This window comes from Oncorhynchus gorbuscha, unplaced genomic scaffold (assembly GCF_021184085.1).
Source record: "Oncorhynchus gorbuscha isolate QuinsamMale2020 ecotype Even-year unplaced genomic scaffold, OgorEven_v1.0 Un_scaffold_510, whole genome shotgun sequence".
Lineage (NCBI taxonomy): Eukaryota > Metazoa > Chordata > Actinopteri > Salmoniformes > Salmonidae > Oncorhynchus > Oncorhynchus gorbuscha.
The window spans coordinates 310,486-382,017 of NW_025745342.1; the positions used below are offsets into that span (position 1 = coordinate 310,486).

A 71,532-nucleotide genomic window follows, 5' to 3' on the forward strand; every position below is an offset into this window, starting at 1 on the left:
CCCCTAACCCTTCCCTAACCCTTCCCTAACCCTTCCCTAACCCTAACCTTTACCCTTCCCCTAACCCTTCTCCTAACCCTTCCCCTAACCCTAACCTTTACCCTTCCCTAACCCTTCCCTAACCCTTCCCCTAACCCTAACCTTCCCTAACCCTTCCCTAACCCTTCTCCCCTAACCTTTAACCCTTCCCTAACCCTTTCCTAACCCTTCCCTAACCCTAACCTTTACCCTTCCCTAACCCTTCCCTAACCCTTCCCTAACCCTAACCTTTAACCCTTCCCCTAACCCTAATCTTAACTCTTTTACCTAACACCTACATTTAACCCTAACCCCTGGCCCAGCTAACTTCAGCCACCAAGCCAAACCAAATCAAATCAAATCAAATCAAAATGTATTTGTCACATACACATGGTTAGCAGATGTTAATGCGAGTGTAGCGAAATGCTTGTGCTTCTAGTTCCGACAATGCAGTAATAACCAACAAGTAATCTAACTAACAATTCCAAAACTACTGTCTTATACACAGTGTAAGGGGATAAGGAACATGTACATAAGGATATATGAATGAGTGATGGTACAGAGCAGCATAGGCAAGATACAGTAGATGGTATCGAGTACAGTATATACATATGAGATGAGTATGTAAACAAAGTGGCATAGTTAAAGTGGCTAGTGATACATGTATTACATAAGGATGCAGTAGATGATATAGAGTACAGTATATACGTATGCATATGAGATGAATAATGTAGGGTATGTAACATTATATAAGGTAGCATTGTTTAAAGTGGCTAGTGATATATTTTACATCATTTCCCATCAATTCCCATTATTAAAGTGGCTGGAGTTGAGTCAGTGTCAGTGTCAGTGTGTTGGCAGCAGCCACTCAATGTTAGTGGTGGCTGTTTAACAGTCTGATGGCCTTGAGATAGAAGCTGTTTTTCAGTCTCTCGGTCCCAGCTTTGATGCACCTGTACTGACCTCGCCTTCTGGATGATAGCGGGGTGAACAGGCAGTGGTTCGGGTGGTTGATGTCCTTGATGATCTTTATGGCCTTCCTGTAACAACGGGTGGTGTAGGTGTCCTGGAGGGCAGGTAGTTTGCCCCCGGTGATGCGTTGTGCAGACCTCACTACCCTCTGGAGAGCCTTACGGTTGTGGGTGGAGCAGTTGCCGTACCAGGCGGTGATACAGCCCGCCAGGATGCTCTCGATTGTGCATCTGTAGAAGTTTGTGAGTGCTTTTGGTGACAAGCCAAATTTCTTCAGCCTCCTGAGGTTGAAGAGGCGCTGCTGCGCCTTCTTCACGATGCTGTCTGTGTGAGTGGACCAATTCAGTTTGTCTGTGATGTGTATGCCGAGGAACTTAAAACTTGCTACCCTCTCCACTACTGTTCCATCTGCTTAGTTTTGTTGACGTTGAGTGTGAGGTTATTTTCCTGACACCACACTCCGAGGGCCATCACCTCCTCCCTGTAGACCGTCTCGTCGTTGTTGGTAATCAAGTCCACCACTGTTGTGTCGTCCGCAAACATGATGATTGAGTTGGAGGCGTGCGTGGCCACGCAGTCGTGGGTGAACAGGGAGTACAGGAGAGGGCTCAGAACGCACCCTTGTGGGGCCCCTGTGGGGTGGAGATGTTGTTGTCAAGTAATTCTCTTTTTGTTTTCTCATGATTTGGTTGGGTATAATTGTGTTGCTGTTCTGGTTGTGGAATTTAACAGCTCTTGTCTGGATTTTGATAATTAGCGGGTATAGACAGGCATTATTTGGTGTTTTACGTTGTACACAGAGGATGTTTTTGCAGAGTACTGCATGCAGAGTCTCAATGTGTCTCAACCATAAAGTCTCAATATGGTGAGATCTCACAACCATAAAGGACAATATGGTGAGATCTCACAACCATAAAGGACAATATGGTGAGATCTCACAACCATAAAGGACAATATGGTGAGATCTTACAACCATAAAGGACAATATGGTGAGATCTCACAACCATAAAGGACAATATGGTGAGATCTCACAACCATAAAGGACAATATGGTGAGATCTCACAACCATAAAGGACAATATGGTGAGATCTCACAACCATAAAGGGCAATATGGTGAGATCTCACAACCATAAAGGGCAATATGGTGAGATCTCACAACCATAAAGGACAATATGGTGAGATCTCACAACCATAAAGGACAATATGGTGAGATCTCACAACCATAAAGGACAATATGGTGAGATCTCACAACCATAAAGGATAATGGGTTCTATAACTGATTCAAGTTTTTTTAGCCAGATCCTAATTGGGATGTCAAATTTTATTTTCCTTTTGATGGCATAGAATGCCCTTCTTACCTTGTCTCTCAGATTGTTCACAGCTTCGTGTATGTGGCGCTGTGGCGCGGATGTTTAGGCCCTGGTATGTATAGTTTTTGTGTGCTCTAGGGCAACGGTGTCTAGATGGAATTTGTATTTGTGGTCCTGGCGACTGGACCTTTATTTTGGTCTTACTGAGATTTACTGTCAGGGCCCAGGTCTGACAGGACCCAGGTCTGTCAGGGCCCAGGTCTGACAGGACCCAGGTCTGTCAGGGCCCAGGTCTGACAGGGCCCAGGTCTGACAGGGACCAGATCTGTCAGGGCCCAGGTCTGACAGGGCCCAGGTCTGACAGGGCCCAGGTCTGACAGGGACCAGATCTGACAGGGCCCAGGTCTGTCAGGGCCCAGGTCTGACAGGACCCAGGTCTGACAGGGCCCAGGTCTGACAGGGACCAGATCTGACAGGGCCCAGGTCTGTCAGGGCCCAGGTCTGACAGGACCCAGGTCTGACAGGGCCCAGGTCTGACAGGGACCAGATCTGACAGGGCCCAGGTCTAAAAGGGATTGAATTGGTTGTTGCCTAATTGTTTTGTTTTTTTGGTAGGTTTCTACACAACTATCCTTCCATCTATAGCATTTATTAATGTTACTCAGTTCCTTCAGCTTTGATGCCTCATGGTTGAGTATTGCTCTGTCCGAGTAGACTGTGATGTTGCTGTGATCTGATAGTGGTGTCAGTGGGCTGACTGTGAATATCAGTGGCAATCCTACTGCCAAGGGACAAGCTGTAGGTGTCCTACTTACCGTAGGAGTCCCCTCGAAGCCTACCATTTACTATGTCCATACCCAGCGTCCCCTCGAAGCCTACCATTTACTATGTCCATACCCAGCGTCCCCTCGAAGCCTACCATTTACTATGTCCATACCCAGCGTCCCCTCGAAGCCTACCATTTACTATGTCCATACCCAGCGTCCCCTCGAAGCCTACCATTTACTATGTCCATAACCAGTGTCCCCTCGAAGCCTACCATTTACTATGTCCATACCCAGCGTCCCCTCGAAGCCTACCATTTACTATGTCCATAACCAGTGTCCCCTCGAAGCCTACCATTTACTATGTACATACCCAGTGTCCCCTCGAAGCCTACCATTTACTATGTACATACCCAACATCCCCTCGAAGCATACCATTTACTATGTACATACCCAACGTCCCCTCGAAGCCTACCATTTACTATGTCCATAGCCAGCGTCCCCTCGAAGCATACCATTTACTATGTCCATACCCAGCATCCCCTCGAAGCATACCATTTACTATGTCCATAGCCAACATCCCCTCGAAGCATACCATTTACTATGTACATACCCAACGTCCGACAGAGCTGCAGTTGTGACCTGTTTTTGTTGGTTATGTTGTCGTAGTGTCTAGTGGGGCGTATGGGGGAGGCTGTCTCCTCCAGTTAGGTGTTTGTCCCCTTGTGTGCTGAGTGTCTGTTTCTTGTCCAGTTATGGCATCTCTCTCTCTCTCTCTCTGGCATCTCTCTCTCTCTCTCTGGCATCTCTCTCTCTCTCTCTCTCTCTCTCTCTCTCTCTCTGGCATCTCTCTCTCTGGCATCTCTCTCTCTCTGGCATCTCTCTCTCTGGTATCTCTACCTCTGGCATCTCTCTCTCTCTGGCATCTCTCTCTCTCTGGCATCTCTCTCTCTCTGGCATCTCTCTCTCTCTCTGGCATCTCTCTCTCTGGCATCTCTCCCTCTGGCATCTCTCTCTCATCTCTCTCAATTCAATTCAATTCAATTCAAGGGCTTTATTGGCATGGGAAACATGTGTTAACATTGCCAAAGCAAGTGAGGTAGATAATATATAAAGTGAAATAAACAATAAAAAATAACAGTAAACATCACACATACAGAAGTTTAAAAACAATAAAGACATTACAAATGTCATATTATATATATACAGTGTTTTAACAATGTACAAATGGTAAAGGACACAAGATAAAATAAATAAGCATAGATATGGGTTGTATTTACAATGGTGCGTGTTCTTCACTGGTTGCCCTTTTCTCGTGGCAACAGGTCACAATCTTGCTGCTGTGATGGCAGACTGTGGTATTTCACCCAGTAGATATGGGAGTTTATCAAAATTGGATTTGTTTTCGAATTCTTTGTGGATCTGTGTAATCTGAGGGAAATATGTCTCCCTAATATGGTCATACATTGGGCAGGAGGTTAGGAAGTGCAGCTCAGTTTCCACCTCATTTTGTGGGCAGTGAGCACATAGCCTGTCTTCTCTTGAGAGCCTTGTCTGCCTCTCTCTCTCTCTCTCTCTGGCATCTCTCTCTCTCTCTCTCTCCCTCTCATCTCTCCCTCTCGGCGTATTATTGAGTAATACCATTGTAACATGTGCTTTGTAGTAAATCATTTCTGTACAATAATGTGCTACAGGAGGCACTGTAAGACGGCGTGTTGTTCTAGTCGTCTGATTGGTCTGCCGTGTGTGTCACTCAGGGCAAGAACGTGACGATTGGTCAGATGGGTTGGTTCCCCTGCAGTAAGGTCCAGCCCTTCATCTCTGTGAGTACCACTGACTTGAAGTCGATTACACATGTCATGCTATAGTTTATTATTTTACCTTTATTTAACTAGGCAAGTCAGTTAAGAACAAATTCTTATTTTCAATGACGGCCTACCGGGGAACAGTGGGTTAACTGGTCTAGGAACAGTGGGTTAACTGGTCTAGGAACAGTGGGTTAACTGGTCTAGGAACAGTGGGTTAACTGGTCTAGGAACAGTGGGTTAACTGGTTAGGAACTGGTCTAGGAACAGTGGGTTAACTGGTCTAGGAACAGTGGGTTAACTGGTCTAGGAACAGTGGGTTAACTGGTCTAGGAACAGTGGGTTAACTGGTCTAGGAACAGTGGGTTAACTGGTCTAGGAACAGTGGGTTAACTGGTCTAGGAACAGTGGGTTAACTGGTCTAGGAACAGTGGGTTAACTGGTCTAGGAACAGTGGGTTAACTGGTCTAGGAACAGTGAGTTAACTGGTCTAGGAACAGTGGGTTAACTGGTCTAGGAACAGTGGGTTAACTGGTCTAGGAACAGTGGGTTAACTGGTCTAGGAACAGTGGGTTAACTGGTCTAGGAACAGTGGGTTAACTGGTCTAGGAACAGTGGGTTAACTGGTCTAGGAACAGTGGGTTAACTGGTCTAGGAACAGTGGGTTAACTGGTCTAGGAACAGTGGGTTAACTGGCCTAGGAACAGTGGGTTAACTGGCCTAGGAACAGTGGGTTAACTGGCCTAGGAACAGTGGGTTAACTGCCTGTTCAGGGGCAGAACGACAGCTCGGGGGTTTTGAACTTGCAACCTTCCGGTTACTAGTCCAATGCTCTAACCACTAGGCTACCCTGCCGCCCCTCTAGCCAATCAGAGTCCATGTTATGGGTTTAGGCTACACCGTGTCTGGTATTGATAGAAATACCAACATACGTTTTACTAAGTGCTTCAGGAAGCATGGGTTGTGATCTCAAAACTGTCTGACCTCTGACCTCTCTTCCCAGAGACCAACTCCCGACCTATCCGACTTCCTATGGTGAGTAATGATACCGTTCTATTTATACCTGGTATCACTCATACTGATGCTCTAGATATGTACCACCTGGTATCACTCATACTGATGCTCTAGATATGTACCACCTGGTATCACTCATACTGATGCTCTAGATATGTACCACCTGGTATCACTCATACTGATGCTCTAGATATGTACCACCTGGTATCACTCATACCGATGCTCTAGATATGTACCACCTGGTATCACTCATATCGATGTTCTAGATATGTACCACCTGGTATCACTCATACCGATGCTCTAGATATGTACCACCTGGTATCACTCATATCGATGCTCTAGATATGTACCACCTGGTATCACTCATACTGATGCTCTAGATATGCACCACCTGGTACCACTCATACTGATGCTCTAGATATGTACCACCTGGTATCACTCATACTGATGCTCTAGATATGTACCACATGGTATCACTCATACTGATGCTCTAGATATGTACCACCCGTTATCACTCATATCGATGCTCTAGATATGTACCACCTGGTATCACTCATACCGATGCTCTAGATATGTACCACCTGGTATCACTCATACTGATGCTCTAGATATGTACCACCTGGTATCACTCATACTGATGCTCTAGATATGTACCACCTGGTATCACTCATACTGATGCTCTAGATATGTACCACCTGGTATCACTCATACTGATGGTCTAGATATGTACCACCTGGTATCACTCATACTGATGCTCTAGATATGTACCACCTGGTATCACTCATATTGATGCTCTAGATATGTACCACCTGGTATCACTCATACTGATGCTCTAGATATGTACCACCTGGTATCACTCATACTGATGCTCTAGATATGCACCACCTGGTATCAGGTTCATACCGAGGTTTCTAGATATGTACCATTTGGTATCACTCATACTGATGCTCTAGATATGTACCACCTGGTATCACTCATACTGATGCTCTAGATATTTACCACCTGGTATCACTCATACTGATGCTCTAGATATTTACCACCTGGTATCACTCATACTGATGCTCTAGATATTTACCACCTGGTATCACTCATACTGATGCTCTAGATATTTACCACCTGGTATCACTCATACTGATGCTCTAGATATGTACCACCTGGTATCACTCATACTGATGCTCTAGATATGTACCACCTGGTATCACTCATACTGATGCTCTAGATATGTACCACCTGGTATCACTCATACTGATGCTCTAGATATGTACCACCTGGTATCAGGTTTGGTATCAGGTTTGGTCATTTAAGTGATTTGGGTTCTAGGTTTGCGGGGAACATGGACATCAGACGAAGAACCTCCTGATTTCACGGTCGGACGGAACGTTTCTGGTCCGCCAGAAAGACGGAGGAGAGCATTCAATCAGCCTCAAGTGAGCCTTCCCCTCTTTTTCTGGCCAATCAGAAAGGAGATGTCTAACAACTGGCCTCCTCTTCTCTCTGTCTACCCTCCTCATCTCTGTCACCCACACACACACTCTCACTCTTCCTCCCATCACACTGTCTACCCACACTCTTTCACTCTTCCTCCCATCTCACTGTCACACTCCTCATCTCTCTGTCTACCACACACACGTCTCTCTGTCACACACCACGTCACTCTGTCACACACCACCTCATCTCACACACATTCTTACTCTCTCACTCTCTGTCTACACTGATTCTCATTCACTCATCTGTCTCCTCCAGGTTTAACATGGACATCAGACACATCAAGATCACTGTCTAACAGAAGGTCTCTCTGTCTATCCTCGTCTCTCTGAAAGCATTCAAAGGGTTAATCTACCCTCCCCGTCTCTCTTTCTCTCCCGTCTCTCTGTCTACCCTCCTCGTCTCTCTGTCTACCCTCCTCATCTCTGTCTACCCTCCTCATCTCTCTCTACCCTTCCTCCCATCTCTGTCTACCCTCCTCGTCTCTTTCCCTCTTCCTCCCATCTCTCTGTCTACCCTCCTCATCTCTCTGTCTACCCTCCTCGTCTCTCTGTCTACCCTCCTCGTCTCTCTGTCTACCCTCCTCATCTCTCTGTCTACCCTCCTCGTCTCTCTGTCTACCCTCCTCGTCTCTCTGTCTACCCTCCTCATCTGTCTACCCTCCTCGTCTCTCTGTCTACCCTCCTCGTCTCTCTGTCTACCCTCCTCGTCTCTCTGTCTACCCTCCTCGTCTCTCTGTCTACCATCCTCGTCTCTCTGTCTACCCTCCCCGTCTCTCTGTCTACCCTCCCCGTCTCTCTGTCTACCCTCCCCGTCTCTCTGTCTACCCTCCTCATCTCTCTGTCTACCCTCCTCATCTCTCTGTCTACCCTCCTCATCTCTGTCTACCCTCCTCATCTCTGTCTACCCTCCTCGTCTCTCTGTCTACCCTCGTCATCTCTCTGTCTACCCTCCTCATCTCTCTTTCTACCCTCCTCATCTCTCTGTCTACCCTACTCGTCTCTCTGTCTACCCTCCTCGTCTCTCTGTCTATCCTCCTCATCGCTCTGTCTACCCTCCTCATCTCTCTGTCTACCCTCCTCATCTCTCTTTCTACCCTCCTCATCGCTCTGTCTACCCTCCTCATCTCTCTGTCTACCCTACTCGTCTCTCTGTCTACCCTCCTCGTCTCTCTGTCTAGCCTCCTCGTCTCTGTCTACCCTCCTCATCTCTGTCTACCCTCCTCATCTCTCTGTCTACCCTCCTCATCTCTCTGTCTACCCTCCTCATCTCTCTGTCTACCCTCCTCGTCTCTCTGTCTATCCTCCTCGTCTCTCTGTCTATCCTCCTCGTCTCTCTGTCTACCCTCCTCGTCTCTCTGTCTACCCTCCTCATCTCTCTGTATACCCTCCTCGTCTCTCTCCCTCTTATCTCGCTGTCTACCCTCCTCGTCTCTCTCCCTCTTATCTCTCTGTCTACCCTCCTCGTCTCTCTCCCTCTTATCTCTCTGTCTACCCTCCTCATCTCTCTCCCTCTTATCTCTCTGTCTACCCTCCTCGTCTCTCTGTCTACCCTCCTCGTCTCTCTGTCTACCCTCCTCATCTCTCTATCTACCCTCCTCGTCTCTCTGTCTACCCTCCTCGTCTCTCTGTCTACCCTCCTCATCTCTCTGTCTACCCTCCCCGTCTCTCTGTCTATCCTCCTCATCTCTCTGTCTACCCTCCTAGTCTCTGTCTACCCTCCCCGTCTCTCTGTCTACCCTCCTCATCTCTCTGTCTACCCTCCTCGTCTCTCTGTCTACCCTCCTCGTCTCTCTGTCTACCCTCCTCGTCTCTCTGTCTACCCTCCTTGTCTCTCTGTCTACCCTCCTCGTCTCTCTGTCTACCCTCCTCGTCTCTGTCTACCCTCCTCATCTCTGTCTACCCTCCTCATATCTGTCTACCCTCCTCATATCTGTCTACCCTCCTCATCTCTCTGTCTACCCTCCTCGTCCCTCTGTCTACCCTCCTCGTCTCTCTGTCTACCCTCCTCGTCTCTCTGTCTACCCTCCTCATCTCTGTCTACCCTCCTCATCTCTGTCTACCCTCCTCGTCTCTCTGTCTACCCTCCTCGTCTCTCTGTCTACCCTCCTCGTCTCTCTGTCTACCCTCCTCATCTCTGTCTACCCTCCTCATATCTGTCTACCCTCCTCATCTCTCTGTCTACCCTCCTCGTCCCTCTGTCTACCCTCCTCGTCTCTCTGTCTACCCTCCTCATCTCTGTCTACCCTCCTCATCTCTGTCTACCCTCCTCGTCTCTCTGTCTACCCTCCTCGTCTCTCTGTCTACCCTCCTCGTCTCTCTGTCTACCCTCCTCGTCTCTCTGTCTACCCTCCTCGTCTCTCTGTCTACCCTCCTCGTCTCTCTGTCTACCCTCCTCGTCTCTCTGTCTACCCTCCTCGTCTCTCTGTCTACCCTCCTCGTCTCTCTGTCTACCCTCCTCGTCTCTCTGTCTACCCTCCCCGTCTCTCTGTCTACCCTCCCCGTCTCTCTGTCTACCCTCCCCGTCTCTCTGTCTACCCTCCTCGTCTCCCTGTCTACCCTCCTCGTCTCTGTCTACCCTCCTCGTCTCTCTGTCTACCCTCCTCGTCTCTCTGTCTACCCTCCTCGTCTCTGTCTACCCTCCTTATCTCTCTGTCTACCCTCCTCATCTCTCTCCCTCTTCCTCCTCGTCTCTCTGTCTATCCTCCTCGTCTCTCTGTCTATCCTCCTCGTCTCTCTGTCTACCCTCCTCGTCTCTCTCCCTCTTATCTCTCTGTCTACCCTCCTCGTCTCTCTGTCTACCCTCCACGTCTCTCTGTCTACCCTCCTCGTCTCTCTGTCTACCCTCCTCGTCTCTCTGTCTACCCTCCTCGTCTCTCTGTCTACCCTCCTCGTCTCTCTGTCTACCCTCCCCGTCTCTCTGTCTACCCTCCCTGTCTCTCTGTCTACCCTCCCCGTCCCTCTGTCTACCCTCCCCGTCCCTCTGTCTACCCTCCCCGTCTCTCTGTCTACCCTCCTCATCTCTCTGTCTATCCTCCTCGTCTCTCTGTCTACCCTCCTCGTCTCTCTGTCTACCCTCCTCATCTCTGTCTACCCTCCTCATCTCTGTCTACCCTCCTCATCTCTGTCTACCCTCCTCGTCTCTCTGTCTACCCTCCTCGTCTCTCTGTCTATCCTCCTCGTCTCTCTGTCTACCCTCCCCGTCTCTCTGTCTACCCTCCTCGTCTCTGTCTACCCTCCTCATCTCTCTGTCTACCCTCCTCATCTCTCTCCCTCTTCCTCCTCGTCTCTCTGTCTATCCTCCTCGTCTCTCTGTCTATCCTCCTCGTCTCTCTGTCTACCCTCCTCGTCTCTCTCCCTCTTATCTCTCTGTTTACCCTCCTCGTCTCTCTCCCTCTTATCTCTCTGTCTACCCTCCTCGTCTCTCTGTCTACCCTCCTGGTCTCTCTGTCTATCCTCCTCGTCTCTCTGTCTACCCTCCTCGTCTCTCTCCCTCTTATCTCTCTGTCTACCCTCCTCGTCTCTCTGTCTACCCTCCTCGTCTCTCTGTCTACCCTCCTCGTCTCTCTTTCTACCCTCCTCGTCTCTCTCCCTCTTATCTCTCTGTCTACCCTCCTCGTCTCTCTCCCTCTCATCTCTCTGTCTACCCTCCTCGTCTCTCTGTCTACCCTCCTTATCTCTCTGTCTACCCTCCTCGTCTCTCTGTCTACCCTCCTCGTCTCTCAGTCTACCCTCCTCGTCTGTCTACACTCATTATCTCTCTGTCTACCCTCCTCATCTCTCTCCCTCTTATCTCTCTGTCTACCCTCCTCGTCTCTCTGTCTACCCTCCTCGTCTCTCTGTCTACCCTCCTCGTCTCTCTCTCTCTTATCTCTCTGTCTACCCTCCTCGTCTCTCTCCCTCTTATCTCTCTGTCTACCCTCCTCATCTCTCTCCCTCTTATCTCTCTGTCTACCCTCCTCCACTCTCTCCCTCTTATCTCTCTGTCTACCCTCCTCCACTCTCTCCCTCTTATCTCTCTGTCTACCCTCCTCGTCTCTCTCCCTCTTATCTCTGTCTACCCTCCTCATCTCTCTCCCTCTTATCTCTCTGTCTACCCTCCTCGTCTCTCTCCCTCTTATCTCTCTGTCTACCCTCCTCGTCTCTCTGTCTACCCTCCTCGTCTCTCTGTCTACCCTCCTCGTCTCTCTCTCTCTTATCTCTCTGTCTACCCTCCTCATCTCTCTCCCTCTTATCTCTCTGTCTACCCTCCTCATCTCTCTCCCTCTTATCTCTCTGTCTACCCTCCTCCACTCTCTCCCTCTTATCTCTCTGTCTACCCTCCTCCACTCTCTCCCTCTTATCTCTCTGTCTACCCTCCTCGTCTCTCTCCCTCTTATCTCTGTCTACCCTCCTCATCTCTCTCCCTCTTATCTCTCTGTCTACCCTCCTCGTCTCTCTCCCTCTACCTTTCATCCCTTTTTCTTGTAAATGTAAACATGTTTAACTTTTTTTGTAAAGCACTTTATATCTTCATCTCTCTCTCCCCCCCCATCTCCCCCTCTGTCTCCCCTTCCCGCATCTCTCTCCCCTCCCCCATCTCCCCTCTCTCTCCCCCTATCTCTCTCTCCCCCATCTCCCCCTTCCCCTATCTCTTTCTCTCTCCCCTCATCTCTCTGTTAGGAGATGGTTCAGTTCTACCAGCAACATTCATTGAAGGAGTATTTTAAGGATGTGGACACCACCCTCCAGACCCCCTTCAACCAGCCTGAACAGAGTGGTACACCCTTCAACACACCCTCCCCAGGTACACAAACACACACCACCCTCCAGACCCCCTTCAACACACCCTCCCCAGGTACACATACACACACCACCCTCCAGACCCCCTTCAATCAGCCTGAACAGAGTGATACACCGTTCAACACACCCTCCCCAGGTACACATACACACACCACCCTCCAGACCCCCTTCAACCAGCCTGAACAGAGTGGTACACCCTTCAACACACCCTCCCCAGGTACACAAACACACACCACCCTCCAGACCCCCTTCAATCAGCCTGAACAGAGTGATACACCCTTCAACACACCCTCCCCAGGTACACACACACACACACACACACACACACACACACACACACACACACACACACACACACACACACACACACACACACACACACACACACACACACACACACACACACACACACACACACACACACACACACACTCTCTCAAGACTTCCTAATAACCTCAACTTATATCCTTCCATAACCTCAAATATAAGTACTCTCAAATACTGTCTTGTTTCAACACACACACACCCACGCTCACCTCTCTCCCTCTCTCTCTCTCCTCCAGGTGGCAGTATGCGTTCGTTCGGCACAGCGAGGGCCAGGTATGACTTCTCAGCCAGAGACCGTACAGAGTTGTCTCTGAGAGAAGGAGACACAGTCAAGGTCCTGTCTAAGAAAGCTCACAATGGATGGTGGAAAGGAGAGGTCTATGGACGGGTGAGGAGCAACACACACCTTCCCACACACAGTACACACACACACACAGTACACACACACAGTACACACACACAGTACACACACACAGTACACACACACACCGTCCCACACAGTACACACACACAGTACACACACACACAGTACACATACACACCGTCCCACACAGTACACACACACACAGTACACACACACACACACAGTACACACACACACACACCGTCCCACACAGTACACACACACACAGTACATACACACACACAGTACACACACACACAGTACACACACACACACACACACACACACACACACACACACAGTACACACACAGTACACACACACAGTACACACACACACACACACACACACACGCAGTACATACACACACACACACGCAGTACACACACACACACACGCAGTACACACGCAGTACACACACACACACAGTACACACACACAGTACACACACACACACGGTACACACGGTACACACGGTACACACACAGTACACACACACACGGTACACACGGTACACACGGTACACACGGTACACACACACACGGTACACACACACACACACACACACACACACACACACACACACACACACACACACACACACACACACACACACACACACACACACACACACACAATCAACACATTCACATATGCAGCACATGCAGTAGGATCCTCACACACCTGTCAACATGTTCACATGCAGTAGGATCCTCACACACCTGTCAACATGTTCACATGCAGTAGGATCCTCACACACCTGTCAACATGTTCACATGCAGTAGGATCCTCACACACCTGTCAACATGTTCACATGCAGTAGGATCCTCACACACCTGTCAACATGTTCACATGCAGTAGGATCCTCACACACCTGTCAACATGTTCACATGCAGTAGGATCCTCACACACCTGTCAACATGTTCACATGCAGTAGGATCCTCACACACCTGTCAACATGTTCACATGCAGTAGGATCCTCACACACCTGTCAACATGTTCACATGCAGTAGGATCCTCACACACCTGTCAACATGTTCACATGCAGTAGGATCCTCACACACCTGTCAACATGTTCACATGCAGTAGGATCCTCACACACCTGTCAACATGTTCACATGCAGTAGGATCCTCACACACCTGTCAACATGTTCACATGCAGTAGGATCCTCACACACCTGTCAACATGTTCACATGCAGTAGGATCCTCACACACCTGTCAACATGTTCACATGCAGTAGGATCCTCACACACCTGTCAACATGTTCACATGCAGTAGGATCCTCACACACCTGTCAACATGTTCACATGCAGTAGGATCCTCACACCTGTCAACATGTTCACATGCATAGGACACACCTGTCAAAGTGTTAAACAAATCAAAATATCAACATGTTCATTCAGTAGGATCCTCACACACCTTGATCAACATGTTCACATGCAGTAGGATCCTCACACACCTGTCAACATGTTCACATGCAGTAGGATCCTCACACACCTGTCAACATGTTCACATGCAGTAGGATCGGTCTCACACACCTAACTCAACATGTTCACATGCAGTAGGATCCTCACACACCTGTCAACATGTTCTCATGTCAGTAGGATCCTCACACACCTGTCAACATGTTCACATGCAGTAGGGATCTGTTCCCACACACCTGTCAACATGTTCATGCAGTAGGATCTGTTCTCACACACCTGTCAACATGTTCACATGCAGTAGGATCTCACACACCTGTCAACATGTTCACATGCAGTAGGTCGGTCTGTTCCCAGCAGTAACTCCTGTCAACTGTACTGTCAAAAGTTTGGACACTCCTGTCTCATTCTGTCTTTATTTCTACATTGTAGAATCTGTTCCCATGAAATAACTCCTGTTCAAATCAAAATATATTTTGATTCTTCAAAGTAGTCACCCTTTACCTTGATGACAGCTTTGAACACTCTTAGCATTCTCTCAACCAGCTTCACCTGGAATGCTTTTCCAACACACAAATTGTTAAACACTCCTCTCTCTGTCTGTAGGTCGGTCTGTTCCCAGCTAACTCCTGTCTCTCTGTCTGTAGGTCGGTCTGTTCCCAGCTAACTCCTGTCTCTCTGTCTGTAGGTCGGTCTGTTCCCAGCTAACTCCTGTCTCTCTGTCTGTAGGTCGGTCTGTTCCCAGCTAACTCCTGTCTCTCTGTCTGTAGGTCGGTCTGTTCCCAGCTAACTCCTGTCTCTCTGTCTGTAGGTCGGTCTGTTCCCAGCTAACTCCTGTCTCTCTGTCTGTAGGTCGGTCTGTTCCCAGCTAACTCCTGTCTCTCTGTCTGTAGGTCGGTCTGTTCCCAGCTAACTCCTGTCTCTCTGTCTGTAGGTCGGTCTGTTCCCAGCTAACTCCTGTCTCTCTGTCTGTAGGTCGGTCTGTTCCCAGCTAACTCCTGTCTCTCTGTCTGTAGGTCGGTCTGTTCCCAGCTAACTACGTAGAAGAGGATTACTCTGAATACTGCTGATGTCGCCTCACACCTTCACCTGTGTGACTACTGCTGATGTCTCCTCACTGTCACACCTGTGTGTGAAAGAGACAGTGTGTCCCAATTCAATCCCTACCCCTTCCAATGCCCCTAACCGGTGCAGTCAAAAATGTGATTTTACTGTTTAGTTAAAAAAATATATATCTCCACACTATGAGGTTTAAGTAACACTCTGAAATTGTATTTTTTTTATTTTGAAATCAATGCTTGGAATTTCAGCCTGTTCAGGTGGGATGGAGTTTTTGACCCACAGCATGACATCACAATCTGATCAGATTTTTCTGACCAATGACCAGTCATCTTTTATTTGCATATGTCTCCACCTACTTTGAAGGGGTAAGCAGGGTAGGCTCTAGTGCAGAGATGGGCAACTCCAGTCCCACTGTTTCCCTAGCAAACACAGCTGATTAGACTGGCTGTGTTCTGAACTGAAGAACGTGATCATTGCATTACTGGAGTCAGGTGTCTTAGCTGGGGCTGAAGTGTGACACCAATCAGGCCCCCGAGGACTGGAGTTGCCCATCCCTGCTCTAGAGTCTAGACAATCCTATCCGCCAATCAGAGCTGTGCATGTAAATATATTTACATTTTTATCAACACACCGACAGAGCATTCCGATGGCTGAAGGAGGCTCAGGGAAATAAATTATAAAACATTTATTTGAAGTTATTTTCATGAAGTAAACACAGTGATTTATTAGACATCCAGTGATGATTTAAAAAAATAAAAAATAAAAGACTGCGTGGAGGCGTTAAATGTTTGATCTGCAAGATAGAGGCAATATGGTGGAAGCTTTACCACCACCATAGAGAATGATAGAGGCTTTACCACCACCATAGAGAATGATAGAGGCTTTACCACCACCATAGAGAATGATAGAGGCTTTACCACCACCATAGAGAATGATAGAGACTTTACCACCACCATAGAGAATGATAGAGGCTTTACCACCACCATAGAGAATGATAGAGGCTTTACCACCACCATAGAGAATGATAGAGGCTTTACCACCACCATAGAGAATGATAGAGGCAATATGGTGGAAGCTTTACCATCACCATAGAGAATGATAGAGGCAATATGGTGGAAGCTTTACCACCACCATAGAGAATGATAGAGACTTTACCACCACCATAGAGAATGATAGAGGCTTTACCACCACCATAGAGAATGATAGAGGCTTTACCACCACCATAGAGAATGATAGAGGCTTTACCACCACCATAGAGAATGATAGAGGCTTTACCACCACCATAGAGAATGATAGAGGCTTTACCACCACCATAGAGAATGATAGAGGCAATATGGTGGAAGCTTTACCACCACCATACCACCACCGTAGAGAATAATAGAGGCAATATGGTGGAAGCTTTACCACCACCATAGAGAATGATAGAGGCAATATGGTGGAAGCTTTACCACCACCATAGAGAATGATAGAGGCTTTACCACCACCATAGAGAATGATAGAGGCTTTACCACCACCATAGAGAATGATAGAGGCTTTACCACCACCATAGAGAATGATAGAGGCTTTACCACCACCATAGAGAATGATAGAGGCTTTACCACCACCATAGAGAATGATAGAGGCAATATGGTGGAAGCTTTACCACCACCATAGAGAATGATAGAGGCTTTACCACCACCATAGAGCATGATAGAGGCTTTACCACCACCATAGAGAATGATAGAGGCTTTACCACCACCATAGAGAATGATAGAGGCTTTACCACCACCATAGAGAATGATAGAGGCAATATGGTGGAAGCTTTACCACCACCATACCACCACCGTAGAGAATAATAGAGGCAATATGGTGGAAGCTTTACCACCACCATAGAGAATGATAGAGGCAATATGGTGGAAGCTTTACCACCACCATAGAGAATGATAGAGGCTTTACCACCACCATAGAGAATGATAGAGGCTTTACCACCACCATACAGAATGACAGAGGCTTTACCACCACCATAGAGAATGATAGAGGCTTTACCACCACCATAGAGAATGATAGAGGCTTTACCACCACCATAGAGAATGATAGAGGCTTTACCACCACCATAGAGAATGATAGAGGCTTTACCACCACCATAGAGAATGATAGAGGCTTTACCACCACCATAGAGAATGATAGAGGCTTTACCACCACCATAGAGAATGATAGAGGCTTTACTACCACCATAGAGAATGATAGAGGCTTTACCACCACCATAGAGAATGATAAAGGCTTTACCACCACCATAGAGAATTATAGAGGCTTTACCACCACCATAGAGAATGATAGAGGCAATATGGTGGAAGCTTTACCACCACCATAGAGAATGATAGAGGCAATATGGTGGAAGCTTTACCACCACCATAGAGAATGATAGAGGCAATATGGTGGAAGCTTTACCACCACCATAGAGAATGATAGAGGCTTTACCACCACCATAGAGAATGATAGAGGCTTTACCACCACCATAGAGAATGATAGAGGCTTTACCACCACCATAGAGAATGATAGAGGCTTTACCACCACCATAGAGAATAATAGAGGCTTTACCACCACCATAGAGAATGATAGAGGCTTTACCACCACCATAGAGAATAATAGAGGCTTTACCACCACCATAGAGAATGATAGAGGCAATATGGTGGAAGCTTTACCACCACCATAGAGAATGATAGAGGCAATATGGTGGACGCTTTACCACCACCATAGAGAATGATAGAGGCAATATGGTGGAAGCTTTACCACCACCATAGAGAATGATAGAGGCTTTACCACCACCATAGAGAATGATAGAGGCTTTACCACCACCATAGAGAATGATAGAGGCTTTACCACTACCATAGAGAATGATAGAGGCTTTACCACCACCATAGAGAATGATAGAGGCAATATGGTGGAAGCTTTACCACCACCATAGAGAATGATAGAGGCTTTACCACCACCATAGAGAATGATAGAGGCTTTACCACCACCATAGAGAATGATAGAGGCTTTACCACCACCATAGAGAATGATAGAGGCTTTACCACCACCATAGAGAATGATAGAGGCAATATGGTGGAAGCTTTACCACCACCATAGAGAATGATAGAGGCAATATGGTGGAAGCTTTACCACCACCATAGAGAATGATAGAGGCAATATGGTGGAAGCTTTACCACCACCATAGAGAATGATAGAGGCAATATGGTGGAAGTTTTACCACCACCATAGAGAATGATAGAGGCAATATGGTGGAAGCTTTACCACCACCATAGAGAATGATAGAGGCTTTACCACCACCATAGAGAATGATAGAGGCAATATGGTGGAAGCTTTACCACCACCATAGAGAATGATAGAGGCTTTACCACCACCATAGAGAATGATAGAGGCTTTACCACCACCATAGAGAATGATAGAGGCTTTACCACCACCATAGAGAATGATAGAGGCTTTACCACCACCATAGAGAATGATAGAGGCTTTACCACCACCATAGAGAATGATAGAGGCTTTACCACCACCATAGAGAATGATAGAGGCTTTACCACTACCATAGAGAATGATAGAGTCTTTACCACCACCATAGAGAATGATAGAGGCTTTACCACCACCATAGAGAATGATAGAGGCTTTACCACTACCATAGAGAATGATAGAGGCTTTACCACCACCATAGAGAATGATAGAAGCTTTACCACCACCATAGAGAATGATAGAGGCTTTACCACCACCATAGAGAATGATAGAGGCCTCTAGTGGCCAAAAGGTTGTATTAGCACGGGGCAGCACCATTGAGGGCTTCCACCATTTCAATGTAGTCAACTGGCTGGGACTTCCAACTTCATTGGCTGATCCCTACTGGTGACCCAGTTGGGAGTCATGTGCAGCCCGGGTCATCAGGAGGTATCAGCCAATCGTGGAGAAGAAAATGGGACTACTTCAAAATGGCCTCAATGGCACTGCCCATGATGTCACAGACGCCGTAGTGGGACGGATACAATGGCGCTGCCCATGATGTCACAGACGCCGTAGTGGGACGGATACAATGGCGCTGCCCATGATGTCACAGATGCCGTAGTGGGACGGATACAATGGCACTGCCCATGATGTCACAGACGCCGTAGTGGGACGGATACAATGGCGCTGCCCATGATGTCACAGACGCCGTAGTGGGACGGATACAATGGCGCTGCCCATGATGTCACAGACGCCGTAGTGGGACGGATACAATGGCGCTGCCCATGATGTCACAGACGCCGTAGTGGGATGGATACAATGGCGATGCCCATGATGTCACAGACGCCGTAGTGGGATGGATACAATGTGATACGGCCTCTTTACAATCTCTATGACCCCCCCCCCCCACTACACTACACACAGATACAGCCCTGGTCAGACGTGTTAACGTGGAGGGACCCCTGGCTTCCTCCTGTGTGTAGAACTCAATGCACCGATTCAATGTTTCTGCTGTGAATAAAACCTCTGACGCACCACGTGGTCTGTCTCTGTCATGTGAGGGCTTCCACCATTTCAATGTAGTCAACTGGCTGGGACTTCCAACTTCATTGGCTGATCCCTACTGGTGACCTTGTTGGGAGTCATGTGCAGCCCGGGTCATCAGGAGGTATCAGCCAATCGTGAAGAAGAAAATGGGACTAATTCAAAATGGCCTCAATGGCACTGCCCATGACCACCATAGAGAATGATAGAGGCAATATGGTGGAAGCTTTACCACCACCATAGAGAATGATAGAGGCTTTACCACCACCATAGAGAATGATAGAGGCCTCTAGTGGCCAAAAGGTTGTATTAGCACGGGGCAGCACCATTGAGGTCTTCCACCATTTCAATGTAGTCAACTGGCTGGGACTTCCAACTTCATTGGCTGATCCCTACTGGTGACCTTGTTGGGAGTCATGTGCAGCCCGGGTCATCAGGAGGTATCAGCCAATCGTGAAGTAGAAAATGGGACTACTTCAAAATGTACAATGAGCGAATGCCTTTTTAAAAGCAACACGTCCCTTTGAAAACAGATACGAGTCAGTTATTATAGTGTCTAGATGGACTACAACGTGTACAGAGGATCATTATAGCTATAAAGTCAGGCTTGTCTAAGACGGAGTGTCACAATTGGTAAATGAAGGTTGTGTTTTGATTTGACAATGCCCCGTTCTCCCACTAACATGGGGTGAACCGCTGCGGTGACAGCTCTCTATCCAATAGCATAGATGGACCTGCCCAGCAGACAGACTTTGTGTACTTAAGACAACACGTCGCAATTTTTGTTACGAAATACTGCACCAAACACCTTCACGTAAAATTGCACTAAACTAAAACATCCCCAGCAAAAATGTACAAAATACAGATTTGTTTGAGTTGTCTTCAATTAATTCGGAGGATTTGACACAGGCTTCCGTGTGTACAGTATCTCATGGGGGACAAACCTCAATAAAACCAAACGCGGAATTGGTCAGGAAACACCTCCAAGACTGAATCTCGTTTTTCAAACGAGCAAAAGGGGAAAAAAAGACACGTGCCATTCGGCGTGTTCAATATTTAAACTCTGAAATGACGCTGCTACGACCAGCAGCGCAGCTGAGACGAGCGAGATGGAAGTCTTCTCTCTCAGACAATCACACAGAGCAACGGTCACGGTCTCTACACGTACAACGCGGGAGCGAGACAGCAGAGAAGTGGAGCCTCGCGCTTCAACGCTTTTAGCTGATGCGGAAATGGACCCACTATGCCGTTTACTTTGTGAATCTTCGCCACATCGCTGAGTCTACCTTTAACATCGTTGCAGTTAATATTGTCTAATATTCAGAGGGTCTGTCCCAAATGGCACAGAACAGAGTCTGGTCTATAGTAGTGCACTATATAGGGAACCTCTTACCTAGACAGAACAGAGTCTGGTCTATAGTAGTGCACTATATAGGGAACCTCTTACCTAGACAGAACAGAGTCTGGTCTATAGTAGTGCACTATACTAGGGAACCTCTTACCTAGACAGAACAGAGTCTGGTCTATAGTAGTGCACTATATAGGGAACCTCTTACCTAGACAGAACAGAGTCTGGTCTATAGTAGTGCACTATATAGGGAACCTCTTACCTAGACAGAACAGAGTCTGGTCTATAGTAGTGCACTATATAGGGAACCTCTTACCTAGACAGAACAGAGTCTGGTCTATAGTAGTGCACTATATAGGGAACCTCTTACCTAGACAGAACAGAGTCTGGTCTATAGTAGTGCACTATATAGGGAACATCTTACCTAGACAGAACAGAGTCTGGTCTATAGTAGTGCACTATATAGGGAACCTCTTACCTAGACAGAACAGAGTCTGGTCTATAGTAGTGCACTATATAGGGAACCTCTTACCTAGACAGAACAGAGTCTGGTCTATAGTAGTGCACTATATAGGGATCTGGTCTATAGTAGTGCACTATATAGGGAACCTCTTACCTAGATGGAACAGAGTCTGGTCTATAGTAGTGCACTATATAGGGAACCTCTTACCTAGACAGAACAGAGTCTGGTCTATAGTAGTGCACTATATAGGGAACCTCTTACCTAGACAGAACAGAGTCTGGTCTATAGTAGTGCACTATATAGGGGGAACCTCTTACCTAGACAGAACAGAGTCTGGTCTATAGTAGTGCACTATATAGGGATCTGGTCTATAGTAGTGCACTATATAGGGAACCTCTTACCTAGATGGAACAGAGTCTGGTCTATAGTAGTGCACTATATAGGGAACCTCTTACCTAGACAGAACAGAGTCTGGTCTATAGTAGTGCACTATATAGGGAACCTCTTACCTAGACAGAACAGAGTCTGGTCTATAGTAGTGCACTATATAGGGAACCTCTTACCTAGACAGAACAGAGTCTGGTCTATAGTAGTGCACTATATAGGGAACCTCTTACCTAGACAGAACAGAGTCTGGTCTATAGTAGTGCACTATATAGGGAACCTCTTACCTAGACAGAACAGAGTCTGGTCTATAGTAGTGCACTATATAGGGATCTGGTCTATAGTAGTGCACTATATAGGGAACCTCTTACCTAGACAGAACAGAGTCTGGTCTATAGTAGTGCACTATATAGGGAACCTCTTACCTAGACAGAACAGAGTCTGGTCTATAGTAGTGCACTATATAGGGAACCTCTTACCTAGACAGAACAGAGTCTGGTCTATAGTAGTGCACTATATAGGGAACCTCTTACCTAGACAGAACAGAGTCTGGTCTATAGTAGTGCACTATATAGGGAACCTCTTACCTAGACAGAACAGAGTCTGGTCTATAGTAGTGCACTATATAGGGAACCTCTTACCTAGACAGAACAGAGTCTGGTCTATAGTAGTGCACTATATAGGGAACCTCTTACCTAGACAGAACAGAGTCTGGTCTATAGTAGTGCACTATATAGGGAACCTCTTACCTAGACAGAACAGAGTCTGGTCTATAGTAGTGCACTATATAGGGATCTGGTCTATAGTAGTGCACTATATAGGGAACCTCTTACCTAGATGGAACAGAGTCTGGTCTATAGTAGTGCACTATATAGGGAACCTCTTACCTAGACAGAACAGAGTCTGGTCTATAGTAGTGCACTATATAGGGAACCTCTTACCTAGACAGAACAGAGTCTGGTCTATAGTAGTGCACTATATAGGGAACCTCTTACCTAGACAGAACAGAGTCTGGTCTATAGTAGTGCACTATATAGGGAACCTCTTACCTAGACAGAACAGAGTCTGGTCTATAGTAGTGCACTATATAGGGAACCTCTTACCTAGACAGAACAGAGTCTGGTCTATAGTAGTGCACTAGGGAATATAGGGATCTGGTCTATAGTAGTGCACTATATAGGGAACCTCTTACCTAGATGGAACAGAGTCTGGTCTATAGTAGTGCACTATATAGGGAACCTCTTACCTAGACAGAACAGAGTCTGGTCTATAGTAGTGCACTATATAGGGAACCTCTTACCTAGACAGAACAGAGTCTGGTCTATAGTAGTGCACTATATAGGGAACCTCATACCTAGACAGAACAGAGTCTGGTCTATAGTAGTGCACTATATAGGGAACCTCTTACCTAGACAGAACAGAGACTGGTCTATAGTAGTGCACTATATAGGGAACCTCTTACCTAGACAGAACAGAGTCTGGTCTATAGTAGTGCACTATATAGGGATCTGGTCTATAGTAGTGCACTATATAGGGAACCTCTTACCTAGATGGAACAGAGTCTGGTCTATAGTAGTGCACTATATAGGGAACCTCTTACCTAGACAGAACAGAGTCTGGTCTATAGTAGTGCACTATATAGGGATCTGGTCTATAGTAGTGCACTATATAGGGAACCTCTTACCTAGATGGAACAGAGTCTGGTCTATAGTAGTGCACTATATAGGGAACCTCTTACCTAGACAGAACAGAGTCTGGTCTATAGTAGTGCACTATAAAGGGATCTGGTCTATAGTAGTGCACTATAAAGGGATCTGGTCTATAGTAGTGCACTATATAGGGATTTGGTCTATAGTAGTGCACTATAAAGGGATCTGGTCTATAGTAGTGCACTATAAAGGGATCTGGTCTATAGTAGTGTTCTATAAAAGGGATCTGGTCTATAGTAGTGCACTATAAAGGGATCTGGTCTATAGTAGTGCACTATAAAAGGGATCTGGTCTATAGTAGTGCACTATAACGGGATCTGGTCTATAGTAGTGCACTATAAAAGGGATCTGGTCTATAGTAGTGCACTATAACAGGATCTGGTCTATAGTAGTGCACTATAAAGGGATCTGGTCTATAGTAGTGCTCTATAAAAGGGATCTGGTCTATAGTAGTGCACTATAAAGGGATCTGGTCTATAGCAGTGTTCTATAAAAGGGATCTGGTCTATAGTAGTGCACTATAAAGGGAATAGGGTGCTGTGTGGGACACTTCCAGATAAAGCCAGTTAGAGATGGAGACAAATTAAACTAATATAAATATTTGTTTTTATTTCCAAACAATATCAAAACATTTCATCACTAGAACATCATCAATGTCTCCGCAAAACCCTGATCCAATGATCAACAAACTCAAGCCTTGTTAATACATAGGTGTGTGTGTGGTGTGTCCTCAGTCTTCTACTGGTAGTACAGCTCCAGGTTCTGCCCATCGTGGATCTCATCTGCAGACAGGTGAGTTAAGGAGGAGAACAGTGGTGGTGGTGGTGATGATCAATAGTCCCACATAAACACCATCCATATGCCAGATGTACCGTGTGTGTGTGTGTTTGTGTGTGTGTCAAATGTCTCGAGTTGCACAACCAAATCATTTCCCCGAGTTTCCCTCAATATAATGAACTAAACCAGGAAACTCCTCACTTTCAAGGCAATACTTCACCAACAGCATTTCTCAATAACAAAAACGTTGCTTACATGTAGAAACCCACTCTGACAATAACCATCAGATAAAGTGAGGAGGAGACATTCAAATGTTGCGGTTTGTTTCTCTCTCCTTACTATATCTAACAGTAGCAAAGCCTGGAAGGAAAGCAGACATGTTGGCTCAGTATCACCCAGTTTACAGATTCCTCCCTGGCCAGAGTGAAACTGCTGTTCTAAGGGCTCAATAGTGTTCTATTTCCTCTTGGTTAAACAGCTGTTTGAGCATTCTTAGTCATGAATGTTGTTCTGGAGGCACCTCTACAGTGCTCACTAGCTGGCACAGCCACAAAGTCCTCCAATCTGATTTCACACTTAACCACCCTGTTGAACCTAATGCCTAACCCTAACCAAACTGTTGAACCTAATGCCTAACCACCCTGTTGAACCTAATGCCTAACCCTAATTTAAAACACACTGTTGAACCTAATGCCCAACCCTAATTTAAACACACTGTTGAACCTAATGCCTAACACACTGTTGAACCTAATGCCTAACACACTGTTGAACCTAATGCCCAACCCTAATTTAACCACACTGTTGAACCTAATGCCTAACACACTGTTGAACCTAATGCCTAACACACTGTTGAACCTAATGCCCAACACACTGTTGAACCTAATGCCTAACACACTGTTGAACCTAATGCCTAACACACTGTTGAACCTAATGCCTAACACACTGTTGAACCTAATGCCTAACACACTGTTGAACCTAATGCCTAACACACCGTTGAACCTAATGCCTAACACCCTGTTGAACCTAATGCCTAACACACTGTTGAACCTAATGCCTAACACACTGTTGAACCTAATGCCTAACACACTGTTGAACCTAATGCCTAACACCCTGTTGAACCTAATGCCTAACACAATGTTGAACCTAATGCCTAACACACTGTTGAACCTAATGCCCAACCCTAATTTAAAACACACTGTTGAACCTAATGCCCAACCCTAATTTAACCACACTGTTGAACCTAATGCCTAACACACTGTTGAACCTAATGCCTAACACACTGTTGAACCTAATGCCTAACACACTGGTGAACCTAATGCCTAACACACTGTTGAACCTAATGCCTAACACAATGTTGAACCTAATGCCTAACACACTGTTGAACCTAATGCCTAACCCTAATTTAAAACACCAAAAAGCTCATTATTGTAAAAATGCATGAAAACAATATAGCCCCGTTTGACTTTGCCGCTGCTATGTCTAAGGGGAAATGGCCCAGTTGTGCCTCCTGGACGAGACTCACGACAATAAAACGCCATCCGGTGGTCAAACAGTGAAACTGCACTTCCGAGGGCTCAAAAAGGATACAGTCTCCCAGAGACACGTGGTCCTTGAATATGGTGTACCTGAGAGGAGAAAACAGGAAGTTAGTCACAGAGGAAGAACACGGCCTCGACCAGCTTCCTTCCGGAACGTTTCAGATAGAAATGACATGATTCCTTATTGTACATGTCACAGAGGAAGAACACAGCCTCGACCAGCTTCCTTCCGGAACGTTTCAGATAGAAATGACATGATTCCTTATTCTACATGTCACAGAGGAAGAACACGGCCTCGACCAGCTTCCTTCCGGAACGTTTCAGATAGAAATGACATGATTCCTTATTGTACATGTCACAGAGGCTTGTAGGTTCTACATTTATACCTTAATATTCTAACACGTTACCCTGGATACAAACATTGACGACACAGAGAACAGTCTGAAATATACACAGGAGGAAGAGAAGGAGAAGTGACTCGTCACTGGTTCCAAATATGCCACAACTGACAAGTTTCCGAGTGACGCAGCGATCTAAATCAAAGTTTGTCACGTGACATATTTACAGGCTCTAACCAACAGTGACATATTTACAGGCTTTAACCAACAGTGACATACTTTCAGGCTCTAACCAACAGTGACTTACTTACTTACAGGCTCTAACCAACAGTGACTTACTTACAGGCTCTGACCAACAGTGACTTACTTACTTACAGGCTCTGACCAACAGCGACTTACTTACTTACAGGCTCTGACCAACAGCGACTTACTTACTTACAGGCTCTGACCAACAGCGACATATTTACAGGCTCTGACCAACAGCGACATATTTACAGGCTCTAACCAACAGCGACTTACTTACAGGCTCTAACCAACAGCGACATACTTACAGGCTCTAACCAACAGCGACATACTTACAGGCTCTAACCAACAGCGACATACTTACAGGCTCTAACCAACAGCGACATATTTACAGGCTCTAACCAACAGTGACTTATTTACAGGCTCTAACCAACAGTGACTTATTTACAGGCTCTAACCAACAGTGACATATTTACAGGCTCTAACCAAGTGACATACTTACAGGCTCTAACCAACAGTGACTTACTTACAGGCTCGAACCAACAGTGACTTACTTACAGGCTCTAACCAACAGTGACTTATTTACAGGCTCTAACCAACAGCGACATATTTACAGGCTCTAACCAAGTGACATACTTACAGGCTCTAACCAACAGTGACTTACTTACAGGCTCTAACCAACAGTGACATACTTACAGGCTCTAACCAACAGTGAATCACTTACTTACAGGCTCTAACCAACAGTGAATCACTTACTTACAGGCTCTGACCAACAGTGACATATTTACAGGCTCTAACCAACAGTAACTTACTTACAGGCTCTAACCAACAGTGACTTACTTACTTACAGGCTCTAACCAACAGTGACTTACTTACTTACAGGCTCTAACCAACAGTGACTTACTTACTTACAGGCTCTAACCAACAGTGACTTACTTACTTACAGGCTCTAACCAACAGTGACTTACTTACTTACAGGCTCTAACCAACAGTGACTTATTTACAGGCTCTAACCAACAGTGACTTACTTACAGGCTCTAACCAACAGTGACTTACTTACAGGCTCTAACCAACAGTGACTTACTTACAGGCTCTAACCAACAGTGACTTACTTACAGGCTCTAACCAACAGTGACTTACTTACAGGCTCTAACCAACAGTGACTTACTTACAGGCTCGAACCAACAGTGACATATTTACAGGCTCTAACCAACAGTGACTTACTTACAGGCTCTAACCAACAGTGAATCACTTACTTACAGGCTCTGACCAACAGTGACATATTTACAGGCTCTAACCAACAGTGACTTACTTACAGGCTCTAATCAACAGTGACTTACTTACTTACAGGCTCCAACCAACAGTGACTTACTTACAGGCTCCAACCAACAGTGACTTATTTACAGGCTCTAACCAACAGTGACATATTTACAGGCTCTAACCAACAGTGACTTACTTACAGGCTCTACCCAACAGTGAATCACTTACTTACAGGCTCTGACCAACAGTGACATATTTACAGGCTCTAACCAACAGTGACTTACTTACAGGCTCTAACCAACAGTGGCTTACTTACTTACAGGCTCTAACCAACAGTGACTTACTTACTTACAGGCTCTAACCAACAGTGACTTACTTACAGGCTCTAACCAACAGTGACTTACTTACAGGCTCCAACCAACAGTGACTTATTTACAGGCTCTAACCAACAGTGACATATTTACAGGCTCTAACCAACAGTGACTTACTTACAGGCTCTAACCAACAGTGACTTACTTACAGGCTCTAACCAACAGTGACTTACTTACAGGCTCTAACCAACAGTGACTTACTTACAGGCTCTAACCAACAGTGACTTACTTACAGGCTCGAACCAACAGTGACATATTTACAGGCTCCAACCAACAGTGACTTACTTACAGGCTCTGACCAACAGTGACTTACTTACAGGCTCTAACCAACAGTGACATACTTACTTACAGGCTCTAACCAACAGTGCTCTGACCAACAGTGACATACTTACAGGCTCTGACCAACAGTGACTTACTTACAGGCTCTGACCAACAGTGACTTACTTACAGGCTCTAACCAACAGTGACATATTTACAGGCTCTAACCAACAGTGACATACTTACAGGCTCTAACCAACAGTGACATATTTACAGGCTCTGACCAACAGTGCAATTTTTAAGTCCCAAAAATAATAAAAGGTATTAGGTGAACAATAGATGATTAAAGAAATAAGAAACTACATCTCAGTGCTAGAGGCGTCACTACAGACCCTGGTTCGATTCCAGGCCTCTACACCTGCATTGCTTGCAGTGTGGGGTTTTAGGCTGGGTTTCTGTACAGCACGTTGAGATATCAGCTGATGTAAGAAGGGCTTTATAAATACATTTGAATCACACCCTGACAGGAAGTGGAAGTCACGTAGGGTGACGCACTACTGGCCCAGCGCCGTCCGGGTTTGGCCTCAGTCGGCCGTCATTGTAGATAATCATTTGTTCCTAACTGACTTGTATAGTTAAATAAATAAATAAATACGGAATAAAAGTCCGTAGGCTACCTGCATTGCTTGCAGTGTGGGGAAGTGACTCGTCACTGGTCCGTAGGCTACATTTGGAAGTGACTCGTCACTGGTCCGTAGGCTAGTCATTGGAAGTGACTCGTCACTGGTCCGTAGGCTAGGGAAGTGACTCGTCACTGGTCCGTAGGCTAGGGAAGTGACTCGTCACTGGTCCGTAGGCTAGGGAAGTGACTCGTCACTGGTCCGTAGGCTAGGGAAGTGACTCGTCACTGGTCCGTAGGCTAGGGAAGTGACTCGTCACTGGTCCGTAGGCTAGGGAAGTGACTCGTCACTGGTCCGTAGGCTAGGGAAGTGACTCGTCACTGGTCCGTAGGCTAGGGAAGTGACTCGTCACTGGTCCGTAGGCTAGGGAAGTGACTCGTCACTGGTCCGTAGGCTAGGGAAGTGACTCGTCACTGGTCCGTAGGCTAGGGAAGTGACTCGTCACTGGTCCGTAGGCTAGGGAAGTGACTCGTCACTGGTCCGTAGGCTAGGGAAGTGACTCGTCACTGGTCCGTAGGCTAGGGAAGTGACTCGTCACTGGTCCGTAGGCTAGGGAAGTGACTCGTCACTGGTCCGTAGGCTAGGGAAGTGACTCGTCACTGGTCCGTAGGCTAGGGAAGTGACTCGTCACTGGTCCGTAGGCTAGGGAAGTGACTCGTCACTGGTCCGTAGGCTAGGGAAGTGACTCGTCACTGGTCCGTAGGCTAGGGAAGTGACTCGTCACTGGTTTGTATGCTAGGGACTGTTCATTTCTTTCTCACCATTTCTTGAGTACGATCTTGTCCCACCGTGTGCCTGTTTGGGCAGCGATGAGCTTCTTCAGGTCTCCTATAGTGTCTTCTGAGCTGGAAAGGGTTAAGGCTGTACACAGATGACTGCTATAACGACATGTTGGTATAGTGTGTCTATGCCTGCAACCTCTGAAGGTTCAGCATCTACAGACATCTATATAACCCTAACCCTCGAAAAAGATCTGTAGTAATTTAACCTTTACTTTTTTTAAATGATGTCTTGCTAATATCACAACGATGCATTTTAACGTTCAGAACGAGCGTCTGGGATAAAATAAAAAGTATGTGGACACCTGCTCGTCGAACATCTCATTCCAAAATCATGGTCATTAATATGGAGTTGGTCTCCCCTTTGCTGCTATAACAGCCTCCGCTCTTCTGGGAAGGCTTCCACTAGATGTTGGAACATTGCTGCGGCGGTTTGCTTCCATTCAGCCACAAGAGCACTAGTGAGGTCGGGGACTGATGTTGGGCAGTCGGCGTTCCAATTCATCCCATGGGGGTTGAGGTCAGGGCTCTGTGCAGGCCAGTCAAGTTCTTCCAAAACGATCTCAACAAACAATGTCGGTATGAACCTCGTTGTGCACGGGAGCATTGTCCAGCTGAAACAGGAGAGGGACTTCCCAAAACTGTTGAGACAGAGTTGGAAGCACAGAATCGTCTAGAATGTCATTGTGTGCTGTAGTGTTAAGATTTCCCTTCACTGGAACTAAGGGGCCCGAACCATGAAAAGCAGTTCCAGACTATTACTCCTCCTCCACTTTACAGTTGGCACTATGCACCAAAACGGTCGGACTGCCAGATGGTGAAGCGTGATTCATCACTCCAGAAAAGGCATTTCCACTGCGCCGGGTCCAATGGTGGCGAGCTTTCCACCATTCCAGCCGACGCTGGGCATCATGGTGATCTTAGGGTTATGTGTGGCTGCTCGGCCATGGAAACCCATTTCGTGAAGCTCCTGACGAACAGTTCTTGCTGAGGCAGTTTGGAACTCGGAAGTAAGTGTTGCAACCGAGGACAATTTTTTAACGCGCTGCAGCGGTCCCGTTCTGTGAGCTTGTATGGCTTACCACTTCGCGGCCGAGCCGTTGTTGCTCCTAGATGTTTTCACTTCACAATAACAGCACTTACAGTTGACCGGGACAGCTAGAGCAAGGCAGGAATTTGACTAACTTACTTGTTGGAAAGGTGGCATCCTATGATGATGCCACATTGAAAGTCACTGAGCTCTTCAGTAAGGTCATTCTACTGCCAATGTTTGTCTATGGAGATTGCATGGCGGTGCGCTCGATTTTATACACCTGTCAGGAGCGGGCGTGGCAGAAATAGCCGAATCCACTCATTTGAAGGGGTATTCACATACTATTGTAACAGTGTGTTACTATCGCCAATAGGCGCTAAATCAGATGCAGTCTGTGAATGGCGTAGGCTAGTCTGTGCTGTAAGACTAGCATGGTGGTCAGCTTAGTAAAAGGATACTTGCACTTCACCCGGACCTTCTTGCCCAGCCGATCATTGCAAACCACCTCAATCATCCTGATCCGCAGAGAGAGACGAGGAGAGTTGGTTGAGACAGCGGTACAGTATGACGACACCGTCAACATACGATAAACACTATTTTCAAACAACTTCGATACGGAAGTGACTTTTTCGTAGCAGGTCAGAACTTAAAGCGGGTTAGGATAATTAACGTAGTCGGTTAGGAGACTGAGGTTAAGACGGGTTAGCGAAAAATGCTCTCATAACCTGCTGCGAAAATCACTTCGTATCGAAGTGGCGTGAAACAGCACACAGTTTAAACTAACTTGCGAACTTTAGTTGTTTACAATACAAGGATGATGTTCCAGTTGTTTGTCATTACAACTCCAATAATGTAATGTTACTTAGCAGCTAACATAACAGCAAGGACAATAAACGTTATGTTGTCATGTGGAGTTGGCTAATGTTAGCAGAGCTAGTTAGCGCTTAATCAACAACCACTGAAAAAATAAAGCATTACGTCTTAGATATTGAAGTTTCCTCACGTTTATTGGTCTATACCATTGATAAAATATCGTATAAGTACAGATATTACCTTATTGATAGCTAGTCGTTAGCGAAAATCAGAATCGTTTCAGTCTGGGTAGTCGTAAAGCGTTCCGCTTTGTGTACAACGAGAAAACGCACCAATGAAACATCTAAACGGATGATTGACGTGGCGACGTCAAGGCCTCTCATAGGGTGACATGTCAAGAGAAGGCGGGCACTGCAATATTCAGCTATGCCGTAAATCAACCAGAAGTGCTGCGAATAGTTGCAATGATATAACAAATGCGGTCACATCAGTCTATAAGGGATTTTTTTTTTATACTGTAGATCAGTGGAATAAACAGCCGAAATGATATCAACATACCATTCGATTAAATCCAATGTAGTTTATCATGAGAAATACATGTCTAATGCAACAACAACAAAACACATGTAAAAGCAACCCTTCTAGAAATGTGAAGAATATTCTAAACATGTCTCTTTGACACCTGGCGGATGGAAGGTGCAACAACAGAATCAGCAGCAGACGTTTTCTTACAGCCGCAATCTACGAGCCACCAGAGGAGTGACTTGCACAGTTTTGAAAGCAAGCAGGGAAAATGGCAGACGGCGAGGACGAGAAGCTACCGTCCGGGTGGGAAAAGCGGATGAGCCGCAGTTCCAGTAGGTTGAGAGCGATAACTAGCTATATCATCCCGAACAATTTGTCGCTGGTGCACAAACCACTTGCATGGCAAAGTACCGACCGAACGAACCCAAATGCTAGCGTTAGCGACGTAGCTAAATTACTAGCTAACTAGCTACTAGGTTGGTTGTAATCTTGTTGCATCGTTAGGTGGTGACGCATGTTTATTTGTGAATTGTGTCTTATGGTTATTCGTTTGACTAGTGCTTGTATCAAAAGCTATCATCTGGTGTTGTTTAGTTAGTCGTGAGGGTAATGACTGGCTAACTCAGCAAGCTAGCCTAACTAGCAACGGCGCGTGCATGTTTTGACAACTGTTCAACGTGCTATGCATTGGACAGTAACTTATTTCATAATCAAATTCTTAGGAATATATGTATTGGAAGATAGACTGTTGTATGGGGTGTCGTCATTTTGAGTTGGTCAGTTTATTCATGAATGTCCATTCATTCATTCATTTCACGCCAGCTCGCGAGGTAGCAGAAAATAACAAGGCCCATAACAATGACGTCATTTTGTCCCGCGCCTTGGGACCATTCCGACACCTGTGTTAGGATGGCGGGTTTCTGCCCAGTGAGCAGAAGTTAAATATTTATTTTCTCAACGCCTTCTTCAGCATAATATCATTAAAAGTGGCTGAAGACGACCAACTGAGATTAGACTAAAGCAAAATGCTTTTATCTGTGTAGGTTCATGCTTTTATCTGTGTAGGTTCATGCTTTTATCTGTGTAGGTTCATGCTTTTATCTGTGTAGGCTCATGGTTTTATCTGTGTAGATTCATGCTTTTATCTGTGTAGGCTCATGGTTTTATCTGTGTAGGTTCACACTTATCTGTGTAGATTAATGCACATGAAGGAAAGGACTTAAGTTGTAGCATCAGCTCCCTCTTTCTCATCCCCCAAACCAACACCTCTCCTCTCTCTTCCCATACTCCCCGTCCTTTCTCTCTCTCCCCGTCCTTTCTCTCCATTCTCTCCCTCCCCGTCCTCTTTCTCTCCCCCGTCCCCTTTCTCTCCCCCGTCCCCTTTCTCTCCCCCGTCCCCTTTCTCTCCCTCCCATCTCCCCTGTCCTCTCTCCCTCCCTTATCCCCCACCCCCCTCTTCCTCCCCTCTCTCTCCCGCCCTCCTCTCCCATCCTCTTTCTCCCTCCTCCCTTTCTTAGGTAGAGTGTACTACTTTAACCACATCACCAATGCCAGCCAGTGGGAGCGTCCGGTGGGGTCAGGTAGGTCGCCCAGCAGCTAAGGGGATGGACCTGTAGCTGACAGGTCACGGTTAGAATCCCTGGTGGGGCACTGTAAAATTAAACGCGGGGGGGGTTGCTGGCCCTTAACCCAACAACATACTGGCTCCTAACCCAACAACATGCTGGCCCTTAACCCAACAACATGCTGGCCCTTAACCCAACAGCATGCTGGCCCTTAACCCAACAGCATGCTGGCCCTTAACCCAACAGCATGCTGGCCCTTAACCCAACAGCATGCTGGCTCTTAACCCAACAGCATGCTGGCCCTTAACCCAACAGCATGCTGGCCCTTAACCCAACAGCATGCTGGCCCTTAACCCAACAGCATGCTGGCCCTTAACCCAACAGCATGCTGGCCCTTAACCCAACAGCATGCTGGCCCTTAACCCAACAGCATGCTGGCCCTTAACCCAACAGCATGCTGGCCCTTAACCCAACAGCATGCTGGCCCTTAACCCAACAGCATGCTGGCCCTTAACCCAACAGCATGCTGGCCCTTAACCCAACAACATGCTGGCCCTTAACCCAACAACATGCTGGCCCTTAACCCAACAACATGCTGGCCCTTAACCCAACAGCATGCTGGCCCTTAACCCAACAGCATACTGGCTCTCTCCATCCAGGGGCGCTGTACTATGGTTTGACCCTGTGCTCCTCTGCTGTGTGTGAAGTGTGCTGCTCCTCTGCTGTGTGTGAAGTGTGCTGCTCCTCTACTGTGTGTGAAGTGTGCTGCTCCTCTACTGTGTGTGAAGTGTGCTGCTCCTCTCTACTGTGTGTGAAGTGTGCTGCTCCTCTACTGTGTGAAGTGTGCTGCTCCTCTACTATGTGAAGTGTGCTGCTCCTCTACTGTGTGTGAAGTGTGCTGCTCCTCTACTGTGTGTGAAGTGTGCTGCTCCTCTACTGTGTGTGAAGTGTGCTGCTCCTCTACTGTGTGTGAAGTGTGCTGCTCCTCTACTGTGTGTGAAGTGTGCTGCTCCTCTACTGTGTGTGAAGTGTGCTGCTCCTCTACTGTGTGTGAAGTGTGCCGCTCCTCTACTGTGTGAAGTGTGCCGCTCCTCTACTGTGTGTGAAGTGTGCTGCTCCTCTACTGTGTGTGAAGTGTGCTGCTCCTCTACTGTGTGAAGTGTGCTGCTCCTCTACTGTGTGAAGTGTGCTGCTCCTCTACTGTGTGTGAAGTGTGCTGCTCCTCTGCTGTGTGTGAAATGTGCTGCTCCTCTGCTGTGTGTGAAGTGTGCTGCTCCTCTGCTGTGTGTGAAGTGTGCTGCTCCTCTGCTGTGTGTGAAGTGTGCTGCTCCTCTGCTGTGTGTGAAATGTGCTGCTCCTCTACTGTGTGTGAAATGTGCTGCTCCTCTACTGTGTGTGAAGTGTGCCTCTCCTCTACTGTGTGAAGTGTGCCGCTCCTCTCTACTGTGTGTGAAGTGTGCCTCTCCTCTACTGTGTGAAGTGTGCCTCTCTTCTACTGTGCGAAGTGTGCCTCTCCTCTACTGTGTGAAGTGTGCCTCTCCTCTACTGTGTGAAGTGTGCCTCTCCTCTACTGTGTGAAGTGTGCCTCTCCTCTACTGTGTGAAGTGTGCCTCTCCTCTGCTGTGTGAAGTGTGCCGCTCCTCTACTGTGTGTGAAGTGTGCCGCTCCTCTACTGTGTGTGAAGTGTGCTGCTCCTCTACTGTGTGTGAAGTGTGCTGCTCCTCTACTGTGTGTGAAGTGTGCTGCTCCTCTACTGTGTGTGAAGTGTGCCTCTCCTCTACTGTGTGAAGTGTGCCTCTCCTCTACTGTGTGAAGTGTGCCTCTCCTCTACTGTGTGAAGTGTGCCGCTCCTCTACTGTGTGAAGTGTGCCGCTCCTCTACTGTGTGAAGTGTGCTGCTGTTTGGGGGGATGAGAAGACACTTTGTTGGAGCATCATATGAACAATTAAGTTGTATTGGTGATGAGGGAAAAACTGTTTTTCTGTATTGTGGGTGAAGGGAGGGGACAATACATTTTTGTATTGTAGGTGAAGGGCGGGGACAATACCTTTGTATTGTAGGTGAAGGGCGGGGACAATACCTTTGTATTGTAGGTGAAGCGCGGGGACAATACCTTTGTATTGTAGGTGAAGCGCGGGGACAATACATTTGTATTGTAGGTGAAGGGCGGGGACAATACATTTGTATTGTAGGTGAAGGGCGGGGACAATACATTTGTATTGTAGGTGAAGGGCGGGGACAATACAGTTGTATTGTAGGTGAAGGGCGGGGACAATACAGTTGTATTGTAGGTGAAGGGCGGGGACAATACAGTTGTATTGTAGGTGAAGGGCGGGGACAATACAGTTGTATTGTAGGTGAAGGGCGGGGACAATACAGTTGTATTGTAGGTGAAGGGCGGGGACAATACAGTTGTATTGTAGGTGAAGGGCGGGGACAATACAGTTGTATTGTAGGTGAAGGGCGGGGACAATACAGTTGTATTGTAGGTGAAGGGAGGGGACAATACAGTTGTATTGTAGGTGAAGGGAGGGGACAATACAGTTGTGAAGGGAGGGGACAATACAGTTGTGAAGGGAGGGGACAATACAGTTGTGAAGGGAGGGGACAATACAGTTGTATTGTAGGTGAAGGGGAGGGGACAATACATTTACATTTAAGTCATTTAGCAGACGCTCTTATCCAGAGCGACTTACAAATTGGTGCATTCACCTTATGACATCCAGTGGAACAGTCACTTTACAATAGTGCATCTAAATCTTAAAGGGGGGGGGTGAGAGGGATTACTTATCCTATCCTAGGTATTCCTTAAAGAGGTGGGGTTTCAGGTGTCTCCGGAAGGTGGTGATTGACTCCGCTGTCCTGGCGTCGTGAGGGAGTTTGTTCCACCATTGGGGGGCCAGAGCAGCGAACAGTTTTGACTGGGCTGAGCGGGAGCTGTACTTCCTCAGTGGTAGGGAGGCGAGCAGGCCAGAGGTGGATGAACGCAGTGCCCTTGTTTGGGTGTAGGGCCTGATCAGAGCCTGGAGGTACTGAGGTGCCTTTCCCCTCACAGCTCCGTAGGCAAGCACCATGGTCTTGTAGCGGATGCGAGCTTCAACTGGAAGCCAGTGGAGAGAACGGAGGAGCGGGGTGATGTGAGAGAACTTGGGAAGGTTGAACACCAGACGGGCTGCGGCGTTCTGGATAAGTTGAAGGGGTTTAATGGCACAGGCAGGGAGCCCAGTCAACAGCGAGTTGCAGTAATCCAGATGGGAGATGACAAGTGCCTGGATTAGGACCTGCGCCGCTTCCTGTGTGAGGCAGGGTCGTACTCTGCGGATGTTGTAGAGCATGAACCTACAGGAACGGGCCACCACCTTGATGTTGGTTGAGAACAACAGGGTGTTGTCCAGGATCACGCCAAGGTTCTTAGCGCTCTGGGAGGAGGACACAATGGAGTTGTCAACCGTGATGGCGAGATCATGGAACGGGCAGTCCTTCCCCGGGAGGAAGAGCAGCTCCGTCTTGCCGAGGTTCAGCTTGAGGTGGTGATCCGTCATCCACACTGATATGTCTGCCAGACATGCAGAGATGCGATTCGCCACCTCGTCATCAGAAGGGGGAAAGGAGAAGATTAGTTGTGTGTCGTCTGCGTAGCAATGATAGGAGAGACCATGTGAGGTTATGACAGAGCCAAGTGACTTGGTGTATAGCGAGAATAGGAGAGGGACTAGAACAGAGCCCTGGGGGACACCAGTGGTGAGAGCGCGTGGTGAGGAGACAGATTCTCGCCACGCCACCTGGTAGGAGCGACCTGTCAGGTAGGATGCAATCCAAGCGTGGGCCGCGCCGGAGATGCCCAACTCGGAGAGGGTGGAGAGGAGGATCTGATGGTTCACAGTATCGAAGGCAGCCGATAGATCTAGAAGGATGAGAGCAGAGGAGAGAGAGTTAGCTTTAGCAGTGCGGAGCGCCTCCGTGATACAGAGGAGAGCAGTCTCAGTTGAATGACTAGTCTTGAAACCTGACTGATTTGGATCAAGAAGGTCATTCAGAGAGAGATAGCGGGAGAGCTGGCCAAGGACGGCACGTTCAAGAGTTTTGGAGAGAAAAGAAAGAAGGGATACTGGTCTGTAATTGTTGACATCGGAGGGATCGAGTGTAGGTTTTTTCAGAAGGGGTGCAACTCTCGCTCTCTTGAAGACGGAAGGGACGTAGCCAGCGGTCAGTGATGAGTTGATGAGCGAGGTGAGGTAAGGGAGAAGGTCTCCGGAAATGGTCTGGAGAAGAGAGGAGGGGATAGGGTCAAGCGGGCAGGTTGTTGGGCGGCCGGCCGTCACAAGACGCAAGATTTCATCTGGAGAGAGAGGGGAGAAAGAGGTCAGAGCACAGGGTAGGGCAGTGTGAGCAGAACCAGCGGTGTCGTTTGACTTAGCAAACGAGGATCGGATGTCGTCAACCTTCTTTTCAAAATGGTTGATGAAGTCATCTGCAGAGAGGGAGGAGGGGGGAGGGGGAGGAGGATTCAGGAGGGAGGAGAAGGTGGCAAAGAGCTTCCTAGGGTTAGAGGCAGATGCTTGGAATTTAGCGTGGTAGAAAGTGGCTTTAGCAGCAGAGACAGAGGAGGAAAATGTAGAGAGGAGGGAGTGAAAGGATGCCAGGTCCGCAGGGAGGCGAGTTTTCCTCCATTTCCGCTCGGCTGCCCGGAGCCCTGTTCTGTGAGCTCGCAATGAGTCATCGAGCCACGGAGCGGGAGGGGAGGACCGAGCCGGCCTGGAGGATAGGGGACATAGAGAGTCAAAGGATGCAGAGAGGGAGGAGAGGAGGGTTGAGGAGGCAGAATCAGGAGATAGGTTGGAGAAGGTTTGAGCGGAGGGAAGAGATGATAGGATGGAAGAGGAGAGAGTAGCGGGGGAGAGAGAGCGAAGGTTGGGACGGCGCGATACCATCCGAGTAGGGGCAGTGTGGGAGGTGTTGGATGAGAGCGAGAGGGAAAAGGATACAAGGTAGTGGTCGGAGACTTGGAGGGGAGTTGCAATGAGGTTAGTGGAAGAACAGCATCTAGTAAAGATGAGGTCGAGCGTATTGCCTGCCTTGTGAGTAGGGGGGGAAGGTGAGAGGGTGAGGTCAAAAGAGGAGAGGAGTGGAAAGGAGGCAGAGAGGAATGAGTCAAAGGTAGACGTGGGGAGGTTAAAGTCGCCCAGAACTGTGAGAGGTGAGCCGTCCTCAGGAAAGGAGCTTATCAAGGCATCAAGCTCATTGATGAACTCTCCGAGGGAACCTGGAGGGCGATAAATGACAAGGATGTTAAGCTTGAAAGGGCTGGTAACTGTGACAGCATGGAAGTCAAAGGAGGCGATAGACAGATGGATAAGGGGAGAAAGAGAGAATGACCACTTGGGAGAGATGAGGATCCCGGTGCCACCACCCCGCTGACCAGAAGCTCTCGGGGTGTGCGAGAACACGTGGGCGGACGAAGAGAGAGCAGTAGGAGTAGCAGTGTTGTCTGTGGTGATCCATGTTTCCGTCAGTGCCAAGAAGTCGAGGGCCTGGAGGGAGGCATAGGCTGAGATGAACGCTGCCTTGTTGACCGCAGATTGGCAGTTCCAGAGGCTACCGGAGACCTGGAACTCCACGTGGGTCGTGCGCGCTGGGACCACCAGATTAGGGTGGCCGCGGCCACGCGGTGTGGAGCGTTTGTATGGTCTGTGCAGAGAGAAGAGAACAGGGATAAACAGACACATAGTTGACAGGCTACAGAAGAGGCTACGCTAATGCAAAGGAGATTGGAATGACAAGTGGACTACACGTCTCGAATGTTCAGAAAGTTTAGCTACGTAGCAAGAATCTTATTGACTAAAATGATTAAAATGATACAGTACTGCTGAAGTAGGCTAGCTGGCAGTGGGTGCGTTGTTGACACTACACTAATCAAGTCGTTCCGTTGAGTGTAATAGTTTCTGCAGTGCTGCTATTCGGGGGCTAGCTGGCTAGCTAGTAGTGTTGTCTACGTTACGTTGCGTTAAAAGAACGACAATAGCTGGCTAGCTAACCTAGAAAATCGCTCTAGACTACACAATTATCTTTGATACAAAGACGGCTATTGTGGGTGAAGGGAGGGGACAATACGTTTGTATTGTGGGTGAAGGGAGGGGACAATACATTTGTATTGTGGGTGAAGGGAGGGGACAATACATTTGTATTGTGGGTGAAGGGAGGGGACAATACATTTGTATTGTGGGTGAAGGGAGGGGACAATACATTTGTATTGTGGGTGAAGGGAGGGGACAATACATTTGTATTGTGGGTGAAGGGAAGGGACAATACATTTGTATTGTGGGTGAAGGAAGGGGACAATACATTTGTATTGTGGGTGAAGGGAGGGGACAATACATTTGTATTGTGGGTGAAGGAGGGGACAATACATTTGTATTGTGGGTGAAGGGAGGGGACAATACATTTGTATTGTGGGTGAAGGGGAGGGGACAATACATTTGTATTGTAGGTGAAGGGGAGGGGACAATACATTTGTATTGTAGGTGAAGGGGAGGGGACAATACATTTGTATTGTAGGTGAAGGGAGGGGACAATACATTTGTATTGTAGGTGAAGGGGAGGGGACAATACATTTGTATTGTAGGTGAAGGGAGTTGATAATACAGTTGTGAAGGGAGGGGACAATACAGTTGTGAAGGGAGGGGACAATACAGTTGTGAAGGGAGGGGACAATACAGTTGTGAAGGGAGGGGACAATACAGTTGTGAAGGGAGGGGACAATACAGTTGTGAAGGGGGGACAATACAGTTGTGAAGGGGGGGACAATTCAGTTGTGAAGGGGGGACAATTCAGTTGTGAAGGGGGGACAATACAGTTGTGAAGGGGGGACAATACAGTTGTGAAGGGGGACAATACAGTTGTGAAGGGGGGGACAATACAGTTGTGAAGGGAGGGGACAATACAGTTGTGAAGGGAGGGGACAATACAGTTGTGAAGGGAGGGGACAATACAGTTGTGAAGGGAGGGGACAATAACGTTGTGAAGGGAGAGGACAATACATTTGTATTGTAGGTGAAGGGAGGGGACAATACAGTTGTGAAGGGAGGGGACAATACATTTGTATTGTAGGTGAAGGGAGGGGACAATACAGTTGTGAAGGGAGGGGACAATACAGTTGTGAAGGGAGGGGACAATACATTTGTATTGTAGGTGAAGGGAGGGGACAATACAGTTGTGAAGGGAGGGGACAATACAGTTGTGAAGGGAGGGGACAATACAGTTGTGAAGGGAGGGGACAATACAGTTGTGAAGGGAGGGGACAATACAGTTGTGAAGGGAGGGGACAATACAGTTGTGAAGGGGGGGACAATACAGTTGTGAAGGGAGGGGACAATAACGTTGTGAAGGGAGGGGACAATACAGTTGTGAAGGGAGGGGACAATACATTTGTATTGTAGGTGAAGGGAGGGGACAATACAGTTGTGAAGGGAGGGGACAATACAGTTGTGAAGGGAGGGGACAATACAGTTGTGAAGGGAGGGGACAATACAGTTGTGAAGGGAGGGGACAATACATTTGTATTGTAGGTGAAGGGAGGGGACAATACATTTGTGAAGGGAGGGGACAATACAGTTGTGAAGGGAGGGGACAATACAGTTGTGAAGGGAGGGGACAATACATTTGTGAAGGGAGGGGACAATACATTTGTGAAGGGAGGGGACAATACAGTTGTGAAGGGAGGGGACAATACATTTGTATTGTAGGTGAAGGGAGGGGACAATACATTTGTATTGTAGGTGAAGGGAGGGGACAATACAGTTGTGAAGGGAGGGGACAATACAGTTGTGAAGGGAGGGGACAATACATTTGTATTGTAGGTGAAGGGAGGGGACAATACATTTGTATTGTAGGTGAAGGGAGGGGACAATACAGTTGTGAAGGGAGGGGACAATACAGTTGTGAAGGGAGGGGACAATACAGTTGTGAAGGGAGGGGACAATACAGTTGTGAAGGGAGGGGACAATACAGTTGTGAAGGGAGGGGACAATACAGTTGTGAAGGGAGGGGACAATACAGTTGTGAAGGGAGGGGACAATAACGTTGTGAAGGGAGGGGACAATAAAGTTGTATTGAATTGTAGGTGATGGAAGTGGCGAGCCAGACAAGGTGCGTTGTTCCCACCTCCTGGTGAAGCACAGCCAATCGCGTCGCCCGTCCTCCTGGAGGGAGGAGAATATCACACGCTCCAAAGAGGAGGCCCTCGACCTCATACAAAGTGAGTAGTTGGGGGAAAGAGTTGGTGTGACAACATTTGATCTAATGTTTGACCGTCTCTGGGTGTGTTGAGAGAGATGGTGAGAGACAGTTTGATAAACTACGTGCATGTCAAGTCAGATGTTATTGGTCACATGGTTAGCAGATGTTATTGGTCACATGGTTAGCAGATGTTACTGGTCACATACACACAGTTAGCAGATGTTATTGGTCACATGGTTAGCAGATGTTAATGGTCACATACACACAGTTAGCAGATGTTATTGGTCACATGGTTAGCAGATGTTATTGGTCACATGGTTAGCAGATGTTACTGGTCACATACACACAGTTAGCAGATGTTATTGGTCACATGGTTAGCAGATGTTATTGGTCACATGGTTAGCAGATGTTATTGGTCACATGGTTAGCAGATGTTATTGGTCACATGGTTAGCAGATGTTATTGGTCACATGGTTAGCAGATGTTATTGGTCACATGGTTAGCAGATGTTATTGGTCACATGGTTAGCAGATGTTACTGGTCACATACACATGGTTAGCAGATGTTATTGGTCACATGGTTAGCAGATGTTATCGGTCACATACACACAGTTAGCAGATGTTACTGGTCACATACACACGGTTAGCAGATGTTACTGGTCACATACACACGGTTAGCAGATGTTATTGGTCACATACACATGGTTAGCAGATGTTATTGGTCACATACACATGGTTAGCAGATGTTATTGGTCACATACACACGGTTAGCAGATGTTACTGGTCACATACACACAGTTAGCAGATGTTACTGGTCACATACACACAGTTAGCAGATGTTATTGGTCACATGGTTAGCAGATGTTATTGGTCACATGGTTAGCAGATGTTATTGGTCACATGGTTAGCAGATGTTATTGGTCACATACACACAGTTAGCAGATGTTAATGGTCACATACACATGGTTAGCAGATGTTATTGGTCACATGGTTAGCAGATGTTATTGGTCACATACACACAGTTAGCAGATGTTACTGGTCACATACACACAGTTAGCAGATGTTATTGGTCACATACACACAGTTAGCAGATGTTACTGGTCACATACACATGGTTAGCAGATGTTATTGGTCACATAGACATGGTTAGCAGATGTTATTGGTCACATACACATGGTTAGCAGATGTTATTGGTCACATACACACGGTTAGCAGATGTTATTGGTCACATACACACAGTTAGCAGATGTTACTGGTCACATACACACAGTTAGCAGATGTTATTGGTCACATGGTTAGCAGATGTTATTGGTCACATGGTTAGCAGATGTTATTGGTCACATGGTTAGCAGATGTTATTGGTCACATACACACAGTTAGCAGATGTTATTGGTCACATACACACAGTTAGCAGATGTTATTGGTCACATGGTTAGCAGATGTTATTGGTCACATACACATGGTTAGCAGATGTTATTGGTCACATGGTTAGCAGATGTTATTGGTCACATACACATGGTTAGCAGATGTTATTGGTCACATGGTTAGCAGATGTTATTGGTCACACGGTTGGCAGATGTTATTGGTCACACGGTTGGCAGATGTTATTGGTCACATGGTTAGCAGATGTTATTGGTCACATTCACATGGTTAGCAGAAGTTATTGGTCACACGGTTAGCAGATGTTAATGGTCACATTCACAGGGTTATCAGATGTTATTGGTCACATTCACATGGTTAGCAGATGTTATTGGTCACATGGTTAGCGGATGTTATTGGTCACATTCACAGTTATCAGATGTTATTGGTCACATACACACGGTTAGCAGATGTTATTGTGAGTGTAGTGAAATGCTTGTGCTTCTAGTTCCGACTGCAGTAATACCTAACATGTAATCTAACAATTCCAATACAACGGCCTAATACACACACATCTGAGTAAAGGGATGGAATCACAATATATACATATAAATACATGGATGAGCGATGACCGAGCTACATGGGCTAAGATGCAATAAATAGTATAGAATTAGGCAGTAAGGCCTGAGGGTTGTGGTATATGGCCAACATGAATATATACATATAACATGTTGTTGCACTGTGTGTTATTAACATGTTGTTGCACTGTGTGTTATTAACATGTTGTTGCACTGTGTGTAATTACCATGTTGCACTGTGTGTTATTACCATGTTGCACTGTGTGTTATTACCATGTTGCACTGTGTGTAATTACCATGTTGCACTGTGTGTAATTAACATGTTGCACTGTGTGTAATTAACATGTTGTTGCACTGTGTGTAATTAACATGTTGTTGCACTGTGTGTAATTACCATGTTGTACTGTGTGTAATTAACATGTTGCACTGTGTGTAATTAACATGTTGTTGCACTGTGTGTAATTAACATGTTGTTGCACTGTGTGTAATTACCATGTTGTACTGTGTGTAATTAACATGTTGTTGCACTGTGTGTTATTAACATGTTGTTGCACTGTGTGTTATTAACATGTTGTTGCACTGTGTGTAATTACCATGTTGTACTGTGTGTAATTAACATGTTGTTGCACTGTGTGTAATTACCATGTTGCACTGTGTGTAATTACCATGTTGCACTGTGTGTAATTACCATGTTGCACTGTGTGTAATTACCATGTTGCACTGTGTGTAATTACCATGTTGCGCTGTGTGTAATTAACATGTTGTTGCACTGTGTGTAATTACCATGTTGCACTGTGTGTAATTAACATGTTGTTGCACTGTGTAATTAACATGTTGTTGCACTGTGTTATTACCATGTTGTTGCACTGTGTGTTATTACCATGTTGCACTGTGTGTAATTAACATGTTGCACTGTGTGTAATTACCATGTTGCACTGTGTGTTATTAACATGTTGCACTGTGTGTAATTACCATGTTGCACTGTGTGTAATTACCATGTTGCACTGTGTGTTATTACCATGTTGCACTGTGTGTAATTACCATGTTGCACTGTGTGTTATTAACATGTTGCACTGTGTGTTATTACCATGTTGCACTGTGTGTAATTACCATGTTGCACTGTGTAATTACCATGTTGTTGCACTGTGTGTAATTAACATGTTGTTGCACTGTGTGTAATTACCATGTTGCACTGTGTGTAATTACCATGTTGCACTGTGTAATTACCATGTTGTTGCACTGTGTGTAATTAACATGTTGTTGCACTGTGTGTAATTAACCATGTTGCACTGTGTGTAATTACCATGTTGCACTGTGTGTAATTACCATGTTGCACTGTGTAATTACCATGTTGTTGCACTGTGTGTAATTAACATGTTGTTGCACTGTGTGTAATTACCATGTTGCACTGTGTGTAATTAACATGTTGTTGCACTGTGTGTAATTACCATGTTGCACTGTGTGTAATTAACATGTTGTTGCACTGTGTAATTAACATGTTGTTGCACTGTGTTATTACCATGTTGTTGCACTGTGTGTTATTACCATGTTGCACTGTGTGTAATTACCATGTTGCACTGTGTGTTATTAACATGTTGCACTGTGTGTAATTACCATGTTGCACTGTGTGTAATTACCATGTTGCACTGTGTGTTATTAACATGTTGCACTGTGTGTTATTACCATGTTGCACTGTGTGTAATTACCATGTTGCACTGTGTGTTATTAACATGTTGCACTGTGTGTTATTACCATGTTGCACTGTGTGTAATTACCATGTTGCACTGTGTGTAATTACCATGTTGCACTGTGTGTTATTAACATGTTGCACTGTGTGTTATTACCATGTTGCACTGTGTGTAATTACCATGTTGCACTGTGTGTTATTAACATGTTGCACTGTGTGTAATTACCATGTTGCACTGTGTGTAATTACCATGTTGCACTGTGTGTAATTACCATGTTGCACTGTGTGTAATTACCATGTTGTTGCACTGTGTGTAATTACCATGTTGCACTGTGTGTAATTACCATGTTGCACTGTGTGTTATTAACATGTTGCACTGTGTGTAATTACCATGTTGCACTGTGTGTAATTACCATGTTGCACTGTGTGTAATTACCATGTTGTTGCACTGTGTGTAATTACCATGTTGCACTGTGTGTTATTAACATGTTGCACTGTGTGTTATTAACATGTTGCACTGTGTGTAATTAACATGTTGTTGCACTGTGTGTTATTACCATGTTGTTGCACTGTGTGTGATTAACATGTTGTTGCACTGTGTGTGATTAACATGTTGTTGCACTGTGTGTGATTAACATGTTGTTGCACTGTGTGTAATTAACATGTTGTTGCACTGTGTGTAATTACCATGTTGTTGCGCTGTGTTTAATTAACATGTTGCGCTGTGTTTAATTAACATGTTGCGCTGTGTTTAATTAACATGTTGCACTGTGTGTTGTTAACATGTTGTAGTGTAAGTGTTACATAACATGGTGTGTGTGTGTTAACATGTTGCAGAGTACATAGAGCAGATGCAGTCAGGAGAGGAGGAGTTTGAGGCTCTGGCCTCTCAGTTCAGTGACTGCAGCTCCGCACGCAACGGAGGAGACCTGGGACTGTTCGGCAGAGGTAACACACACACACACACACACACACACACACACACACACACACACACACACACACACACACACACACACACACACACACACACACACACACACACACACACACACACACACACACACACACACACACAGTCAAATGGAAAATATACTCTCCACTCTCACACACACACACACGGTCAAATGGAAAATATACTATCCACTCTCACACACACACACACGGTCAAATGGAAAATATACTATCCACTCCCACACACAAGCATGCAATCACAGACAGGCACAAAGTTTTCTGTTTTCGTTGTGACAGAGGTGTGTGTGTGTTTCAGGTCAGATGCAGAAGCCGTTTGAGGATGCGTCCTTTGCTCTGAAGGTGGGAGACATGAGTGGTCCGGTGTTCACCGATTCTGGAGTTCACGTCATCCTTCGCACGGGATAGAGACAAGGCTCTGATACTCCCTGAATACCCCCGTCACACCCCATCACCCCCTGAATACCCCCATCACCCCCTGAATACTCCCTGAATACCCCCGTCACACCCCATCACCCCCTGAATACTCCCTGAATACCCCCATCACCCCCTGAATACCCCCTGAATACTCCCTGAATACCTCCGTCACACCCCATCACCCCTGAATACTCCCTGAATACCCCCATCACCCCCTGAATACTCCCTGAATACCTCCGTCACACCCCATCACCCCTTGAATACCCCCATCACCCCTTGAATACCCCCATCACACCCCATCACCCCTGAATACCCCCATCACCCCTTGAATACCCCCGTCACACCCCACCACTCCCTGAATAGCTCCATCACCCCTGAATACTCCCATCACCCCTGAATACCGCCTGAACACCCCCTCCACCCCGGAAAACCCCTCCTATATCCCACCCCCTCAAATACCCCCTCTTGTCCTCCCTACTACCCTTAGAAGCCCCCCCCCCCACACCGTTCTGTTCTATATGCAACTTTACACTGACACCATCAACACCCCTTATCCCCTGTATCCATTGCCATGGCTACATCGTTGTGTGTGTGAAAATAAGAGACCTGTCGTTAGTGACTGACTGACTGAGCGAATGAGTGTGAGTCTGTGTGTTCACATGGACCATTACCCCTCCACCCCCTACTTTATCGTGTCCCTTCTCTGTTTGCCAAGGCATTATTCTCTCTCGATGATAACATGTCAGATGGTTAGTGGTAGACCAGTGTTCAATACTCTCTCATAGGAGACCGACACGTAGAAGGCTGACTCATGGGATTATTTAAATGGCTTTCCCTTAGGTTGGAAAATAGTCAGGGCACAGTCCACTCTGTCTGCCATGTTTGTAGTCCCCCCCCCATTCCATTTACTGCTTCACTGTATCTTCTATGTTCCAGGGAACTACATTACCCAGTATGCATGTGGGGAAGTGTTTTTGTAAGCTTGAATCTGCCAAGAGGCACTTCATATGATCTGTTCATCTCCCACCATTAAAGGACTCTTATTTTGTAAACCTGTCTCTGGACTTTTATTTTTTGGGGTGTCTGTCTGACGCTGCTGCTACTGTGTGTTCAGTTCAATAAACGTTGCATAACAGTTTGTATTAAATGACCCATTTCCCCTAAACACTGATCACCGTCCTTTTAATGGCCTTTCAGATGTAGTATGTTTGCTGCATTTGTGTCAGTGTGGTGAGGTATGACCTGATCAATATGGGGGGTGAGGTTTGACCTGATCAATATGGGTGGTGAGGTGTGACCTGATCAATATGGGGGTGAGGTGTGACCTGATCAATATGGGGGTGAGGTGTGACCTGATCAATATGGGGGTGAGGTATGACCTGATCAATATGGGGGTGAGGTGTGACCTGATCAATATGGGTGGTGAGGTGTGACCTGATCAATATGGGTGGTGAGGTGTGACCTGATCAATATGGGTGGTGAGGTATGACCTGATCAATATGGGTGGTGAGGTATGACCTGATCAATATGGGGGGTGAGGTGTGACCTGATCAATATGGGTGGTGAGGTATGACCTGATCAATATGGGGGTGAGGTGTGACCTGATCAATATGGGTGGTGAGGTGTGACCTGATCAATATGGGTGGTGAGGTGTGACCTGATCAATATGGGTGGTGAGGTATGACCTGATCAATATGGGTGGTGAGGTGTGACCTGATCAATATGGGGGTGAGGTGTGACCTGATCAATATGGGGGTGAGGTGTGACCTGATCAATATGGGGGTGAGGTATGACCTGATCAATATGGGTTATGAGGTGTGACCTGATCAATATGGGGGGTGAGGTGTGACCTGATCAATATGGGGGTGAGGTGTGACCTGATCAATATGGGTGGTGAGGTGTGACCTGATCAATATGGGGGTGAGGTATGACCTGATCAATATGGGTGGTAAGGTGTGACCTGATCAATATGGGTGGTGAGGTGTGACCTGATCAATATGGGTGGTGAGGTATGACCTGATCAATATGGGGGGTGAGGTGTGACCTGATCAATATGGGGGTGAGGTATGACCTGATCAATATGGGTGGTGAGGTGTGACCTGATCAATATGGGTGGTGAGGTATGACCTGATCAATATGGGTGGTGAGGTGTGACCTGATCAATATGGGTGGTGAGGTGTGACCTGATCAATATGGGTGGTGAGGTGTGACCTGATCAATATGGGTGGTGAGGTATGACCTGATCAATATGGGTGGTGAGGTGTGACCTGATCAATATGGGTGGTGAGGTGTGACCTGATCAATATGGGGGTGAGGTATGACCTGATCAATATGGGTTATGAGGTGTGACCTGATCAATATGGGGGGTGAGGTGTGACCTGATCAATATGGGTGGTGAGGTGTGACCTGATCAATATGGGTGGTGAGGTGTGACCTGATCAATATGGGGTGGTGAGGTGTGACCTGATCAATATGGGGTGGTGAGGTGTGACCTGATCAATATGGGGTGGTGAGGTGTGACCTGATCAATATGGGGTGGTGAGGTGTGACCTGATCAATATGGGGTGGTGAGGTGTGACCTGATCAATATGGGTGGTGAGGTGTGACCTGATCAATATAGGGTGAGATGTGACCTGATCAATATGGGGGTGACCCCTCCTGTCTCAGCCTCCAGTATTTATGCTGCAGTAGTTTATGTGTCAATATGGGGGCTAGGGTCAGTTTGTTTATCTGGATCAATCTCCTGTCCTATTCGGTGTCCTGTGTAAATCAAGTGGGGTTCTCTAATTCTCTCCTGATCTTTATGGGGTCTCTGAGGACCTGAGCCCTAGAACCATGCCCCAGGACTACCTGACATGATGACTCCTTGCTGTCAATAGTCCACCTGGCCATGCTGCTGCTCCAGTTTCAACTGGCCTGGGCCCTAGGACCATGTCCCAGGACTACCTGACATGAGGACTCCTTGCTGTCCCCAGTCCACCTGGCCATGCTCCTGCTCCAGTTTCAACTGTTCTGCCTTACTATTATTCAACCATGCTGGTCATTTATGAACATTTGAACATCTTGGAGTACGTTCTGTTATAATCTCCACCTGGCACAGCCAGAAGAGGACGCCACCCCACATATGCTCTCTCTAATTCTCTCTTTCTTTCTCTCTCTCGGAGGACCTGAGCCCTAGGACCATGCCCCAGGACTACCTGACATGATGGCTCCTTGCTGTCCCCAGTCCATCTGACTGTGCTGCTGCTCCAGTTTCAACTGTTCTGCCTTATTATTATTTGACCATGCTGGTCATTTATGAACATTTGAACATCTTGGTCATGTTCTGTTATAATCTCTACCTGCACAGCCAGAAGAGGACTGGCCACCCCACTAGCCCGGTTCCCTCTAGGTTTCTTCCTAGGTTTTGGCCTTTCTAGGGAGTTTTTCCTAGCCACCGTGCTTTTACACCTGCATTGTTTGCTGTTTGGGGTTTTAGGCTGGGTTTCTTCAGCACTTTGAGATATCAGCTGATGTCGAAGGGCTATATAAATAAATTTGATTTGATTTGATTTGATATATAGCCTCCACATTGACTCTGTTACCCCCTGTATATAGCCTCCACATTGACTCTGTACTGGTACCCCCTGTATATAGCCTCCACATTGACTCTGTACTGGTACCCCCTGTATATAGCCTCCACATTGACTCTGTACTGGTACCCCCTGTATATAGCCTCCACATTGACTCTGTACTGGTACCCCCTTATATAGCCTCCACATTGACTCTGTACTGGTACCCCTGTATATAGCCTCCACATTGACTCTGTACTGGACCCCCTGTATATAGCCTCCCATTGACTCTGTACCTGGTACCCCTGTATATAGCCTCCACATTGACTCTGTACTGGTCCCCTGTATATAGTCCATCTGACTCTGTGTACCCCCTGCTGTCTCCAGTTTGACTCTGTTCTACCCCCTTATATAGTCTCCACATTGACTCTTGGTATCCCCTGTATATAGCCTCCACATTCAAATCAAATCAAATCAAATTTATTTATATAGCCCTTCGTACATCAGCTGATATCTCAAAGTGCTGTACAGAAACCCAGCCTAAAACCCCAAACAGCAAACAATGCAGGTGTAAAAGCACGGTGGCTAGGAAAAACTCCCTAGAAAGGCCAAAACCTAGGAAGAAACCGGAGAGGAACCGGGCTATGTGGGTTTGGCCTAGGTTTCTGGCTGTTCTAGAGATTATAACAGAAAATGACCAAGATGTTCAAATGTTCATTTGACCAGCATGGTCAAATTTAGGCAGAACAGTTGAAACTGCAGCACAGTCAGGTTGGATAGGAGCCATCATGTCAGGTAGTCCTGGGGCACGGTCCTAGGGCTCAGGTCCTCCGAGAGAGAGAAAGAAAGAGAGAATTGAGCATATGTGGGGTGGCCAGTCCTCTTCTGGCTGTGCCGGGTGGAGATTATAACAGAACCCAAGATGTTCAAATGTTCATAAATGACCAGCATGGTTGAATAATAGCAAGGCAGAACAGTTGAAACTGGAGCAGGAGCATGGCCAGGTGGACTGGGGATAGCAAGGAGTCCTCATGTGACTCCTGGGACATGGTCCTAGGGCCCAGGCCAGTTGAAACTAGCAGCAGCATGGCCAGGTGGACTGGGGACAGCAAGGAGTCATCATGTCAGGTAGTCCTGGGGCATGGTTCTGGGCTCAGGTCCTCCGAGATAGAAAGAAGGAGAGAAGGAGAGAATTAGAGAACGCACACTTAGATTTACACAGGACTCGAATAGGACAGGAGGTACTCCAGATAAACAAATGACCCTAGCCCCTCCACATTGACTCTAAATACTGGAGGCTGAGACAGGAGGGCCTCCACATTGCCCCTCTGTACTGGACAGGGCCAAACAGGAAGGATATAGTCTCCACCCACTTTGCCAAAGCACAGCCCCCACACCACTAGAGGGAAATCTACAACCACCAACTCACATTGACTCTGTACCGGTATCCCCTGTATATAGTCTCCACATTGACTCTGTACTGGTACCCCCTGTATATAGCCTCCACATTGACTCTGTACTGGTAGCCCCTGTATATAGTCTCCACATTGACTCTGTACCGGTACCCCCTGTATATAGTCTCCACATTGACTCTGTACCGGTACCCCCTGTATATAGCCTTCACATTGACTCTGTACCGGTACCCCGTGTATATAGCCTCCACATTGACTCTGTACTGGTACCCCCTGTATATAGCCTCCACATTGACTCTGTACCAGTACCCCCTGTATATAGCCCCCACATTGACTCTGTACTGGTACCCCCTGTATATAGCCTCCACATTGACTCTGTACCGGTACCCCCTGTATATAGCCTCCACATTGACTCTGTAATGGTACCCCCTGTATATAGCCTCCACATTGACTCTGTACTGGTACCCCCTGTATATAGTCTCCACATTTACTCTGTACTGGTACCCCCTGTATATAGTCTCCACATTTACTCTGTACTGGTACCCCCTGTATATAGTCTCCACATTTACTCTGTACTGGTACCCCCTGTATATAGTCTCCACATTGACTCTGTACTGGTACCCCCTGTATATAGCCTCCACATTGACTCTGTACTGTTACCCCCTGTATATAGCCTCCACATTGACTCTGTACCGGTACCCCCTGTATATAGTCTCCACATTGACTCTGTTCCGGGTACCCCCTGTATATAGTCTCCACATTGACTCTGTACCGGTATCCCCTGTATATAGCCCTCACATTGACTCTGTACCGGTATCCCCTGTATATAGTCTCCACATTGACTCTGTACTGGTACCCCCTGTATATAGCCCCCACATTGACTCTGTACTGGTACCCCCTGTATATAGCCTCCACATTGACTCTGTACCGGTACCCCCTGTATATAGCCTCCACATTGACTCTGTACTGGTACCCCCTGTATATAGCCTCCACATTGACTCTGTACTGGTACCCCCTGTATATAGTCTCCACATTTACTCTGTACTGGTACCCCCTGTATATAGTCTCCACATTGACTCTGTACCGGTACCCCCTGTATATAGCCTCCACATTGACTCTGTACTGGTACCCCCTGTATATAGCCTCCACATTGACTCTGTACTGGTACCCCCTGTATATAGCCTCCACATTGACTCTGTACTGGTACCCCCTGTATATAGCCTCCACATTGACTCTGTACTGGTACCCCCTGTATATAGCCTCCACATTGACACATTGACTCTGTACTGGTATCCCCTGTATATAACCTCCACATTGACACATTGACTCTGTACTGGTATCCCCTATATTTCACCCCACTATTGTTATTTACTGTTGCTCTTAATTTTTTGTTTTCTTTCCTCTTACTTTATTTTTTATTGTTTAGATATTTTCTTTAAACTGCGTCGTTGGTTAAGGGCTTGTAAGTAAGCATTTCACAATACAATTCGATTTGATTTGTAATGGCAGAAGGACGGCCTCATAGTAATGGTTGGAACGGAAGGAAGGAAGGAATGGAATCTAATACCTGGTTTCCATGACACCACTTCATTTTCTCCATTCCAGACATCCTCCCCTCACCAGCCTCCTGTGGTGGTGTACAGAAATTTAGCATTTGGGAAATACATTTTGATGTGATATGAAAGTAGAAGGCTTTATGCTTCTAGAACCGTATCGTGATTCCAGAATCGATTCACGTTTAGATGGAATAAACCTTGCTGTTTGAGATAGCAAGACCATCGTGATTCGAGAATCGATTCACATTTATATGGAGTTTACCTCTGAACATTGCAAAAGTCTGCTTTCGCAAGACCAGGTAAACGATGTAGCAACCAGAACAGTGGGGAATTGTACGCGATCAGTCGACATTATCTCTCTCTCCATCTGTCTCTCCTTTTCCCTCTCAGGTTGAGAGTGTGTCTGTGGGTTTGTTTAACTTGGTTGGGTTGTTGTTGATCTTTATCCAGAGCAGGGAACAATCTCCATCATCTGTCTGTCCATGATGTCCCTCCACCTCGTTGTGTTGTGTTTCTCAGTTCAGTGACTCTGCAACTCTGCACGCAATGGGGGAGACGTGGCACTGTTCAGCACAGGTAACACATGAACACAGGCGAACACACACACACACACACACACACACACACACACACACACACACACACACACACACACACACACACACACACACACACACACACACACACACACACACACACACACACACACACACATACTGTACTTCTGGCATTTGGAACATGATATCAACGTGTGTGTTTGTGTCCCTGTGTGTGTTTGTGTCCCTGTGTGTCCCTGTGTGTGTGTGTCCCTTTGTGTCCCTGTGTGTGTGGGTGTGTGTCCCTGTGTGTGTGGGTGTGGGTGTGTGTTTGTGTCCCTGTATGTCCCTGTGTGTGTGGGTGTGTGTCCCTGTGTGTGGGTGTGTGTCCCTGTGTGTGGGTGTGGGTGTGTGTCCCTGTGTGTGTGGGTGTGGGTGTGTGTCCCTGTGTGTGTGGGTGTGTCCCTGTGTGTGTGTGTCCCTGTTTGTGTTTGTGTGTGTGTAGGTGTGTGTCCATGTGTGTGTGGGTGTGTGTCCCTGTGTGTGTGTGTGTCCCTGTGTGTGTGGGTGTGTGTCCCTGTGTATGTCCCTGTTTTGTGTGTGTGTGTGTGTGTGTCCCTGTGTATGTCCCTGTTTGTGTGTGTGTGTGTGTCCCTGTGTATGTGTGTGTGTGTGTGTGTGTGTGTGTGTGTGTGTGTGTGTGTGTGTGTGTGTGTGTGTGTGTGTGTGTGTGTGTGTGTGTGTGTGTGTGTGTGTGTGTGTGTGACTACTTTTTTGTGTGTGTGTTTGAAGGACAGGGTTGATGGTTGCTGGAGCAGGGTTCTCGTTGAGGTAGTATTACCCAGGGCTTCCAACTGGAGCAGGGTTCTCGTTGAGGTCAGTATTACCCAGGGCTTCCAACTGGAGCAGGGTTCTCGTTGAGGTCAGTATTACCCAGGGCTTCCAACTGGAGCAGGGTTCTCGTTGAGGTCAGTATTACCCAGGGCTTCCAACTGGAGCAGGGTTCTCGTTGAGGTCAGTATTACCCAGGGCTTCCAACTGGAGCAGGGTTCTCGTTTGAGGTCAGTATTACCCAGGGCTTCCAACTGGAGCAGGGTTCTCGTAGAGGTCAGTATTACCCAGGGCTTCCAACTGGACCAGGGTTCTCGTTGAGGTCAGTATTACCCAGGGCTTCCAACTGGACCAGGGTTCTCGTTGAGGTCAGTATTACCCAGGGCTTCCAACTGGAGCAGGGTTCTCGTTGAGGTCAGTATTACCCAGGGCTTCCAACTGGAGCAGAGGTCTCGTTGAGGTCAGTATTACCCAGGGCTTCCAACTGGAGCAGAGGTCTAAGGTCACTGCATCTCAGTGATATGTCACTACAGACAACCTGGATCAAATCCAGACTGTATCACAACCCGCTGTGATTAGGAGTTACATTGTCTACCCTTTGAATTCACTATAATAGATTATGTAACAGTTTGGCCAAAACCATGTAGGTACCAACTCATCCTCATTGCCGCCCATATAAATGTGCCTAAATTTAGGCTAATGTTTATATGTGCATTATACACTATGTTTTGGTTTAAAGAAATCAGATTACAGTATAATGCTTCTATGGATGCCATCCCCAAAAACAATTTAATGTCATCATTAACCAACAACTTCCGACACCCATTTCTAACTCAGTCACCCGTTTATTTGAAAGGGAGTTAGCATTATACCCACCCCCCCAAAAAAAATGACACCAAAAAATGACAACTTCTAAATATTACGCAGCGAAAACAGCTGAATAAACATCACACTATAGTAACCTCATTATAGGCCCATTAGATAAATATTAAAACATTTAATTTAAAAACAATTAGATTAGATTATTACATAAATTATGACTGATTTGACGGATCAGCTTCTTTGAATGGGTGACGGTGACTGGGTCCTTGTGCTACACCCCGCGGGGTTCCATTGATCTGTTACCATAGCTACACCGTATGTGTCTCTAGCAATGAACACCACAGTCAAACTTTGACTTTCTCCCTCATGTACACAGGGTTTTGTTGTTGTTTTTCTGTGGAACAGGAAGAAGCAGTTGAGTTCCGTGATAGCTACAGCCCACACCACACACACACACACACACACACACACACACACACACACACACACACACACACACACACACACACACACACACACACACACACACACACACACACACACACACACACACACACACGCAGGTACAGACATGTAGCACACTCAGCTGTAGTGTATAAAAGACCATCCCTGGCTGTAGGGAGAAGCAGACAGACAGAGAGGAGGGAGAGACAGACTTCATCACTGACTCCAGATCTGAGGAGAAACTCATCTGAAGAACCTCTCACACCAATGTAAAGAGGTGAGTGGATTTACAACTGGGAAAGAACAGGAAGACCCAGACCTGTAGACTGTCTGCTCCTCATTAATACCTTCTCATCACTGACTCCAGACCTGTAGACTGTCTGCTCCTCATTAATACCTTATCATCACTGACTCCAGACCTGTAGACTGTCTGCTCCTCATTAATACCTTCTCATCACTGACTCCAGACCTGTAGACTGTCAGCTCCTCATTAATACCTTCTCATCACTGACTCCAGACCTGTAGACTGTCTGCTCCTAATTAATACCTTATCATCACTGACTCCAGACCTGTAGACTGTCAGCTCCTCATTAATACCTTCTCATCACTGACTCCAGACCTGTAGACTGTCAGCTCCTCATTAATACCTTATCATCACTGACTCCAGACCTGTAGACTGTCTGCTCCTCATTAATACCTTCTCATCACTGACTCCAGACCTGTAGACTGTCAGCTCCTCATTAATACCTTATCATCACTGACTCCAGACCTGTAGACTGTCTGCTCCTCATTAATACCTTCTCATCACTGACTCCAGACCTGTAGACTGTCTACATGGCACCATTTAGATCCAGAGGAAACTTTGTCAGATTTGCGACTTTGCAGATGTTTTGAAAATGTACATTTAAAAAAAATCTCATTGTGTCATTCAATTCTACTAACCAAACAAAGGTTTGAGTTGTCACTCAAAAAAACTAAAGGTAAACACTACATTTAATCTCCCAATTTTCTTTTGAGTATTTTGGTTCACGTGTGTGGTGTGTGTGTGTGTGTGTGTGGTGTGTGTGTGTGTGTGTGTGTGTGTGTGTGTGTGTGTGTGTGTGTGTGTGTGTGTGTGTGTGTGTGTGTGTGTGTGTGTGTGTGTGTGTGTGTGTGTGTGTGTGTGTGTGTGTGTGTGTGTGTGAGAGAGAGAGAGTGTATATGTGCTCATCTCAGAGATTGTTTGACACAAGTATTTATTTTGATAACTATTTGATATTTTTTAGTCTCAAAAGACCTTAAATCTTAGTCACATTTGAATAATTTCATCCATCATTAGTTTTAGTTATTATCAGTTGAAGAAAACTCTGGAGAGTCGAGTTGAATCACATACATTTTGTTTTCATTAAATAATTCATAATAACCTTTTACTTACATCATGTGCACACTTAGATAGCCTTGTCCTACTAGGCCTACTATCGCCTCGTATACCATAGCTGGCAAACATTGTAACCAATGGCAAGCCATTATTAACCATACAGGAAGTGTATCCAATGGCAAGCCATTATTAACCATACAGGAAGTGTATCCAATGGCAAGCCATTATTAACCATACAGGAAGTGTAACCAATGGCAAGCCATTATTAACCATACAGGAAGTGTAACCAATGGCAAGCCATTATTAACCATACAGGAAGTGTAACCAATGGCAAGCCATTATTAACCATACAGGAAGTGTAACCAATGGCAAGCCATTATTAACCATACAGGAAGTGTGGTGGGAAATGTTGTTGTCTGAAGAGAAAGCCTTGCATTGTACATCTTGTGCTTGTTCTCTCTCACTCTATTGTGGTTTGTGCAGGTGACTGTGATTTCCTCAGACCAATTGGCAGAACAGCCCAGTTCCGGCATCACAAACAGGATGATTGATTCTGCACATCCTATGGGAAGGCGTGAGGGAATTTCTCATCTGATGAAAAGACGACTGGGACCCGCCCAGACCATAGGAGACATATCATAAGTGAACAATAGAGGGACATATCTACTGACTTTTCAGTAAGTTAATTTAAATGAATTTTTATTTTAAAAAACATTTCAAAAAATAAAAAAATAAAACTAAACCTTAAAAATGAAGTAAATGGAAAGATACCATAGTCTTAGAGAGAAGGCTAAAGACGTGGGCAGGAATAGCCCCGTTGTCTATAGGCATTGACGTGTAGTGTCTACGTGGTCTGAGAGCCACTGGTAAATAGTAAATAGCGCAAGGTGTTATTATATATGCATAGGAGGTAGCTGCAAGAGAACCGTTGAAGATACAGATGGAGTAATACTGGGTGTGTTTGGGCACTAAGGGAATGTGAATGTATGAGTATGGAAATTACATGTTAACCCTTCAATGCTTCTCCCTAAAGCAGATGCCGGTGAAGACCATGACTGTGACCTAGCCATTGCCATTGACTGTAGCCCTAGGTTGGACTTGAGAGACACCACGTTAAACTAATGACTAATACACTTTTTCCCCCAGAACAGGTTGTCCCTGGAAGGAACGGAGGAAGACATTGTAGAGAATTTAGTCCCCCTTAACAGTGTTCTTAAGACTCGTTTCCCACGGGTGAAGGCGTCTTTGTCGAACCTAGCAGGTGGAGCCGAACACTGTTTGAACCCAGGTCATTCCGTGGTGGTCAAAGACTTTTAGGAGAAAGAGTTGGAACGACGCCCGTCGATATCAAGTTCTTCAAGACCACCCCCCCCCACTGCGGTGAAGGTTGCTGAGAGAGATACCTGGATCCACGCGTCGCACTGCAGACGAGTTCCTGATCCAGGAGAAGATGAGGCCTCGCCAGTCCCGGCGGTGCCGTGTGGCCCTCCTCTGCTTTAGCACAGGAATGCTAATAGGAACAGTAGGCTGTCTTCTTGTAGGAAACCCGACAGAGGGTCAAATGAGTCCTGAGCCAAAGGGGCAAACACAGGCCTGGAGTAGTGGCCCAGAAGTAGATGGTCACCGTAGAAGGAGAGCCCTGCTTGGCCCTCACAACCATGAGGACAATTTGTTCTTATCTAGAGCACAAATGGTTGCCAACCTGACATCCAAAGGAAAGGACTGTTGGGTGTGTGGGTTGAGTCCGGTGAAGGTAGGGGCAGGCTTGCCCCTTATGGGAGTCCCAATAGGAGTGAACTTTACTATAGCATTGGCAGGAAAAATACCTTTTTACACTATGACCAACAATGTTAAGGTATATAATCAACCCAATGTATTCTGTTATGTGAGACCTGATAATGTATCACTCCCACCCATTTCAGTGGCTGGGGTGACGACTGCCCCTTGGTGTATTAGGGGATATGGAGATCACTATTTGGGGGAATTCAAATGTAATTGTACAATGAATATTAATGGATCAAATGCTTGCAATTTAAAGGTGATACAGGAGAATGGTCAGGTTGATAAGGAACCGTTTACAATTTGGTTTGACAAACATAGAACCATTCTGAGAGGAGCCCCTAATGGCACCTACTGGCTGTGTGGTAAGATGGCTTACCAGAGCCTTCCCCTGAACTGGGGAGGTACTTGTACTGTTGGGTTTGTGGTGACAGCAATGAGAACCGTTCCAAACAATGACCAGAATCTGAAGGATCTCTTTAGAGACTACAACCCTCCTGGGACGAGGAGAGATGAGAGGTCTCTGGCTGACGGCACTCACACTCAGGCACCTGCCTCCAGGTTCTTTGACAGGTTTTTCCCTGGGTGTGGAGTTGCAGGTGCCCAAGACCAAATTCTTCATATCTCTAGACACGTGGAGAAAATTGGCAATGCTACTCGAAATGCCCTGGAACAATTGAATGGGGAACTAAAAGAATTGGCTGAAATGACTCTTCAAAACAGAGAGGCTATTGACTATCTTTTGGCAGCTCAAGGGGGCACTTGTGCAATCATTGGCGATGAATGTTGTACTTTTGTCCCAGGTCACTCTTCTAATGTGACTGATCTTGCCCAATACATTGCCACTGTTGCTAAAAATTATTCCCCACAACTAGAGCGGACGCTTGCAACTTGGTTGGAATCCCTGTTGGGAAGTTGGGGATCTCATATTGACCAATGGGCTGCAGCGTGTGTTTTTTGCTTAGTCTGCATAATTGTATTATTAACATGCTGTAAGGCTATCTAACAGGCTGTAAGGCTATCTAACAGGCTGTAAGGCTATCTAACAGGCCGTAAGGCTATCTACCAGGCCGTAAGGCTATCTAACAGGCCGTAAGGATATCTAACAGGCCGTAAGGATATCTAACAGGCCGTAAGGATATCTAACAGGCCGTAAGGATATCTAACAGGCCGTAAGGCTGGGCTATCTAACAGGCCGTAAGGCTATCTAACAGGCCGTAAGGCTATCTAACAGGCCGTAAGGCTATTGTAAGGCTATCTAACAGGCTGTAAGGCTATCTAACAGGCTGTAAGGCTATCTAACAGGCTGTAAGGCTATCTAACAGGCTGTAAGGCTATCTAACAGGCTGTAAGGCTATCTAACAGGCTGTAAGGCTATCTAACAGGCTGTAAGGCTATCTAACAGGCTGTAAGGCTATCTAAGACGCTGTAAGGCTATCTAACAGGCTGTAAGGCTATCTAACAGGCTGTAAGGCTATCTAACATCCCGTAAGGCTATCTAACATGCCGTAAGGCTATCTAACATGCCGTAAGGCTATCTAACATGCCGTAAGGCTATCTAACATGCCGTAAGGCTATCTAACATGCCGTAAGGCTATCTAACATGCCGTAAGGCTATCTAACATGCCGTAAGGCTATCTAACATCCCGTAAGGCTATCTAAGATCCCGTAAGGCTATCTAACAGGCCGTAAGGCTATCTAACAGGCCGTAAGGCTATCTAACATGCCGTAAGGCTATCTAACATGCCGTAAGGCTATCTAACATGCCGTAAGGCTATCTAACATGCCGTAAGGCTATCTAACATGCCGTAAGGCTATCTAACATGCCGTAAGGCTATCTAACATCCCGTAAGGCTATCTAACATGCCGTAAGGCTATCTAACATGCCGTAAGGCTATCTAAGATCCCGTAAGGCTATCTAAGATCCCGTAAGGCTATCTAAGATCCCGTAAGGCTATCTGACAGGCCGTAAGGCTATCTGACAGGCCGTAAGGCTATCTGACAGGCCGTAAGGCTATCTAACATCCCGTAAGGCTATCTAAGATCCCGTAAGGCTATCTAAGATCCCGTAAGGCTATCTGACAGGCCGTAAGGCTATCTGACAGGCCGTAAGGCTATCTGACAGGCCGTAAGGCTATCTGACAGGCCGTAAGGTTATCTGACAGGCCGTAAGGCTATCTGACAGGCCGTAAGGCTATCTGACAGGCCGTAAGGCTATCTGACAGGCCGTAAGGCTATCTGACAGGCCGTAAGGCTATCTGACAGGCCGTAAGGCTATCTGACAGGCCGTAAGGCTATCTGACAGGCCGTAAGGCTATCTGACAGGCCGTAAGGCTATCTGACAGGCCGTAAGGCTATCTAACAGGCCGTAAGGCTATCTAACAGGCCGTAAGGCTATCTAACAGGCCGTAAGGATATCTAACAGGCCGTAAGGCTATCTAACAGGCCGTAAGGCTATCTAAGGCTATCTAACAGGCCGTAAGGCTATCTAAGATGCTGTCTCAGCACTCGTGTTTACTGCTCTTCAAGAGGATGGTGAGCTGCCGATGCTGGATGAGCTTCCCTTTCCCACTGTAGATTGAGACGATGAGTAATAACTGAAGGTTGTTTTTGTTTGACAAGTTTAGAAGGTTTAAAGTTGAGTTAATCATCTATATTAACACCATTGTGTTAAGAGCTATGGAAACAATGGTTAAACATTGAGCTACAAATCCCTTGTGTGTGTATTTTTTGATAGATTCACTCTCGTTGATAGAAGTATAACCTTGACTGTAGATTTCAGGTTTATTATGATGATAGTATTTCCGTAAATTAACTTGTGAAATGAAGCATGTGTGTAAGTGTAATGAAGCACGTCTATCGTTGTCTCTGATTGGGAACCATACTTAGGTGGCTTTTCCCCAACTATATGCACCTGACAGAACTGTTCGTTGTCGTTTTGCTTTTTGTTATTTTGTTTCAGTGTTCAGTTTAATAAATAAATAATCATGAACACGTATCGCGCTTTGATCCACTTCTTCACGCAACGACGAGCGTACAGAACTACCCACCACAAGCGGACCAAGCAGCGTGGTATGGAGGAGCAGAGGGTTCAGGACTCCTGGATACTGGACGGAAAGGGACCCTGGAGACAGGCTGGGGAGTATCGCCGCCCGAAAGAGGAACTGGAGACGGGCTGGGGAGTATCGCCGCCCGAAAGAGGAACTGGAGGCAGGCTGGGGAGTATCGCCGCCCGAAAGAGGAACTGGAGACAGGCTGGGGAGTATCGCCGCCCGAAAGAGGAACTGGAGGCAGGCTGGGGAGTATCGCTGCCCGAAAGAGGAACTGGAGACAGGCTGGGGAGTATCGCCGCCCGAAAGAGGAACTGGAGGCAGGCTGGGGAGTATCGCCGCCCGAAAGAGGAACTGGAGGCAGGCTGGGGAGTATCGCCGCCCGAAAGAGGAACTGGAGGCAGGCTGGGGAGTATCGCCGCCCGAAAGAGGAACTGGAGGCAGGCTGGGGAGTATCGCCGCCCGAAAGAGGAACTGGAGGCAGGCTGGGGAGTATCGCCGCCCGAAAGAGGAACTGGAGGCAGGCTGGGGAGTATCGCCGCCCGAAAGCGGATCTGGAGGCAGGCTGGGGAGTATCGCCGCCCGAAAGAGGAACTGGAGGCAGCTAAAGCTGAGAGGCGGCGATACGAGGAGGAAAGTCAGTGAAGCAGGCAAGAGAGGCAGGCCACGGGGAGATTGGCGGAGTCAGGCTTTTGACCTGAGCCAGCTCCCTGTGCTTACAGGAAGCAGCGTGGTACTGGTCAGGCACTGTGTTATGCGGTAAAGTGCACAGTGTCTCCAGTACGCGCTCATAGCCCGGTGAGCTGTAGGCCAGCCCCCCGCAAGTGGCATGCGAGAGTGGGCATCCAGCCAGGGCGGATTGTGGCAGCTCAGCGCGCTTGGTCTCCGGTGCACCGTTTTGGCCCAGGGTATCCTGCGCCGGCTCTGCGCACTGCCACCTCTCCACTTGGCTGAATGCCCACTTTAGTCCGGCACAGGCGGAGAGCAGGCATAGGACGAACTGAACAGTCCCAGCCCGTGCCGGGCTAAAGTGGGCATGCAGCCAAGTGGAGAGGTGGCAAGGCTGCGCACCAGATCTCCAGTGCTCCCCCACAGCCCGGTTCATCCTGTGCCTCCTCTACGCAGCAGGCCTCCTGTAGGTCTCCCCAGCGTGGTGGGCCCTGTGGCAGCCCCGCGCACCAGGCTATCTCTGTGTCTCCTCCCTCCAGCGACGCCCTCCAGTCCGGAGCCTCCAGTGTCGCCCTCCAGTCCGGAGCCTGAACAACGAGGGTGCCCAGTACGGGGCCCGCAACGAGCGTGCCCAGTCCGGGGTCGGCGGCGAGGGTCCCTGCACTAGAGGCGCCACCAAAGTGGGCCAAGCCAGAGGTGGAGCGGGGTCTACGTCCTGCACCAGAACCGTCATCGCAGAGAAATGCCCACCCGGACCCTCCCCTATAGGTTCAGGTTTTTAGTGGGAGTACTGTCACACCCTGACCTTAGAGAGCTTTTTATGTCTCTATTGGTGTGATTTGAGCACCCCCCATGCGGACGCCTCAGAATGGTTGGGTAAGCTGTTTGAAGTGTTCATCCGATTGGATAAAAAAAGAAAAAGATCCCCACTTCTGAAGCCAAAGCACATAAGACTTCTATGGTTCAATGTGGGTAGTGAGACAGGATGTCAACATCATACCACTCCTGTTTCCACTGCCCTTTCCATCATGTTCTCAAGGACAAACCTCAAATATTTCCTCCTGCACGTATGAGAGCATTAAATGCGAACCAGGCGGTAGGGCTGGAACATGCCAGTGTTTGTTTATGATTATTACAAACAACAAAACTTTTCAAAGAGAAAACAGAACTCCACTTTGGGTTTAAATAAAGGACTTACCAGAAACAGTAGAACATGTATAAATTAATAGCTATAAATAAAGTGCATACAAAATACATAAAACTACTTAATCATGGCCTGTAAAATGGCCATAAAGAGTGCCTCCCTGGCAGTCTCCTCCTTCTCCTGCCTCCACATCTGGACCCTTCTGGGAAGGAGGGAGGGAGGGAGGGAGGGAGGGAGGGAGAAGAGGGGAGGGAGGGAGGGAGGAGAGGGAGAGGAGAGGATGGAGGGAGGGAGGGAGGGAGGGAGGGAGGGAGGAGAGGAGAGGAGAGGAGAGGAGAGGAGAGGAGAGGAGAGGAGAGGAGAGGAGAGGAGAGGAGAGGAGAGGAGAGGAGAGGAGAGGAGAGGATGGAGGGAGGGAGGGAGGAGAGGATGGAGAGGATGGAGGGAGGGAGGGAGGGACGTGGAGGCAACTGTTCCCGTTTGATTCCATGGTTATCCATTTACTTTCCACATTTTGTTCTGTAAGAAACATTTCAATTTAGCTCTATCAATATAGGACAATTCCCAATATCATAAAGGGTTAAGGACGTTACAGTGGGGAGAACAAGTATTTGATTTGATTTGACTGCCGATTTTGCAGGTTTTCCTACATAAGTATTTGATCACCTAGCGACCAGTAAGAATTCCGGCTCTCACAGACCTGTTAGTTTTTCTTTAAGAAGTCCTCCTGTTCTCCACTCATTACCTGTATTAACTGCACCTGTTTGAACTTGTTACCTGTATAAAAGACACCTGTCCACACACTCAATCAAATCAATCAGACTCCAACCTCTCCACAATGGCCAAGACCAGAGAGGGTGTAAGGACATCAGGGATACAATTGTAGACCTGCACAAGGCTGGGATGGGCTACAGGACAATAGGCAAGCAGCTTGTTGAGAAGGCAACAACTGTTGGCGCAATTATTACAAAATGGAAGAAGTTCAAGATGACGGTCAATCAGTCTCAGTCTGGGGATCTCATGCAAGATCTCACCTCGTGGGGCATCAATGATCATGAGGAAGGTGAGGGATCAGCCCAGAACTACACGGCAGGACCTGGTCAATGACCTGAAGAGAGCTGGGACCACAGTCTCAAAGAAAACCATTAGTAACAAACTACGCCGTCATGGATTAAAATCCTGCAGCGCACGCAAGGTCCCCCTGCTCAAGCGAGTGCATGTCCAGGCCCATCTGAAGTTTACCAATGACCATCTGGATGATCCAGAGGAGGAATGGGATAAGGTCATGTGGTCTGATGAGACAAAAGTAGAGCATTTTGGTCTAAACTCCACTTGCCGTGTTTGGAGGAAGAAGAAGGATGAGTACAACCCCAAGAACACCATCCTAACCGTGAAGCATGGAGGTGGAAACATCATTCTTTGGGTATGCTTTTCTGCAAAGGGGACAGGACGCACCGTATTGAGGGGAGGATGGATGGGGCCATGTATCGCGAGATCTTGGCCAACAACCTCCTTCCCTCAGTAAGAGCATTGAAGACGGGTCGTGGCTGAGTCTTCCAGCATGACAACGACCCGAAACACACAACCAGGGCAACTAAGGAGTGGCTCCGTAAGAAGCATCTCAAGGTCCTGGAGAGGCCTAGCCAGTCTCCAGACCTGAACCCAATAGAACATCTTTGGAGGGAGCTGAAAGTCCGTATTGCCCAGCGACAGCCCCGAAACCTGAAGGATCTGGAGAAGGTCTGTATGGAGGAGTGGGCAAAAATCCCTGCTGCAGTGTGAGCAAACCTGGTCAAGAACTACAGGAAACGTATGATCTCTGTAATTGCAAACAAAGGTTTCTGTACCAAATATTAAGTTCTGCTTTTCTGATGTATCAAATACTTATGTCATGCAATAAAATGCTAATTAATTCATTAAAAATCATACAATGTGATTTTCTGGATTTTTGTTTTAGATTCTGTCTCTCACAGTTGAAGTGTACCTATGATAAAAATTACAGACGTGCTTTGTAAGTAGAAAAACTTGCAAAATCGGCAGTGTATCAAATACTTGTTCTCCCCACTGTAGCTTTAAAATAGTTTTCTGGAAATGTTTGTCATAGTCAGAAAGTCAGCTGTTCTGTATAAAAGACCATCCCTGGCTGTAGAGAAAAACAGACAGACAGGGAGGAGGGAGAGACAGACTTCATCACTGACTACAGATCTGAGGACAAAATCAGCTGAAGAACCACTCACACCAATTCAAACAGGTGAGTGGATTTAAAGCCTCTAATGACAAGGTTTAGATTCAGAGGATCTAGGTCAGATTTCCGACTTCACAGATTTAAATTGTGTTTTTTCATATCATAGTTGTGTATTTCAATTCAATCCAAAATCATTAGAGTGGTGTGACTTTTAAATTGTCACTAGTCTATTAACCAAAAAAAAGGCTTGGTAATTATCGAGATAATGGTAAAACGCTAAATATTTCATCTAATTTATATATTTTGGTTCAACAGCTCCGGTGTATGTGTTGTTGAGAAGACTATGTAATCCCAATGATAATTAATAATAATGAGACTCTGTCATTTTAATAATAAGTAATAATAATAATCTAATAATTGTTATTCTGTAATTCTGGAGACTTCATCTGGAGAAGGTATAAGACCGGCAGGAAGTCTGTTTTTTTAAAACTTCTGCCAAAAGTAAGGAGATTAGATTTTTTTGAGTGATTCAATATGTGAATGATTGATTCAATATGTGAATGACTGATTCAATATGTGAATGAGTGATTCAATATGTGAATGACTGATTCAATATGTGATTGAGTGATTCAATATGTGAATGAGTGACTCAATATGTGAATGAGTGACTCAATATCTGAATGAGTGACTCAATATCTGAATGAGTGATTCAATATGTGAATGACTGATTCAATATGTGAATGAGTGATTCAATATGTGAATGACTGATTCAATATGTGAATGACTGATTCAATATGTGAATGACTGATTCAATATGTGAATGAGTGATTCAATATGTGAATGAGTGATTCAATATGTGAATGAGTGATTCAATATGTGAATGAGTGACTCAATATGTGAATGAGTGATTCAATATGTGATTCAATATGTGAATGAGTGATTCAATATGTGAATGAGTGATTCAATATGTGAATGAGTGATTCAATATGTGATTGAGTGATTCAATATGTGAATGAGTGATTCAATATGTGATTGAGTGATTCAATATGTGAATGAGTGACTCAATATGTGAATGAGTGACTCAATATGTGAATGAGTGACTCAATATCTGAATGAGTGATTCAATATGTGAATGAGTGACTCAATATGTGAATGAGTGACTCAATATGGGTATATAACAAAGTATTGAGATAAACTTTTGTGATTGACCAAATACTTATTTTCCACCATAATTTGCAAATAAATTCATAAAAAATCCTACAATGTGATTTTCTGGATTTTTATTCTCATTTTGTCTGTCATAGTTGAAGTGTACCTATGATGAAAATTACAGGCCTCTCTCATCTTTTTAAGTGGGAGAACTTGCACAATTGGTGGCTGACTAAATACTTTTTTTGCCCCACTGTATGTGCCAACTGGAGTAGCCCCTCTCTCATTCCACGGAGGGCCAAGTGTCTACGGGTTTTCTCTCCTCTCTCATTCCACTGAGGGCCAAGTGTCTACGGGTTTCTCTCCTCTCTCATTCCACGGAGGGCCAAGTGTCTACGGGTTCTCTCTCCTCTCTCATTCCACGGAGGGCCAAGTGTCTACGGGTTTCTCTCTTCTCTCATTCCACGGAGGGTATCGAAGGTCCTCCTTGGAATGAGTTTGATCCTCCTCCTGTGGCAGGTCATCGTATTTGAATCTTTCCCGTTTGTTTCTAACTTCCTGTTTCTCTACCTGCTACAGGTACGCTGTGGTCACCTACGGTTCCAAGTCCATTGAGACCGATGTGATTCCGTCCAACAATCCTGTCTGGAATGTTACCTTTGACATGGGTCCCTTTGACAAAGACCTGAGTCTAAAGGTGGCAGTCTGGGATGACGATCCTGTGAATAAAGATGACAACCTGTTGGACTGTACCTTCGACCTCAATCAGGGGACACACAACAACGGGGAGGGATTTTATTTCCTGTACACCCTCACCTGTGACCCTCACCTGACCGGGGACAAGTGTGAAAAATATAAACCTTTCAGAGCCACAACACACAAACCCTCCACCCCCACAGTCCACTCTACTCCACCCCCACAGTCCACTCTACTCCACCCCCACAGTCCACTCTACTCCACCCCCACAGTCCACTCTACTCCACTCTACTCCACCCCCACAGTCCACTCTACTCCACCCCCACCACGACAGTCCACTCTACTCCACTCTACTCCACCCCCACAGTCCACTCTACTCCACTCTACTCCACCCCCACAGTCCACTCTACTCCACTCTACTCCACCCCCACAGTCCACTCTACTCCACCCCCACCCCGACAGTCCACTCTACTCCACTCTACTCCACCCCCACAGTCCACTCTACTCCACCCCCACAGTCCACTCTACTCCACCCCCACAGTCCACTCTACTCCACCCCCACAGTCCACTCTACTCCACTCTACTCCACCCCCACAGTCCACTCTACTCCACCCCCACCACGACAGTCCACTCTACTCCACTCTACTCCACCCCCACAGTCCACTCTACTCCACCCCCACCCCCACAGTCCACTCTACTCCACCCCACAGTCCACTCTAAAGTAAGAGTGTGCTCCTCTTTCCTACCTTTCCTGTCCAGAGTTCAGCAGTCCTTTACCTGTGGGTCTTTTACATCTCTGTATAATGTAGACTTCACAACACACTGGAGTAAATGTATCCCAGGCAGTGGGTCTGTTGTACAGCTCACCAGGAACTAGGTTGGAAACAAGGGGAATAATTAGAATATGTTTCCCCCTGGGTTGTACTCGGTGCACCCCCCCAATCTTTCAATCAATCATGTCTTTATCTGTCATGTATAATCAGGGAGTTTATAGGGTTCAGATGACTATATAATGATTATTCACATCAAAGCGTGTCTGTGACCTCAACAAATAACATTTTACCTTGTATTTTAATGGCGGCTGTCAAACAAATAAATACTGTATGTGTATTGTACATTAAAAAAACCTCTAAAACCTCTAAAGCCAAAGATGTCAATGGTTTTAATAAAGCATTCTTTAAAACACATGAAGATGTTTTAACTTCACCAATAACACATCAGATTAATCAGTAGTAATCTAAGTACTGATCAGTAGTAATCTAAGTACTGATCAGTAGTAATCTAAGTACTAATCTAAGTAATCTAGTATTAGCATTAGTCGGCTGCTGTTACCACCATGTTCAAGTCAATAATTATAGACCTAGAAGTATTTCGCCAATTGTTTCAAAGGCTGTAGAGAGAGTAGTTGTTGCTGAGCAATTCACTGATCATTTGAATACTAGTGATTTCTCATTGTAACCCATACAATTTGGCTTCTGAGATGTTATTTGTTGGGAGAAGGTTAACTAAACATTTGACAAAAGGGAAATGACAGGAGCTGTATTTTATATATTTGCTAAAAGCATTTGATACTGTAAATCACAGAATACTACTCTCTAATCTAGGAATGTTAAATTATTCCCCCAATGCTTTAACATGGATGGATTAGTTTATCTGACAGAATGCAGTTTGAACTCGCAACCTTCCGGTTACTAGTCCAACGCTCTAACCACTAGGCTACGCTGCCGCAGTAACTCAGTCTGTCCTATAGATGGCAGCACCGATGCAGTAACTCAGTCTGTCCTATAGATGGAAGCACTGCTACATCTGCAGTAACTCAGTCTGTCCTATAGATGGCAGCACTGCTACAGCTACAGTAACTCAGTCTGTCCTATAGATGGCAGCACTGCTACAGCTACAGTAACTCAGTCTGTCCTATAGATGGCAGCACAGCTGCAGTAACTCAGTCTGTCCTACAGATGGCAGCACTGCTATAGCGATACATCATATGGTATCCATCAGCCACAGATCTACGAGCAGTTAAGGGGGGGGGGTTGGTGCTTTTGGGAAAAGGTCAAACAACAAAAATGTCATTAACACTGTAACAACGATGTGTTCTCTCTCTCTGTCCTCCCCCCTCATTCTTTCTGTCAGAATCAACCTCTAGTTTACTCTCTCTGTCCATCATTGTCTCTCTCCCCCACTCCCTCGCTGTTCCCTTCTCTCTCTGTCTACCATTGTCTCTCTCCCCCACTCCCTCTCTCCCCCTTTCTCTCTCTGTCTACCATTGTCTCTCTCCCCCACTCCCTCACTTTCCCTTTCTCTCTCTGTCTACCATTGTCTCTCTCCCCCACTCCCTCGCTGTCCCTTTTCTCTCTGTCTACCATTGTCTCTCTCCCCCACTCCCTCGCTGTCCCTTTCTCTCTCTGTCTACCATTGTCTCTCTCCCCCACTCCCTCGCTGTCCCTTTCTCTCTCTGTCTACCATTGTCTCTCTCCCCCACTCCCTCACTGTCCCTTTCTCTCTGTCTACCATTGTCTCTCTCCCCACTCCCTCACTGTCCCTTTCTCTCTCTGTCGACCATTGTCTCTCTCCCCACTCCCTCGCTTTACCTTTCTCTCTCTGTCCACCATTGTCTCTCTCCCCACTCCCACTCTCCCCCACTCCCTCTCTGTCCCTTTCTCTCTCTGTCTACCATTGTCTCTCTCCCCCACTCCCTCACTGTCCCTTTCTCTCTCTGTCTACCATTGTCTCTCTCCCCACTCCCTCGCTGTCCCTTTCTCTCTCTGTCTACCATTGTCTCTCTCCCCACTCCCTCACTGTCCCTTTCTCTCTCTGTCTACCATTGTCTCTCTCCCCCACTCCCTCACTGTCCCTTTCTCTCTCTGTCGACCATTGTCTCTCTCCCCCACTCCCTCGCTTTACCTTTTCTCTCTGTCCACCATTGTCTCTCTCCCCCACTCCCCTCTCTCCCCACTCCCTCTCTGTCCCTTTCTCTCTCTGTCTACCATTGTCTCTCTCCCCCACTCCCTCACTGTCCCTTTCTCTCTCTGTCTACCATTGTCTCTCTCCCCCACTCCCTCGCTGTCCCTTTCTCTCTCTGTCTACCATTGTCTCTCTCCCCCACTCCCTCTCTCCCCCACTCCCTCTCTGTCCCTTTCTCTCT

The 71,532-nt window shown here is 46.7% G+C and overlaps 2 protein-coding genes and 1 long non-coding RNA gene across 3 annotated transcripts; 2 read left to right on the forward strand and 1 right to left on the reverse strand.

The window, feature by feature from the left end:
* Positions 1-24,362: 24,362 nt before the first annotated feature.
* On the reverse strand, positions 24,363-32,214 carry LOC124018433 (ubiquitin-like protein 5). The gene is made up of 5 exons (XM_046333754.1): positions 32,110-32,214; positions 31,515-31,571; positions 30,006-30,089; positions 26,144-26,181; positions 24,363-24,561 (listed from the first exon to the last, which is right to left on the reverse strand). The coding sequence occupies exons 2-5, from the start codon at positions 31,568-31,570 to the stop codon at positions 24,518-24,520; spliced, it is 222 nt and encodes a 73-aa protein (XP_046189710.1). The 5' UTR covers position 31,571; positions 32,110-32,214; the 3' UTR covers positions 24,363-24,517.
* Positions 32,215-32,513: 299 nt separating this feature from the next.
* Positions 32,514-47,355, forward strand: LOC124018436 (peptidyl-prolyl cis-trans isomerase NIMA-interacting 1-like). The gene is made up of 5 exons (XM_046333757.1): positions 32,514-32,726; positions 33,912-33,974; positions 42,079-42,213; positions 46,655-46,765; positions 47,088-47,355. Exons 1-5 carry the CDS (start codon positions 32,663-32,665, stop codon positions 47,195-47,197), a joined length of 483 nt encoding a protein of 160 aa, XP_046189713.1. The 5' UTR covers positions 32,514-32,662; the 3' UTR covers positions 47,198-47,355.
* Positions 47,356-56,452: 9,097 nt separating this feature from the next.
* Positions 56,453-59,467, forward strand: LOC124018426. The gene is made up of 3 exons (XR_006835622.1): positions 56,453-56,635; positions 58,199-58,392; positions 58,862-59,467. It is a non-coding gene; the product is annotated as an uncharacterized LOC124018426 (long non-coding RNA).
* The last annotated feature ends 12,065 nt before the right edge of the window (positions 59,468-71,532 follow it).

Excerpts from the sequence above, each read along its gene's own strand:
- LOC124018433 (XM_046333754.1), bottom strand. The coding sequence starts at position 31,570 with ATGATTGAGGTGGTTTGCAATGATCGGCTGGGCAAGAAGGTCCGGGTG. Across the intron at positions 30,090-31,514 it reads AAGGTCCGGGTGAAGTGCAA|CTCAGAAGACACTATAGGAG; the intron begins GTATCCTTTTAC and ends AACCCTTTCCAG. Across the intron at positions 24,562-26,143 it reads CCACGTGTCTCTGGGAGACT|ATGAGATCCACGATGGGCAG; the intron begins GTATCCTTTTTG and ends ACCTGTCTGCAG.
- LOC124018436 (XM_046333757.1), top strand. The coding sequence starts at position 32,663 with ATGGCAGACGGCGAGGACGAGAAGCTACCGTCCGGGTGGGAAAAGCGG. Across the intron at positions 33,975-42,078 it reads GGAGCGTCCGGTGGGGTCAG|GTGATGGAAGTGGCGAGCCA; the intron begins GTAGGTCGCCCA and ends ATTGAATTGTAG. Across the intron at positions 46,766-47,087 it reads CCTGGGACTGTTCGGCAGAG|GTCAGATGCAGAAGCCGTTT; the intron begins GTAACACACACA and ends TGTGTGTTTCAG.